Below are 69974 nucleotides of genomic sequence, written 5' to 3' on the forward strand. Positions count from 1 at the left end.
TCTTGCTTTAAAAATGGGTTAAATAAATTGCCCAAAGAAATTGTTTAATTAACCTAGAGCTAAATCCCTAATTAATAAATGCATTTAATAATCAAATTCGGCGTGGTGGAATTTCTTCTTGGGTTCCACATGTCACAATATATTAACAGGATTTTTAGTGGAATTTTCAGAGCCTTGGAAATAATTTTAACCAATTAAAAATCACCAAAGTGCAATTTTTAATCCCAGGAAAATCCTTTTTCTCTTTTTCTTTTCTTTTCCCTCCTTTTCCTTTGTTGGGCCGTCGGCCCATCTCTCTCCCGCGGCCCCTCCTCCTTGTGGGCCGGCCCAAGCCACCCCTCCCTCTCTCCCCAGGACGCCGACAGGTGGGCCCCACCTATCGGGGTCGTCCCCTTCCTTCGGCCGCCCGCCCCCACGTCGCCACCACCGCCGAAACCTCTGCACCCCGCCCCCTCCGGGCCACGTCGGTCCCGCCGCGCGCGCGCCCCGCCTTCCCCGCGTCCACCTCCCTCTCTCTCGCTCGCGCCCGCGTCACGAGATGGCCGGGATTCAAATTTGAATCCCGCCACTCTCTCTCTCTCCCCACCTCCAACCTCCCACTCGCCGGCGAAATCGGGAGCACCCTGGCCACGTCCGCGTCCCCCTCCGCCTATAAAACGTTCCCCGTGTCCCCCTCTCTCGTTTTTCGCTTTCACCGAGCTTCCCCGTGCCCTCCTTTGCTCCCGCGCCGCTTCACCCATCGCCACCGCCCTCCGGCCGCGCTCCGGCTGCCGCTAGCCGTCGCTAGCCGTCACGCCGAGCCTCACCGTCGACGCCGCCGCGTTCACCATCCCGTGGGCCGTCGCATCCGCCATCCGCCCAGCCAAATCCACCGTCGGGGCCCGCTTCTCCCCGCACGCCGGTGAGTACCACCATTGCCGCTGCCTTCGGCCATGGTTTCCGGCCGCCGTAGACCACCCCTCTCTCTCTAATCCCTCCTATTTTGTTCCCTAGGAGGTCCCGGAGATTGTCCGCCCATCGCCGTCGTCCTCCCGTCGTTCGCCGTCGTCTCCTCTCGCGCTGGCCAACCTCGGTGAGAAACTCCCCTCCTCCCTCTTTCCCTCCCTCCTGTGTGCGCGCACCGTCGTCTTCGGCCGCAGCCGCCGCTTTCGGCCGTCGCCGCCGCCTCCCGCGCCGCCGCTTGCCGTTGCCGACGCTCACGCGCCGCCGCCGGTCACCGCCGGTGACCGCACGTGTCGCCACCGGCCGCCATGGCCGCTGGTCGGCTTTGAAGCCGAGCCGAGCCGTGCCTAGCCGCCTCCCCCGCGCCGTCCGATCGCCTTTGAGGCCGATCCGGACTGTCGGTCCCGTGGACCGGCGGTGGACCACCCGCGTGGTCCCGGTCCACGGTAGACTGGCCACCTTGTGCCGCTGCCAGTGGGGCCCACTTGCCCGAGCCCCCTCTCCCTCCCCTTGTGCGCTGACAAGCGGGGCCCACCTGTCCAGAAATTCCATAAACACCTTGTTCATCAAATTCATGAAGAAGGCAGGTGCACTAGTTAGTCCGAAAGACATAACTGTGCATTCGAACAACCCATACCGAGTGATGAATGCTGTCTTTGGAATATCCTCTTCACGGATCCTCAACTGGTGATAGCCTGATCGTAGATCTATGTTAGAGAACACAGTAGCTCCTTTCAACTGATCAAACAGATCATCAATTCTTGGCAACGGATACTTGTTCTTAATAGTGACCTCATTGAGTGCGCGGTAGTCGACACACATCCTTTTGGTTTTATCTTTCTTTTCCACAAAGATAACTGGAGCACCCCAAAGCGACGTGCTCGGGCGGATGTATCCCTTCTGTAGCTGTTCATCAACTTGCTTCTTGACTTTCGCCAGCTCATTGGCTCCCATTCTGTAAGGCCTCTTGTGGATCGGTGCAGTTCCAGGTGCCAAGTCAATCCGGAACTCGATATCCCTTTTTGGTGGCATTGTTGTCAGATCGTCCGGAAAAACCTCTGGATACTCTCTGACTATGGGAATATCCTCCAACTTCTTAGTGGTTTTCTCCACTGCTACCTCTTGTTCCTCACCAGCAGCCTGGTTTAAACTGATCCCTGGCTTCTGCAGTACTGGAGACTGGAAGGTTACCACTTCTCCTTTCGCATTGGTCAACTTGATGGTGCGGCTAGTGCAATCAATCACTCCTCTGTGCCTTGTCAACCAATCCATTCCAAGAATAACATCTAGATCCTTGGATTCGAGAAGAATGAGGTTGGCTGGAAAAATCAACCCTTGAATTTCAATTGTTACTGATGGGCAATAGTGAGTTGTGGTCATGCCACCTCCAGGAGTATGAACTCGCATAGGTATCTTAAGCTTCACTAAAGATAACCCGTGCGCACCAGCAAAACGCTTGGAAATGAAGGAATGAGTTGCACCAGAATCAAACAATATTACTGCCGGTGTCGAGTTGACAGGAAATGTGCCCAATATAACCTCTGGTGCTGACTGTGCCTCCTCTGCAGACGCATGATTGACATGGGCCTGAACAAACTTGGGTCCAGCACGTCTTGGCTTCGGGCACTTTCCAACCGTGTGTCCGGGTTTGTTACAATTGAAGCAGAGTCCGGGTTTTTCTCCCAACCTCTTGGGCTGTTTTGGCTGGGCTGGCAGAGCTGGCAGAGCTGCATTCATTAGTGAACTCGGAGTAGGGTTGACGCTATGCTCCTCACTGTTGTTGTGACTGCCACTATGGTGGTTCTTGTTGAAGCTACCCGGGTGGTAGGGACGGTGCTGCCGGATAACCATGGTGGAAGGTCCACCCTGACGTCCCATCATGAAGCGAGGCTTTTGACTGTTAAAGTTCTGAACTGAGATGCCTTCCTTTTTCGGTTCATTTTGTTACCCTGCTCCTCCTGACGGATAGCTTTGTCCACCAACTTCTGAAAGTCCTCATAATCTCGGGAGATCAACTGGTTGGTCAATTCATCATCAAGACCCGACAAAAACTTCTCCTGCCTCTCGGCATCAGTGCGCACGTCCTCAGGAGCGTAGCGCGCGAGGCGGTTGAACTCGTGCAAATACTCTATAACTGTTCTGGTTCCTTGTTGCAGAGAACGGAACTCTCTCTTCTTCTGTGCCATGATTCCCTCGGGAACCTGTGCCTTATTAAAACTCTGGCAAAACTCTGACCAAGTGACTTCTGTCCCAGCTGGACGGGTCACCATGTAGTTGTCCCACCAAACAGAAGCGGGACCTTGCAGCTGGTGTGTAGCAAAAGTAACCTTCTCTTGTTCGTTGTATTGCAAAAGGTTCAGCTTCTTCTCAATGGCATGAAGCCAGTCGTTGGGCTCGATTGGGTTGGTGGTGCTTGAGAAAGTGGGTGGCTTGATACAGAGAAATTCTAACAGTTTGGACTGGGGTGGTTGAAGACCAAACTGCAGGTTCTGCTGCTGCTGCTGTGCTTGCTGCTGCACCTGCTGCAACACCTGATGGTACTGTTGTTGTATTTGTTGCATCATCATCGTCATCATCTGAGTTTGATTGTCCAACACCTAAGTAATCGTTAGGTTCTCGGGCGGTGGGGATGAACTGCTGTTAGGTGCATCGCTGGCACATGCTCCACTGATCTGCTCTTTGCTGCCACTAGCGTTGTTGGAGTCACGGGAACCATTCCTTGTCTTCACCATCTGGAGGGGGATAGGTAGAAATATGAGAAAAGGAAGAAAAACATGGGGCTCAGAAACTAATCTTTCCTATAAGTTTAAGTGCAATTATCTTAATCTTGATTAAAACACTGAAAAAGAGGCACACAACTCCTAATTAAGGCAGCCATACCACTGACACATGATATCGACCGCCGACTAACCCACAAGCAACAAACCTAAGCACGAAAACTAGCAAGCAAACAAAACTAAGAAGACGATAAAGCTAAGGGCGGCGACTCTGAAGCTCGGAGCGGCGCTTGCAAACGAGGGATAGGACTGACATCTAAAGTAGACAAGGGATAAGAACCAATTCATGCTAAATTCCAAATTAAACAAAGCAACAAATGACTCAAATAAATAGCTGAACATTATGATTTTTATGCATAGAACATTTTTCATGAACCTAGATAAAGACACTAATGCAACTAAACAATAAATTAATGCATAGACTGGATGCATGGAAAATGATGCGCATAACATTGCCCCATCGAACATAGACACGACCTAATGCATAACCCCCAATAGATTCCCGACTGACTGTCGGATAAACTCCAACTAATTTTTTTCTAAAGCCCTAGACTGAGCTAATTTTTTAAAAAATTTCCGATCCGAATGAACGACCAAGATTTTTCCCACCAACCAAAGAGGCAAAACCCCATATTTTCCCGAAACAAATCCAAGTGAAAAAGGCATATGCATATGAAAAGGGGTTCAGAGGGCTCTTAGGTTTTCCAGTTGGCTTGTCCTACTGTCAACGTCGGCGATCTGGGCCGTCGGTCCCGTGGACCGGCGGTGGACCACCCGCGTGGTCCCGGTCCACGGTGGACCGGCAGCCTTGGGCCGCTGACCCGGGCCCCACTTGCCGGCGCCCCTCTCTCCCCTTGAGCCGCTGACATGCGGGCCCCGCTCGTCGGCGCCGCCGCCCCCTTGATGACGTCAGCCCTAGGAATTAATTGCGCAATAAATTATTTAAGGGCTTTTAGTTATAGTAATAAACACAGTGAATCTTCTAAAATTCATAAATAATTCATCCGTGCTCCGTTTAAGCCCATTCAAGTCTCAGTAAATCAAGAAAAATGTGTAGAATCCATTAAAAATGGTTTTGTTCTCTGTTTCAGTAGTCTTATAGCCTGTTTGCATTGTTTGCTTTGTATGTCGCTTAGATTCCGATTCTTCCGACGCTCCGGTGTACTTCGAGATAGTCGCCGAGGTTCCTCCAGCTGCAGAGCAAGGCAAGTCATGCCTGTCACTTGAACATGTTGATCCTATATTGCAAATGCTCTATTTTTTTTCTTCAAATACTGCATTGTTTTATAATGTTACTATGGGATGTTTACCTATTGTTACAGCCATGCTATTTTGGATACCATGCTCCTTTGTTAGCTTGGGTTATAACATGAATAGACTTTGGACTAGGAATTGCTTAGCCATGCTTAGTTCAACTAGCACACATTGGGGAAAAATCCTATTAATGTTTAGACTGTAGGTTCTAATGATAATGTTGGATTAGTGACACCGCTTCGGTGTTGGTTAATTAAAATAAATCACATGGTGGGCTGTGGGTGCATGGTTTTGTTGGTCGCACCCATGGCAGTTAAGGACCGGTTCGCGGGATGCCCTGGAAGAACTTATCGTACTTACCACAAGCCAGCGTGGGCAACGGCTGGGCTTGTAGTGTAGCTTTTCTCTAGCCGACGCATCCAGGCAAGGGTGGGCGTGATGGAGTTTGGATGGGCCCTGCGACCGCCTATGCGGCTTCCGGATTCACCTAGGCACGAGAGGGGACTGCCCGCTGCCTTGCGAGGAGTGGGGGTGAAACTTGAGGTGTGGTGTGCTTGGTTAGAGGGGGTTATGCGAAGGGTCCTGTCACGGCCTCTTTCCGGTATATCGTGGTGGCATGTCGGCGCACGGAAACGTGTCGTGGGGCTGTGTCTTGTGGGTACAGTTGTACACCTCTGATCAGAGTAAAACTATTCGAATAGCCGTGCCCGCGGTTATGGGCGGTCAACCAGATTCACCGTGATTAGTCTCACCCTAGTTTAGTCTAATGAAATTGGATAGTTTAGGTGGATGGTTGGGCCTGTTGCAACGTGGGATAGCATTGGACAGCGGATGATTAATATTGATTAATTATTACAACTGTTTACTTCTTTCAACTTCTGTTTATAAATGCCCGCTTTATGCAAATGAACCACTCTAGCTCTCCTTGATAATTCCCTGCATCATACCCCTATTCCGGTATGACTTGCTGAGTACAGTGGGTAGTACTCAGTCTTGCTCTATTTTCCCCAACCCCAGAGTACGAGTATGTGTCAGATGGTGGTTTCTCCGAGGAGTAGGCTTCGTCCGTGCCGTCGAGGATGCCTGTGGAGTGGTGTTCCCGCTGCAGTTCAAGTCAAGGCTTAGCTCCTGTTATCTTTCGTTTTTTTTCCGTTGCATTTATGTAAGACTTTTATGATGTTTGTAAGACGTGGATCTGAATGTCAACATTGTCGTTTGTGTACCCCGGCCGGTCCTGGACGGGGATTTTAATGCACATTCTGCTTGGAATTCTATTCGGGAATTTCTGGGCGTGACAGACCCACCTGTCGGCGTCCCGAGGAGAGAGGGAGGGGCGGCTTGGGCCGGCCCACGAGGAGGAGGGCGCGCGCGGCGGCGGGGTGGACTGGGCCGACGGCCCAAGAAGAGGAAAAGGAGGGAAAAGAATAAGAAAAGGAGGAAAAGATTTTCCCTGGGATTTAAAAATTGCATGTGCTCAATTTTAATTGGTTAAAATTATTTCCAAGGCTCTGAAAATTCCACTAAAAATCTTGTTAGCGACTTTCGACATGTAGAACTCAAGAAAATTCCACATGCCAAATTTGATTATTAAATGCATTTATTAATTGAGGATTCAACTCTAGGTTAATTCAACAATTTCTTTAGGCAATTTATTTAACAAATTTTAAAGCTAAAAAAAGGGGAACTTCAGGGCGTGACACCTTAGCCCACGTATTACAACCCGTGGCTCATCGTCCCAGGGCCGCGCCCCCGACTCGTGCTCCGCTCGCTCAGCCACCACACCAGCAGGCGCTGCTGGCCCAACAGGGGGCCTTCCTGGCTTCGCAGCAGCTCCCGCCAGCGCCGTTTCAGCAGCAGTACTTACAGCAGGCCACTCCTGCTGCCTACTATGGTCAGCAGGGCGCTCCTCTGCCTTCCCTCGGCGCCACGACTCCTCCTGGCTTCTACAACTCTCCGACTGGTCTTCCAGCAGCCTGGGATCAGCAATCCCTTGCCTCAACCTTCAGCACCATGACCCTCCAGCAGCCGCCGAACAACGAATGGTACTTCGACTCAGGTGCCACCTCCCACATGACATCTGATTCTCACACTCTTTCACACCCCACCTCTTCGCGGTATCCTACTCCTTCTTCTATTGTTGTCGGCAATGGCTCCTTACTTCCTATCACTGCCACTGGCACTACCACTCTCACTGACTCACTTAATAATGTTCTTGTTTCACCACGACTTATTAAGAATCTCATCTCTGTGCGCCAGTTCACTACTGACAACAATTGTGCTGTTGAATTTGACCCTGCTGGTTGTTCTGTGAAGGATCTGGAGTCCCAGAAGGTGATCATCAGGTGCAATAGCTCCGGGCCCCTCTACCCATTGCACCTCCCCAGCGCCGCCGCTCTTGCCGCTGGTTCTTCGCCTTCACTCTGGCATCGTCGGCTCGGCCACCCTGGTCGCGACGCCCTGTCAAAAGTCGTCTCTGTTCTCCCTGGTTGTACTAAAGAACTTGATTCTATCTGTCATGCGTGTAAGTTAGGGCACCACACTCGCCTTCCGTTTCAGTCATCATCCTCTCGGGCCCCTAGTTTATTTGAGCTCATTCACTGTGATTTGTGGACCTCTCCAGTCGTCAGTGTTTCCGGCTTTAAATACTACTTAATTATACTTGATGATTACTCACACTATGTTTGGACGTTCCCCCTTCACCTCAAATCTGACACGTTTGCCACTCTAACTCATTTTTTTGCCTATGTTCGCAGTCAGTTTGGCACTGCTGTAAAAGCTATCCAGTGCGACAATGGTCGGGAGTTTGATAACTCTACCTCCCGCTCCTTCTTCCTCACCAACGGCATACATCCCCACATGTCTTGCCCATATACCTCATCTCAGAATGGGCGGGCTGAGCGCATGATCCGCACCATTAACAATGTGGTTCGCTCTCTGCTCTTCCAGGCTTGCATGCCCCCTTCGTATTGGGTTGAAGCTTTACACGTTGCTACACATGTTCTCAACATCCTACCCACCAAAACCCTTCAATCCTCCACACCACACTCTGTCCTATTTGGTAACCAGCCCACTTATGACCATCTTCGTGTCTTTGGCTGAGCCTGTTATCCAAACCTCTCCGCACAGCCACCCACAAGCTTGCACCCCGCTCCTCCTTGTGCATCTTCCTTGGCTACTCCTCCAACCATAAAGGATACCGCTGCCTTGACCTTCAGTCCAATCGTGTTCACATCTCTCGACACGTCGTATTTGATGAGCACTCATTCCCTTTCTCCCAGCAGCCCTCTCCTCCCAATCCGGCGGCTCTTGATTTTCTAACTAATGATGCTAATCCAGTGCCCAGTTCTATCGGTGCACCTCTATCTTTATTTCCTACAGGTGCTTCTGCTGGTGTTCCTGCACGGCCACGTGTGGCCCCTACTGTCGGCATGCCATCAGCGCCCAGCGCGGACTGTCCTCGTGTGGCATCCAGCGCAGGCACAGCCGTCGAGACAGCAGCTGCCACTCCGGTGCCTAGCACGATTTCTCCAGTCAGACCAGGTGCCCAGGCCGTTTCCTCTGCGCCTGTTGCTGTTGAAGCTCCAAGCACCCTGCCTGCCACTTCTGCTGCTGCAGCCCCACACGCTGCTGCAGCCCCCGGCACCTCGGCTTCTCCTGCTGCTACTACAGCCCCGGGCAGGCCCCGACCGCTGCTGGTCTACTCGCGGCGTGAGGCAGCAGCCCCTCCTCAGCGACCAGCTGCCCTAGCACGTTGGCTCTGCCCAAGGGTGCCGTATCAGTACAACCCATCACCAACAACCACGACATGACGACGCGCGCCAAAGCTGGTCACCGGTTTCCCAGTGTCTACAACAGCACAACACTGTCACCGGTGCCCTGTACCTTTCGTGGCGCCCTTGCCGATCCCAATTGGCGGGCCGCCTTGGAAGAGGAGTTCTCTGCCCTCCTTCAGAACAACACATGGGAGCTTGTCCCTCGACCGACTCAAGTCAATATTGTCACCGGCAAATGGATTTTCAAGCACAAGTTCAGGGCTGACGGGTCTCTCGAGCGCTACAAGGCTCGATGGGTCCTCGGTGGTTTCACTCAGCGTCCTGGGATTGACTTTGACGGGACATTCAGTCCTGTTGTCAAGCCTGCCACAGTTCGGACAGTGCTCTCACTCGCCCTCTCCCGCGGCTGGCCAGTTCACCAGCTCGACGTAAAGAATGCCTTTCTTCACGGGACCCTGTCTGAGACCGTCTTTGCTGCACAGCCTACTGGTTTTGAGGATCCCACCCATCCTGGATATGTTTGTCGCCTCAACAAGTCACTCTATGGCCTCAAGCAGACTCCTCGGGCATGGTACAGTCGTTTCGCCACTTTTATTCTCTCACTTGGCTTTGTGAATGCGAAGGCAGACACCTCCCTATTTGTCTACCATCATGGCACCGACACAGCATACTTGCTGCTCTATGTGGACGACATTGTACTCACTGCCTCCTTCATGGCTGTTCTCCGTCGCATCATCTCTGCACTACAGCATGAGTTCAACATGAAGGACCTCGGCAAGTTGCACCATTTTCTTGGGATGCAAGTTCAGCACCGTAATGGCTGTCTGTTCTTGTCTCAGCAACAATACATGATGGAGATCCTTGATCGGGCTGGTATGGCTGAATGCAAACCCTGCTCTACTCCAGTCGACACCAATCCGAAGCTCTCTGCTGTCACTGGCGACCCAGTTCAGGATCCCTCTGATTTTCGCAGCCTGGCTATTGCCCTTCAGTACCTCACTTTCACTCGTCCGGATATTGCTTATGCTGTTCAACAAGTGTGTCTCCACATGCATGACCCACGGGAACCTCACTTGGCTGCCCTCAAGTGGATCCTTTGGTATGTTCGAGGTACTCTCCATTTGGGTTTGGTGCTCCGTCCCACAGCACAGCATGAGCTGATCGCCTACTCTGATGCCGACTGGGCCGGTTGCCCGGACACTCGCAAGTCCACTTCTGGCTATGCGGTCTTCCTTGGTGACAACCTCATCTCCTGGTCTTCCAAGCGCCAGAACACCGTGTCCCGATCCAGTGCCGAAGCTGAATATCACGCCGTTGCCAACGCCGTTGCAGAAGCTTCCTGGCTGCACCAACTCCTCAGTGAGTTACAGTCCCCCCTGCAGCGCGCTACACTGGTCTACTGTGACAATATCAGTGCCGTCTACATGTCCGCCAACCCAGTCCAGCATCAGCGCACCAAACACATTGAGATTGACCTCCATTTTGTCCGGGAACATGTTGCCCTTGGTGCTGTTCGAGTTCTCCATGTTCCAACCACCTCTCAGGATGCCGACATCTTCACCAAAGGAGTGCCATCCTCCCTCTTCACTGAGTTTAAAACCAGTCTGAACGTCCGCTGCACCGATGCTCAGACTGCGCCGGGGGGGGGGGGGAGGCGGGGTTAGCAAGTTATACTTGTCTCCTAGACTATTGTACCTGCGCCTTGGGCTCTGGCTGCAGCCATGCGCCAGCCTAGGCACTTGTGCTGTTTAGTGTGTGTGTTAATTAGGCCTGGGACTTCCTAGCTTGTGTTCACACCTTGAACCCTTGAAGTCCCCTGCCTATATAATGTAATCTCCTCTAAACTGTGATTCAATCTAATACAATACAGAGTCTTCCTCACTTACACTTTGAAATATATAGAAGCGAAATTCTGATACACCAGTTTCTAAAGTGATATACATAGCATTCATCATGTATGTTTTAATATGACAAAATCATCCCTGTCATGTTTTCCAAAACTTTTGTTGAGTACATCATAAGAGATGAGAATATCAGGAGATAGTTTTTAGCATTTCTCACATAGTTTAAATTGCATTTATTGTAGAAACCTTGCCTGATCCAAATGTATTGTATATTTGACACCTTGTATAGTTTTGTTGGAACCAGAGACAAGGCCACCTTACTTGATATTTATGGCAGAAAGCCCTGGCTGATTCTCTACTTAATTTAGCCTTGGCTGGTTCTGGCCTGACCGTTGACCGGTCATGCTCAATTCTCTTCACTCAATTTGACAGGCAGGAATCCAGGATGCAGGAGAATCTTCCCCAGGATACCAAACCAGAGCAGAGTCTGTGTCTTCACTGGACTAGGAGGGTTTACAGAGTGCAGTTCATGTCATTGCTTTTCTCTCCTTAATTAGTTCCACTCTTTCATTCACAATGGGTTATAATGCGCCTAAAGATATATTTAGCTTCAAGTTTTATGTGAGTACCTTGTAATATTTGGGTTGCACCCTAATATCTGAAATCACCACCAATGTTGAAACATTGCTTTGGAGTTAGTGGTCTTATGGAGACTGAATTTCTCGAGAAAATCCTGGTAATGTCTTGTTCTGATCTCTGTTATTGTCTTGCTGTTCAGGTGTCAGCTGCACTACAAGAAACTGACAAAGTCTACTACAACATTCTTTAAATATTGCTGTTCTTTTTTATCTCCTTTTACTTTGTAGAAAAGGGAAATGATTCTAGCATATGTCAGCAGATTCCTTGCAGCCTTTGGTGTTTAATACTAAAAATTAAATATGCCATGACTTTATCCACACCTAGCTGAGCTGTTTTTTCATGTGAGTTTCCTTTTCAAGAAAAGATAAGCTGCCAGCCTCTGGAGTCTGGTTCATGTGTGAAATAGTAACACACATTGTGCTTCACAGAAATGCAAGTACAGTACTCACAAGTACAAGAAGTATGGTGTTTTGGTGTGCCCTTCCCTATATATGTGCCTAGGGAAGATTCTCACAAGTACAGATTCGTCGGCACTGAGGCTGCTTCCCTTCAGAAGTATCAAGCATTAGCTTGCAGGACTTCCAGAGGTAAGAGATCTCTTGTCTAGTGTCTTAGTGATCTTTAGATCATGCAATGAGGACTACCTTGCATGTGTTAGAATTTCAATGGTTACTCTCATTGAGAAGAGGATGGCACTCGAGATGGGGCAATTTTCTGGTTTTCTTCATTCACTAAACACAAAAGCCATACATACCCGAGGGAGGTTGGATACATATATATAGCCATAGCTGGCTGCTAGCCTATTGCTGCACCCTCCTAGTCTAAAATTCAAAATTTGAATGGGATGCTGTCCTAGAGGGCATCCAAACTGAATAAAGCATAAAGGAGGCATAAAGGAGATGCTAACTGCTGCTGTCCTACTAACCGCAGCTGTCCTAGCAACTGAAAAATATGCTAAAGGGTAGATGCTGTCCTGAAAAAGGTGAAACTACCCAAAAGCAAAAAGAAGAATCACGACCAAGGACCACAAAGACTTATCCAACATTCTCCCCCTAAGTCTTGTGCGTCGTCTTGTGGGGAAGTTGGGCCATCCCGATCCTGGAGCAGAGCTCGAGGAACTTGATCCTCCCAAGAGGCTTGGTGAGCAAGTCCGCAAGCTGGTCCTTGGTGTTGATGTAGCTCGCCTTGATGCTCCCTTCCTCCAAGTAGCTTCGGATGAAGTGGTACCTCACCCGGATGTGCTTGCTCCGTTCGTGAAAAACGGGGTTCTTTGCCAGGGCCAGAGCGGACTTGCTATCCACCCTGAGCTCCACCGTTCCAGTGTCTCTGCCGAGGAGATCACTAAGCAGTCGAGCAAGCCAGAGCGCCTAGGTCGAAGCGGCGGAGGCCGCCATGTACTCGGCCTCGCAGCTGGACAGGGCCACCACCTGCTGCTTGACCGACTGCCAGCTAACGAGGCACTTGCCGAGGAAGAAGAGAATCCCGCTCGTGCTCTTGCTGGTGTCGATGTCGCCGGCGTGGTCGCTGTCGCTGTACCCGACGAAGTGTGCCTTGCCAGGACACCTCGGGTAGTAGAGACCGTGGTCGAGAGTCCCCGCAACGTAGCGGATGATCCTCTTCACAGCCTGCTGGTGCTCCGTCGTCGGTCGCTGCATGAACCGATTGACGTAGCCGACGGAGAAGGCCAAGTCCGGCCGTGTGTGGGTGAGGTAGCGAAGGCTCCCCACAAGACGTCGGTACTGTGTAGCATCCACCTCCTCCGCCGTGCTGTCGCGGCTCAGCTTCAGTCTCTCCTCCATCGGAGTGAGAGCTGGGTTGCAATCGGTGAGCCCAGCCAGCTCAACGACGCGCTTGGCGTAGGCGGTCTGTCGAAGTGTGATCCCGGAGTTGTCCTGGTGCACTTCAATCCCCAGGTAGAAGGAGAGAGGCCCCAGATCACTCATCTGGAAGGTGGCCTTCATCTCCTCCTTGAACGCCACGACCTCCGCATCCTTGGTGCCGGTGATCACCAAGTCGTCGACGTAGACACCCACCAGTAAGGCATTTCCTAAATTGCCCCGCCGGTAGATGGCCGCCTCGTGCGGGCTTTGCTCGAAGCCCATCCCCTTGAGCGTGGAATCCAACTTGGCATTCCACGCCCTCGGTGCCTGCCGCAAGCCGTAGAGGGCCTTGTGCAGGCGTAGCACCTTGCCCTCCTTGCCGGGGATCACAAATCCCGGCGGCTGGTGCACGTAGACCTCCTCCTTCAAGTCGCCGTTTAGAAACGCTGACTTGACGTCCATGTGATGGACGCCCCAGCCTTCCTGAGCAGCCAGCGCAAGAAGGAATCGCACAGACTCCATCCGTGCCACGGGAGCGAAGGCATCGTCGTAGTCGATCCCCTCCCGCTGCACGAAACCGCGTGCCACCAAGCGAGCCTTGTGCTTGACGATGGCTCCGGCTTCATCCCTCTTCAGCTTGAACACCCACTTAAGGGTGATCGCGCGGTGACCACGAGGGAGGTCAGCAAGCTCCCAGGTGCGGTTCTCCTGAACCGCGTCCATCTCCGACTGCATCGCGGCACGCCATGCCGCGTGTTTCTCGGCCTCTACAAAAGACCGAGGCTCACCGTCGTCGCACGCAAGGTGCAACTGCGCCTCTAGGTCGCGAGGCACCAGTCCCGGCACCGGCTGGTCGCCGAGAAGATCCTCTATCGTACGGTACCGTAGCTGCTCGCCATCGTGGTACGCGTCGATGCGCTCCCCGTCGTGGGAGAGCGGAGTAGCGAACTCCACCGGGCTGCGCTCAACACGAGCTGGCGTCGGAGTAGACGTGCTTGGAGGAGTGGCTGTTGGTGCTGGAGCATGTGGAGTCACTGGCTGGGGTTGTGTCGACGAAGAGCTCGTCGTAGTCGAAGTCGTGGCCCGAGGGTGTGTTGGTGTCGGAGTCGGTGGAGATTCGGGGGCTGGGGTAGACACGCTAGGTGAAGAAGAGCTGCCTACTCCCCCAGCTCCCTCGAAGTGGACGTACTCGACGGTGAAGTCGTCGTACGTCGGAGTCGAACCATCGTCCACCACCTTGTCCCATACCCACCCTCGTCCTTCGTCGAACACAACGTCGCGCGCAGTGCGCACACGCTGTGTCTCCGGGTCGAGGATGCGGTAGGCCTTCGAGCCCTCCGTGTAGCCGATGAACACCCCTGGGGTGCTCCTGTCGTCGAGCTTGCCGATGTGGCCAAGCTCCTTGGCGAACGCGAGGCAGCCGAAGACCCGTAGGTGGGAGACCGCCGGCTTGCGCCCATGCCAAGCCTCGTACGGTGTCCTGCCATCGAGGGCCTTGGTAGGCGAGCGGTTGAGGATGTAGGCGGCCGTCACCACCGCCTCCCCCCAGAAGATGACCGGCATCCCCCTCTGCTTGAGGAGGGCCCGAGCCATCCCCACAACCGTCTGGTTGCGCCGCTCGACGATGCCGTTCTGCTACGGGCTGTACGGCGTGGTGTAGTGGCGCTGAATGCCCTCATCAGCGCAGTACGACGCGAATTCAGCCGCTGTGAATTCGCCGCCGTTGTCGGTGCGCAGCACGCGCAGCTTGCGGCCGCACTCCGCCTCTGCAGCAGCCTGCGCATGCCTGATGGCGTCCGCAGCCTCTCCCTTGCTGCCGAGGACCATCACCCACATGTAGCGGGAGAGGTCATCGACGAGCAGCAGGAAGTAACGTCGTCCTCCTGGTGTGGCCGGTGTCACTGGGCCACACAAGTCCCCGTGCACGAGCTCGAGCCGCTCCTTGGCTCGGAAGCTCGTCTGCTGGGGAAAGGGGAGCCGCCGCTGCTTCGTCACCACGCAGACGTCGCAGAGCTGCTCCACGTGGTCAAGACACGGCATGCCTCGCACCATCTCCTTGGCACTGAGCTGCTTCAGGGCCTCGAAGTGGAGGTGCCCGAAGCGCTCGTGCCACTGCCACGCCTCGTCGTCCCGACGAGCGGCGAGGCAAACTGGTTGTGCGACCTGCGCGCTGAGGATGTAGAGTCGATTAGTGCCTCTGGTTACCTTGGCAAGAAGGCGACGACGACGATCCCAAATCCTCATGAGTCCGTCCTCAACCAACACGCGTGAGCCGTTCTCATCCAGCCGTCCCACGCTGATGATAGAATTCCTCAACGCAGGGATGTAGTAGACTCCGGTGAGCAGCCTGTGCTCACCGGACTTGGCGGTGAAGGTGACGGAGCCAACACCCTTGATCTCCACGCCGGAGGCGTCCCCGAACTTGACGGAGCCTCGGACGCTAGAGTCGAACTCGGTGAAGAACTCCCGTCGGCCGGTCATGTGATGGGTGGCGCCGGTGTCGAGGTACCACCCATCAGCCTTGTCGTTGCTGGAGCTGTTGCAGAGGGAGACGAGTACCTTCGGCTCATCAAGGTGGAGGAAAGCCGCTGCGGCCGGTGCCGCTGGAGGTAGCTCGATGCTTGCGTGAGCCAGGAGCAGAGCCGGCTCTTCCTCCACCCGTGCGACGTGGGCCTGGCCATGTCGTGGTTGTCGACAGTCTTTGGCCCAATGGCCAAGCTTGCCACAATTGCGGCAGGCGTCGTCTCGTGCCGGCTTGTGGTTGCCGGTGGCAACGCCCTGGGCGCCTCTGCAGGCGCCACCCTCGGCACGTCTTTGCGCCCACCGTAGCTGGACACCTCCCCGCGCCTTGCGCGGCTTACGGCCGCCTGTCGGGGAAGATGACTCCCCCTTCCTCCCGTCACCCTGAGAGGCCTCCCACTGCTCCCGAGTGAGATGGAGCTTCCCGCCGATGGTGATGGGCCCCGAGAGAGGCTGTGGCTCATCACCATCGACGACCTTGAGGCGACCTAACGCCTCCTCGATCGACATCGTGGAGAGGTTCAGCAGAGATTCAATCGAGCGAGCGATCTGCCTGTACTTCTCAGGGACGCAGCGGAAGAGCTTCTCGACAGCTCTCTCCTCGTCGTAGGTGTCGTCGCCGTACTGCACCATTTTCTGCAAGAGAGTGTTGAGACGGAGAGCAAAGTCATCAACATCCTCACCTGGCTTGAAGGCCAGGTTCTCCCACTCCTTGCGGAGTGCCTGCAGTGTGGACTTGCGGGCGCGGTCGCTGCCGATGCGTGCCGCAGCGATGGCGTCCCAGGCCTCCTTGGCAGTCCGCTTCTGGGAAAGCGAGAACTGCATCTCGGGCGGGACTGCAGCGATGAGGGCATCTAGTGCCCGCCGATCCTCGTCGTAGTCGACGTCACCGTACCAGACTGCCTCCCACATGTGCCGCACCTGGAGCCTCACCCTCATCACCGCGGCCCACTCGATGTAGTTGGTTTTGGTGAGGGTAGGCCACCCACCGCCGGGACCAAAGTCCCTGACCACCGTCTGGACGCCGTGGTGACCATGGCGCCGGTCAGGGGAGAGAGAGCCGTGCTGCCTGCGAGGGCCGCGTGCGGGCTCCGGCTGCCGCCGGCACGCCTGCGCCCGTCTGGGTTCCCGTCGGCGGGCGCGCGGTCCCTTGGGCCGCCGCCGCCGCCGTGGAGGTAGGCTACTGCCCACCGCTCTGCTTGCTCCCGTGCCCTTCCTCTTGCCAGCTCCTCAAGCTCCCTGTCGGCGGTGATGTCGCCGGCGATGGAGCCGTTGATGCTGCTGCGCAAGGTCTCAACCTCTACCTCCGCCGCACGTGCCGCATCTTCCGCCGCCTCCGCCTCCGCCTCCGCCCTGGCTGCTGCCAACTCCGCTGCCGCCAGTCTGGCCGCCCTCGCTGCTGCTGCAGCGGTCTGAGCCGTTGCTCGCCTGCGCTCTTCTGCTGCGGCGAGCTCGGCGTCCTGCTGACGCCGAGTGCTCGAGGCGACCGAACGCCGAGACCGAGCGTCGGACATGGCGCACCTCTGGGGGGCTGCTGCGTGGAGAGGGGGAAGGGAAAGGGGAAGGAGGAGCAACCGGTGCTGTTGCTGCTGCTGGCTGAGAGCTCAACCGAGCTTGGGAGGGGGTGGAACAAGAGATGTTTAGCCTACAGGAAAGTGTGGCTCTGATACCAGATGTTAGAATTTCAATGGTTACTCTCATTGAGAAGAGGATGGCACTCGAGATGGGGCAATTTTCTGGTTTTCTTCATTCACTAAACACAAAAGCCATACATACCCGAGGGAGGTTGGATACATATATATAGCCATAGCTGGCTGCTAGCCTATTGCTGCACCCTCCTAGTCTAAAATTCGAAATTTGAATGGGATGCTGTCCTAGAGGCCATCCAAACTGAATAAAGCATAAAGGAGGCATAAAGGAGATGCTAACTGCTGCTGTCCTACTAACCGCAGCTGTCCTAGCAACTGAAAAATATGCTAAAGGGTAGATGCTGTCCTGAAAAAGGTGAAACTACCCAAAAGCAAAAAGAAGAATCACGACCAAGGACCACAAAGACTTATCCAACAGCATGCATGCTTGCATCCTAGTGGACAACTTGCTGTTTTCTCAACACATGATTCATGCAAACTCGGAAATATGCATTCTCTTCTGAGATAGCTTATGATTTGAATGATAGTACATTAGTACTTCTAACTTTATTTGAAATGCATATAACTTTCAGACCCTTTCGATTTGTTTAATCTTAATCCACAAAAACACAAGTTGAGGCTATCGTAGGTTGGAAGATCAGATACCGTTAGGTTTTCTTTCTTTCTAGTTGAGTTTGACATTAACTTGGAAACTTTTGTAGATCGACTTGTGCCATATAGCTACATAGTTTTTGCCTACTTACCATTGCAAATGACAGGGGATATGAAGTTCATGCTCAGGCAACCACTTTAGTTCTTGAAACTAGTGCAAAAATACTAAAAAAGGTTAATAACTTGGAATGCAATCCTAGATACGAATTTAGGGATCCGATCATTGTAAAGAACTTCTGCAAATTCGTTTCCACTATATACGGAAGTACAAACTTTGTTATACACCATCTTGACATCTTGGATTAGATTATCATCTTTGTTATTTCTGCCTGTTACTTGCTAAGCTTGCACATAAGGGTTATCGTTTGATGTTTCTGTAACAACTTCATCTTATGAAACATTGCAGGAACAATCACATGATGAGAAAATCTTTCACAACATGCAAGGAATGTATTTTTTACCATTAGTGGAACCACATGGGTGATCAAAAAAGGAGTTTCATCAATGTTATGATTGGTGATTTTGTGGTATGACCTAGTAACTGTTTTTCCCTTGATACTTGGATGATCATACCTTTCTGTCCTAATGGCCTTCATGAGCCATGAGGTGCACTCTAAATTGGATGTTGGTCTTATTTGTCTATTCCTGCAGGCAGTACCAACAAAATTTGCAAACTTTATCAGAGGGCAGATATCTGAAGTAGTCAAGCTAGAGGTGCCAAATGGTAAAACATATGATGTTCAGGTTGCCAAGGAACATAACGAGCTGGTCCTTCGATCTGGATGGGGGGCATTTGCTAGAGATTATGAGCTCAAACAGTGTGATATATTAGTGTTCGCATACAGTGGGAGCTCTCGCTTCAAAGTTCGAATCTTCAATCCAAGTGGTTGTGAGAAAGAGTTATCCTGTGTCATGATGAACAACACTCCTTGTGGCCATGAAGGGAGCATGTCTTATCATGACAACCATTTGCAATCACCAAGTGAAAGGTTGGTGAAAAGCATTTTGTTTTCCAGGAAGCAACATTCTGTGGAACTCTATTATGTCATATACTTAACTATCTACAATTATAAATTAGCAAAAATACTACTCCCTCCATTCTTTTTTGTTTGACGTTGGTTAGCTCAAAATTGAACCAACCATTGTCAAACATTTGGAGAAGGAGGTACTTCCCCCGTTTCAGGTTATAAGACTTTCTATATGTTAATGAATTTATTAACATATATATGAATGTGAGCAACACTAGAAAGTCTTATAACCTGAAATGGAGGTAGTAGTATTTTTGAGTGCAACTTGCCACATAGTTGCATGCCTCCACTTATTTCATTATTTCATGATAACCATTGGTTATGTGTACACAGCTGTGGATGGATTTGATTAAGAGTCTCTCTTAAAAAAATCATCTCAATTAACAAAGTCTTTTCACAGCAGGAGCATGTCTCATACAGTATGCATGGAGTGTACTGCAAGTTGTTATTGGCACAACATGAATAAAAGGCGTTTCTTCGTTGTTATGATGGATGTGGGTGATTTCCAAAAAGAACTGGTTAGGCCTTGTCATTTACGCTGTTAATGAGCACCAAGATATATCTTATATACTTGTTATGATATTCATTTTGGGGAATTTGAGAAACTGGGTTAGCAATTTGGTAATCTGATAGTTCTAAAACTTTTTTTTTTTTGCTAGGAAGAAGTTGCATTAATCAGAAATAGAACCCATACATTAATTCTTGATGGATTAGGATACGCCTGTGCTTACATGACCAAACCAAAAGGCTATCTAAAGCCCCCACATGACCCACATTAGCAAGTTCATGACTTACTCTATTTTGATCATCAAGTAATCCTCTGAATTTTAATTGTCGTTCCTCCAGATAGCAATCCTCATGTTCCAGTATTCAGGAACAATAGATACGACTGTTCCCTGTCCTTGCTCTTGCAGCTCTTCATTCTTCAATATATCGCTGCCACCTCACAGTCCGTTTCAAGAATTATCTGGAGTAGACTCCACTAGCTTGCTAGTTTCAGATCCTCCCAACATGCAACAGTTCTGCCTCCGGTGCTCCTGGACAAACCCGAAGCGCCTTGCAAAGCCATCATTAGCCATAGCTTCACTGAGCCATCAACATTTAGCATTTGACAAGTAGTCTGAGAAACAAAAATCATGTAAACTCTTAGCTACTGAATTCAGCAGCACAGACTGGTTGAACCAAAAAAGGGAAAAAAAATGATAAAACAGGACACGGTGTATGTTTATTCTAAAGATAGAGAATGACACTTTGAAGGTAGAATCCTTCTTCCCCGCAAAAAAAAAAAAGGAAAAAAAAGAAGGTAGAATCCTTCTTCTTTTTTCCCCTGTTTCATGAGGCTTTGATTTGTTCCTAAGAACAAAGTGGACTTCAGTCCTGCTCACAAATTATGTCTGTACAGCATTCTTCATTTCTTCTGTAGGTTGTGTTCTTATGTAAACGGAATGTTTCATTTTTTTTGTTCCTACAGACCATACTGAAAATGTTTGCAAAGAATGTCCAAGGTCTGATTTCTGGAGTAGCCAAACTAGAAGTTCCAGATGGCAAAACATATGATGTTGAGATATCTAAGGAACATAATGAGTTAGTATTTCGATCTGGATGGGAGGTGTTTGCCATTGCTTATGAACTCGAACAGGGTGATATCTTGGCTTTTGGTTACAGTGGGAACTCCCACTTCAAAGTTCAGATATTTAATCCAAGTAATTGTGAGAAAGAGTTATCCTGTGTTGTGATGAACAGGAGCATCTCTGATGATAACCATCGACAATCACCCAGAAGGGAAAGGTTGGTATAAATGTTGAAGGGGTAGATTTAGTTACCTATTGTGCATTCTTAGAAGCATATTTTTGTCTGCTCATCATTTTCTTATTTCTATATGTACCATTATAAATTCCCAACATTGCTGAAGTTTATTTTGAAGTGTTATTTATCTTTGCCTCAGTACTTGTTTATGTACTGCTATAATCACAATTTGGTTATTCATATTGAACTTCTCAGTGTTGTTCTCTCTGTAAAAAAAGCTTTCAATGTGTTAACTATGTGAGGGTGACGCGTGCATGCATATGCTTATGGACTTTTTTCCGATGTTCACGAAGAATTTCATCATAATAAGCATTGTAAATGTGGATACAGGATGAACAAGCCTAGCACAACATGCATGGACTGCATTACAAATCATTATTGGCTCCATATGGATGACAGGGAAAGATATTTCTTTAAGGTTATGATGAGTGTGAGTGATATCAAGGATGAACTGGTAAGATCACATCTATTATTCTGTTCTTGTACACAAAATTTATATTTTAGATTGCTTATTTTGGAAAAGTTGGTGACCTTGATTCCTTGAGGTTGGGAGTACGACAGTCAGTTTTGATTACTGATAACCATGCTTGATTAAAATTCATCAATGCACAAAGCATGTCAGAATAACCATATCTATTTCGATATTTGACAATAGAAAGCATGCAGGCACTTGGTTTTCTAGTGAAACTAGTAGCACAGGCCTGTTTTTTTCCTATATATATAAAAGAAGGAACTTTAGGCATGATGGCGAACCCTTCTTTTTTGATAACAAGGACAGTGGGCCCATTAGAATTGATTGTGTTTACAGGGACTTGTATAAAAGCTCTCTTTTGTTTATTACCATAGGCTATACCGAAAAAGTTTGCGGCCAATGTCAGAGGGAAGATACCTGAACAAGTCAGACTAGAAGTGTCAGATGGTAATGTATAACGTTCAAGTTACTGAGGAACAGGATGAGCTGGTCCTTCGATCTGGATGGGCAAATTTTTCCAGTACTTACCAACTTAAACATGGTGATCTCTTGGTGTTCATACATAGTGGGCACTCCCACTTCAAAGTTCTAATATTTGATCCAAGTTGTACCGAGAAAGAGTTCTCCTGTGTTGTGACGGACAACACTAGTCATGTGCATGAGAGGAGCATTTCTCATGATAATCATTTGCAATCACCAAGGAGTGAAATCTTGGGAAAGAATTATAGTCTTTGCTCTAGTAGGAAACGGTCAAGGATGAATCCAGCAGACTATCCTTGACAGAGACCAGGTAAACATTTGAAGTGTACAATCTACATTTGCAACATTGCTTACATTGCCTATGTGTACCAAAATTTACATAGTTGGTGTACTGCAGACGTCCCATCTTCTGAAGACATTAAGGATCCCATGAGTTCAGGTGGCCTCCAGAAGTCAAAAAAGTCTTGCTATGTCTTACCAATGTTGTACAATATGACTAGTGCACAAGAGTCAGAAGTTCTCGCTCTTGAGAAGAAAATTCAACCTCAAATTCCACTGTACATCACAGCTATGGACAAGACAAGTGTGGCAAGTGGATCACTGGTATGTTTTTTATTTTTTTTGTATTCGGTATGGTGCAACTTTTTGCTAGTTTGAACTTTGCTAAATTTTGGTGTTCTGCTCTAGTCAAGAAAAAAAAGAGAGAAAAACTCAGGTTACGTTTAGGACTTGATTAGTGTTAGTTGAGTCTTGAGTCCTTCAAATATACTAATGAAAGCTTGTAAAATAATATATTCCTGATCATTTGTATAGGTCTTCTGTAAGGATTATGCTGTCAGATATCTTCTTGACCAAAATAGGACCATCAAACTATGTCAATCTGGTGGTAGCAAGACATGGGACATCAGTTTGGACATGGACACTGATGATCTATATGCCCTCTCTACTGGCTGGTTGGACTTCTTTCGCTGCAATCTGTTGCAAGAAGGTGACATCTGTGTATTTGAAGCTTCAAAGAGCAAGAGAGGAGTGGCATTAACATTTCATCCTTTCAAAGAAAGTCATTGCCCAAAGTCATCAGGTTATCTATATAGCATTTGGAATAGCCTAGATTTTATTTTCTATGAGCGCATCTCTTTCTCTTTTTTTTTTCTGTTGACAACACATTTCTGACTGACGTCCATGTTTTTGATTGGGTCTTCTCTGCAGAATATACCCTTTCCACCAAGAGTCCTACACGTAGAGTTCCTAAGCGGGACTATTTTGCAACAAATCTTACTAATCTAACTGATCAACAAGAGAGGAAGGTTAAAAACAAAATAAAATCTATACAGTCTGATATCCCCATTTTCTTGTCTGTCATGCGCAGTTCCAACTGTACCCGTCAAAGTTCTCTGGTGAGTTATCATTGAATTTGTTTGAAATTTTATTCCTGTTGATTTGCAAGTTGGAACATTTAAAATCATGCATGAAATGGGCAGCAAAATTCGCAACCTTTTCCTTTACTCATATTATCAGGGAAACTTACATTTTCCATATATTCAGTGCTTCAGCGTGAAATACGCTTCAAAGTATCTCCCACATAAAGACCAAAATATGAGGCTGCGGCTGCCGGAGACGAAATATAAGTGCAAAGCTGCGTTACATATCGACACAAGCACCAATCTTCACAAGCTTCTCAAAGGCTGGGGGAAATTTGTCAACGATAACAAATTAGAAATACATGATATCTGCCTCTTCCAGCTTATGAAAAACAAGAAAAAGCTTACAATGACCGTCCATATCATTCGAAAAGGCGAGTGCAGTTGATCCATATGTTGCTGCTGCTCTGGGTGTTTTGTAATAAAGGTGGTGCTTTTGTACTAGAAACGCCATGCTTGTGGATAGGGTACTGGTGTTCCCTCTCTTTCGAATTACCTGCAACAAACTATTAATGTGCCGAACCTTCTAGTTTTAAGAACTTACAGTAAATGGTTATGATGTTGCTTCCTGGCCAGTTTGGATGTGTGAATTTTATTCGCTTTAATTTATTCTGAATTCTGACTATTTCAAGAAACACTAAAGTGGACACTTAGGAATCGTATATGAAGTTCAGAATAAACTTATTATTTATTACTCTTAGGTAATGATACCTGATCAATGGGCTTGCAACTTCACTATTGCAGCTGAGGTTGCTAGACTGAAAAGGTGGTTTTGTGCAATTTAAAACTGGTATTTTATTCTATTAGGTTCAACCTGTTTATGTCTTTTAGAACTAGAACTGCCCAGTTGGGTTTAAAATTTTAGCAAGTATCTGTATTTATCTTGTGTCAACAATAGTCGTCTATAGTCTCAGTTTCAGTGTGGTGTTGTGCAACTTAACCTTTCTTGTCATCTGCTCCCTTTTTATGTTCAAGTTTTTCTGCCAGGATGATGATCTGGAAATTGAGTGCCTCAATAACTTTGATCTGAAGAAGCATCATCAAACTGTTTCTATTTCTGTGAGCACATTTATTCGTCTTTGTTTAATGTACTCCTGAAATCTGTGTCTGCCCTAGCATTGGTCTATAACACTAGTTTCTTCAGTAATGATGTTGTGTATCAATGATACAGAAAGTATGCAACAGCATGCAATTATGCTTGTGGAAACTTGATGAATCAGATGAAGATAACTAACTAGAAATTTGAGCTGAATAATGCAACCTTTTGGTTACCCAGGGGTTTGTACTGATCCAAAACTCCAAATGTATTTCTTATTCAAATATTCCAATCTAGAACTGTTTTTACTTCTGTTGGACAAGAATCATACTTGATGCCTGTGGCAGAAAGGTCCTGGGCTCCTGGCTGATTCTCATCAACCAGAGATGCAGAAAGATCTTGTCGAGGATACCAATGCAGTGCAGTATCAGTGTCTTCACTGGACTAGTGTTGAAGCCTGTTGCTTTCCTTTCCCTTGTTGATCAGTTCTACTCGTTTTCTTCACAATGGATTTTAAATTGACAAAAATAAACCTTGACATGTAATATCCAGTTGTTAGCTGTGCCACAAGATACTAACAAAAATCTACTACAACATTCTTCAAACATTGCTGGCTGCCCTTTCTTATCTCAGACTTGCTGAAAAAAAGAAGAAATGATACTACCAGTTATGTCAGTAGATTCTTTGCAGTTGCTACTCAAAAGACAAAAGTTCCCAGTAGTAATAATGTTATGCTTCTCTTGGCATCTACTACTATCAGAATGGATTTCTAGGTCAGGCTTTTTTCAACAATGGATATATGCTGTCAGCCATTGGTCAGAGAGTGTCACATGGCAAAGCACATCATGATTGGTTGATGCCCTGTCAGGTCTATATCTATTGCCGGTGCTTGGACATGGTTGCATTGTGGCTGGCTTCTTCAGCTCTGCTGAAACATGGAAAATTAGCTCTTAGAGCAGATCGGCAAAGGTATGTCTCCTATCATTTTTCTTTCTGTTTTGATCTTTGGATCATGCAAATGAGGACTATCCAAAGATGCATGAGCCCCTAAATGCTTAACCTCCTACTGTCTTGGTGAATTATTTAGGGGGGCTTCTTTTAATTTAAAAGTACAGCCAAGTTATGTGTTGATACAACCAAGCTAGGTATTGATACGTGAACATTTATCCAAGATATGTATTGATAAATTGTTTTGGATAATTATGTATTCATGAATGAGATTTTTCTTTGATAAATGAACAGCCAAACTATGCATTGGCGCGCTTTTAATCAATGGAGTCGGCTTGTGCCAACTCTGTTGAACGAGACACTTTTTGTGATTCAAATAGCATTTGGGGAGTTCTTTAGTATGCCATATTTGCTCTATACTTTGTTACCTACTAACTGTCATAAATTGGTGAATTACAAAACTTTTAGGGTTGTTTCCCACACACTTTCATGTATACCGTTATACACGAAATATTGCCTGTTGGTATGATGGTATCTGTGGCGAGCAACTGCATAGATTTTTAAACTCTCTAACAAGTTCATCTCAATTTACATGGTTGGAGTGGCCACAGGATGGAAAAATCTCACAGAGTCTGCAAGAATTGTGTTGCAAATCATTATTGGCTCCACATGGACAATCACGGAAAGAGTTTCATCAAGGTTATGATTACTGATTTCAAAAATGGAGTGGTAAGACTGCCAGTTATGCTATTCGTGTAGTCAAATATGTATCTTCTATAGTTTGATAATGTGCTGATCTTAATTCTTAAAATTGGAGACAGAAATTCAAAACTCAAATTTGCTTTTGAGTAGTTGTTATCGGTACCTGTGTGTTTCATCACCATTTTAAGAAAGGAAATTACTGCAATTTTCATTCTCGACGTTACTGCAAATTATCTGTGGTTCATATATCCACAAAAAATAATTCTTTTATTCCTGCAGACTATACCAGCGAAGTTTGCACGCAATTTCGGAGGGCAGATGTCTGGAACAGTCAAACTCGAAACTCGCAATGGTAAAACATATGAAGTTCAAGTTGCCAAGGAACTAAACAATCTTGTCCTCCGATCTGGATGGGAAAGATTTGCCAGTGCTTATGAGCTTGAAAAGGGTGACATTTTGGTGTTCATATACAGTGGAAACTCCCACTTCAAAGTCTGGATTTATGATCCAAGTGCTTGTGAGAAAGGATTACCCTGTATCATAACGGAACAGCTTCCTCGTGTACAACAAAGGAGCATCTCTCATAATAATCATACTCAATTGAAAAGGAATGCAAAGTCAGCTAAGCTGTATGTTGATAGCTCTGGTCACAGTAAGGAAACTTCAGAGATAAATCCAGCAAACTCTCCTTCATGGAAACCAAGTAAATATTTTATTTACATTTCTAAATAACTGCACTGCCTTGTACTAAAATTCACATTGTTGGAATTACAAATATAGCTGAAAGGGTCCCATCTTCTGAAGAACTTGATGAACCCGTGGATTTGGCCAACGTCCAGAAGGCAACCAAGTCTTTCTATTCGTTACCAAGGATGTGCAATATGACCAGTGCACAAAAGGCTGAAGTAGATGCTCTTGAGAAGAGAATTAAACCTCAAATTCCATTTTACATCACAGTCATGGACAAAGCAAGTGCGACTGACGGATTACTGGTATGTTTTAAATTTATGTTGTGTACTCAGCAGGTGAAATTTTTGTTGATTTGAATTTTCTAAAACATTTGTGTTCGTTAGGACCTGTTTGATAAGTGCAACTTGTGTCTTGAATTATTCATCTGTACTAATGATTAATGAAAGCTTGTAAAAAATGATATAGTCCTGAATCATTTGGAATAGGCCATCTCGAAGGATTATGCTGTCAGTTACCTTCTTGACAAAAATGAGACCATCAAACTATGTCATTCTGGTCGTAGCATGACATGGGATATCAGTTTGGACATTGACACTGATGATCAGTATGCCCTTTCAACTGGTTGGTTGGACTTCATTCGCAACAATCATTTGCAAGAAGGTGATATCTGCGTATTCGAAGCATCAAAAAACAAGAGGGGAGTTGCATTGATATTTCATCCTTTGAAGCAGAGCCATCACCCAAAACCGCCAGGTTATATATTTCGTGTTTGGAATACCCTTGAGATATTTAATTAATCTTTGGAGCACATTCTGAGTTTCTGACTAATGACCAATTTGTGAATGTTTTTTTTTCCAGGATGTGTTCCTTCCACCAAGTTTCCTAGGCATGGAGTTAGTAAGCCTAACTACATTGTGTCAAGATTTACCACTCTATCTGGTCAGCTTAAAATAAAAGTGGAAGCCAAAGTACAAGCTATTCAATCCGAAATCCCCATTTTTGTAGCTGTCATGCGGGAAAGCTTCATTAGAGGCAGGTCAAGATATATGGTGAGTTAGAATCGCTATTTTACAAAGTAAAAAATAAATATAAAGTTAAAAGCCAAGTTTATTCTCTGCTGATTCAGAAAATCATAGAGGAGAAAGTTCTCACTGGTTTCCTGTCATACTTGCTACTGTTTTGCTTATACTATTACTTACATTTTCCATATGCAATCTCTGTTACTATTTTGCTTGTATTTCTACTTACATTTTCCATATGCAATCAGTGCTTCAGTGCAAAATATGCTGCCAAATATCTCCCACGGGAGAAGAACAAAATTATGAGGCTTCGACTGCCCAATAAGAGCTACAAGTATAAGGCTGTATTCAAGATCAATAACAAAGTTCATAAACTTGGTGGAGGATGGGGGAAATTTGTCGATGACAACAAAATAAAACTAGGTGATATCTGCCTCTTCCAGCTCATGAAAAACAAGAAGAAGCTCATGATGATGGTCCATATCATCCGAAAATCTGAGTTCTGCTGATCCATCTTTTGATGTTGGTGATGTTGCCCTTTTGTAAATAGTTAATGGCAGTGCTTTTGAGTTAGAAATGGTAATGCTTGTAGCTAGTTTATCCAGTCTGAATGCTATGAAGGATGAACTTTCATGAACCTATATAAGTATATATCATTACCGAGATATGGATTGGGATCAGGTGCAGTCCCAACTACAATTTCTAGCCCAGTGCCTAAATAAGACGATAGTCAAACGTTAGACATAGAAACCCGCAACTGCATTTAAGATGAGACGGAGGGAGTATTCCTTTAAAGAAAATCTCCTAGCACCCAAGGAAGATTTTTAGGCCCTGTCGAAACACTGTAGGATGGGATTTTTAGTGGCGTGTGAAATAAGAAATTATTATCGCATGATCAATTGAGTATTAACTATTACAAACATAAAAATGAATTTATTTGATGATTTTAAGAAACGTCTATATATAAAATATTTAGAAAAAAAATATGTCCATGAAAAACGAGATAGTAGCTCCTTTTATAAGGTAAAAAGAACAACGTCTTACCTAGGAGGTACAAGACTAAAGTACCCATTATTAGTAGAAAAGCTAATAGTATTAGATGATGGATAGGTAAAAAGTATTGGAAGAATAAAATTTCTTGATTTATGGATCGAGTGCAGGAAATGACATAGAAAATAATTTATTTAGAAATAAAGTAATTTATTTTGAGATAGAGGGAGCAAAAAATTTATCCAATAGTACACATACGGTGAAACTTGGTCCGAGTGACCGAGCCTGGTGATTTGAAGCTTAAGGTAACGACTATTCTAGATTATTAAGCTAATATTTAATATTTAGTTAATCTCAAGTTATTCTGTTGAGAGTATATTTGCTTGGGTGATATTAATTTTACTTGATGTTTCTTTGACACATCTTGACAACAATTTGGTACTGCAAGGAGAAAAAAAAGTTTTTTTTCCCTCTCGAAATAAATCTTACTAGTTATTCTTTTCAGCGTAAGTAATCAACTCTCATTCACTGTTTACTCCACTTACTGGTTGACTGCCAACTTTACCTCACTCCAAGACTTGGAAATCTCGATCCTAATGAACATACCAAGTTGGCCCCACTTGTCAGTGAGCAATGACCATGAGCACTAGCTCAGTGGATATAAGCAACCTGCTCATGTCAAATCACACATTAACCAGCACCAACCCCTCTCACCTCATAAAAACACTCCCCCTCGTTAACATCAAGGAGAAGAGATTATCAGCTTCACATTCACCGGAGAATGCAAGAAGAGAAAGGCCAGAACTGTCTTCTCTCTTCCTTGAGGTGTTCATGCCTTGCATCATCTGAGATGTAATGCGATGCAGGTATAGGTGATGGGTGAGAAGGGGTGTGAGTTGCAGAAAGTGGCAGGAGCACTACTACAGGGAGCACATGGATGTGAGCAGGATTCGTTTCTTCAGGCTCATGACAGGGGATTTTGCTCATGGCATTGTAAGTATCTTTTCTTCAGGTTTTTGTCATTTCAAGCTGTTAAAACTTGTGATTACTGAAAGGAAGATATGCAAATAAGCCATGGTGTTGGTAGGATATAGTGTGTGGGCTTCATATATTACTATGTTAAGAGTAGAGTTTGTATGTCAAAGTGGCATTGCAGAAAAGTATAATCATCCTGAAAGAATCAGTGTTTTTCTGCAATTCCGTTTTCAGACTTTCAGTACCTGCTAATTAGACACGGCATTCATCCGGCCAACTAAAAAAAATCATATTGCAGTATCATCCAACAAAGTTTAAAATTGTGTTTTCATTTCAGAGCATACCTGAGAAGGTTGCAGAGATTTTCAGTGGCCAGATCACCAAAGGGTTCAACCTGAAATCACCCAGCGGCGAAACATGGCGTGTCGGCGTCGCAAAAGTTGCTGATGAGCTGATCCTCAAATCAGGATGGGAGGATTTTGCCAAGGCTCATGAATTGCAGGAGAATGACCTCCTGTTCTTCACTTGCAATGGCCATGGCAATGGCAGCTGTTCCTTTGATGTACTAATCTTTGATGCAAGTGGCTGTGAGAAAGTGTCTTGCTTCTTCACTGGTAAAAAGAACAGCTACATGTGCAAGAATTTCAACAGTATAGGCGGTCAGGTTGCTGGGCAATATCTTTCAAGTGATTCTGAAGATACTAGCACACCATCAGTTCTAATTGGATCGCCTCACAAGGCCTCTACTTCAAAGAAATTGAGTGGCAAGACCAAGACTAATCCAAGTAAGCAGTGTTTTAGAATGTTCTTTTGAGGATTTGATGTTGTGAAATAAGCCTGAAGCCAAAAATATGTTCTACTTATTCATTTTGTTAACAGATAAAGATTATGGAAATTTGTGAATTTTCAACAGGGAAGGAACCTGAAGATCCAAACTGTAGCCACTGGCATGTGATTGAGGAAAAGAATACTGATGATGATGAACATGCTGACTACCACTACACGAGGTTTGCCAATTACCTGACTGGCGAGGAACGAGATGAGATATTCAGTTTGGTATCCCTGCAACCAGGCAATCCTGTGTTTGTAGTTGTTCTGCAGACGGCGCATGTTCGTCGCAGGAACATCCTGGTCAGTCCAATTATTCAGCTGTTATGATCAAAACAAAAATCTCGTATACAACTTTTTGCGCGCTAACTTAGATCGTCATATAAAAGCGAAGAAATTTTCATGTAAAAAATCTTTATGTTTGACAAATAGTACTCTTTGAGCTGACTCCAGTTAATGTTGTCCATGCAGATCGTCCCCACTAGATTTGCAGCTGATCATCTTGAGAGAAAATCACATGACATCCTGCTGATAAGACCAAACAGAAAACAGAAGTGGTCTGTCAAATACTACTACCTTTCAAACACAACCAGGGGATTCAACTGCCATCGATGGATCAAGTTCATCCGCGAAAACAGGCTGCGAGAGGGAAATGTCTGCATCTTTGAGCTGATGAAAGGCGCAAGGCGACCGACCATGACTGTTCATGTCATTGGCAAGGCCGATAACCGGTTTGTTCTACTGGGCTAAGTTCCAGGCATCCTCCTCTGTTAAATTATATGTAGACTGTGGTAGTATTATATATGTAATGTGCAAATGTGGCGTCTGCAAGCATGTGTGTTTTATGTAGCAGTAAGAACTGAGCTGGAAGTAGCTGGTGGCACATTTGTATGATGCAGGTGATCTATGTGCCATGAGGCTAAACTCTCTTGTTATGTAAATATGGATCTACTACTACTAGAACCAGGTTTAAGATGTCAAATTTCCGTTTCCTACTAACTTCAAGATATGCCTGTAAACCAGGTTTATAGGTGGAAATCCACTTACATGTGGGTCCTATATTTTTTTTTCTTACTAGGATGCCATGTCAGCTAAAACAGGCACCCACGCTGTTTTAGAATGTGATTTGGATGGTTTTGCGAAGATGAGGGATGAAGATTTCTGTTATTGCAATTTAAAGATGCTAATTAAACTCGACGTAAAGATGAGGTATGATAAGTAAACTTATCTCCCAATAAAATATATAGAGGCCCAATCTAGTTCCAGCCTACCTTTAACTCTGGCCCATCTATAAATACGTACAGTCCCATTTAGTCCATACCACATATAGTACGGAGTACATAGTAGTTATTAGTAGTTATAGGTTAACTTGAATTACAAATAAGATTTCTTTGCAATGAAAAAATTCAGATAAAATTTGCAGCGTCGTAACAAGATATTTTAAGATTTTAGGGGCATAGGAAACATATCATGTCTTACTATAAAGTTATAACCCACTAATTCTAACTAAAACTCAAAATGCAAACATGCCACCTCATCATCCACTAGCAATAACTACATGCAAAACTTATGTAAGCATGCAACATCATCTATAATTTATTGAATTCTACCCATCAACATCCAATCATCTTTCTTCACATTATTTTTCACACTATTTTCAACATGTATATATATCCATCATTTTTATAATCCTTAGCATATATTCATCCATATAATCAAAGTGCGGGATATCATATTTCATTTACAATCTCATACTGAGTGTACTAAATGCATTTCTCTACAAACATAATCTGACAAATCAGTTTTATTTGTTGTTAATAGCTAATACAATTTTTACTTTTAGCTCAATTATTAAAAAAATATTAAAAATTACTTAGGAATTTCCGCAGCAAAACACAGGGAATCAACTACTAGTTTTAGAAACTTTGCTCTAGTGAAACTTGCTGTACGTATCAACTGCCGTCAAATTAATACAAAGCTTTGCAATAGATCCAAGGCCCGATGACCCCGGCCGGGCACTCATCGGTGGATCACACCATTACCATACTCTGAAATCGGACTTGGATCTTAAGTATCGGTTGAGAGAATCGGTACTATGAGATGTGAAATTCAAACTTAATATTTCTCACCTTCGGATCTTTAAGTACCGGTTGAGAGAATCAGTACTAAAGATGTATAGCAAGCAGGGGTGGAAAAAAAGCTCGGGCTCGTGAGCTCAGCTCGGGCTTGGCTTGAGCTTGGTTGGCTTGGCTCGGCTCATAAACCAAACGAGCCAAGCCCAAGCCTCCTTTTCAGCTCGTTGCTGAAATGAGCCGAGCCGAGCCGGCTCACGAGTCGCTTGTTTTGGCTCGCGAGCCTATGCCATTATGTGTTTATATCGATTACTTTATTTTTATATGGAGTTATTATTTGTCAACTTAAAATTTATGATTAATATTTTAAAGAATTGAATATATAAACTTATTTAAGTTTTTTTAAAAGAGATGTGAAATTCAAACTCAATATTTCTCACCTTCGGATCTTTAGTAGCGGTTGAGAGAATCAGTAATAAAGATGTATAGCAAGTGAAAAAAATATATATGAGATATGAAATTCGAACTCGATATCTCTCACCTCCACCATCATGCGTGACTTGAATAGATATATACTTTTCTTTTGAACTAACCTAAAGGTATTTTTAGGTTGGTATCCTCCATCTTTAGTCTCGGTTGGTATTATCAACCGGTACTAAAGATATATTTTTAGTACCAGTTAATAACATCAACCGGAACTTAAGATGTTTATAGGGATTTGGACTTTTAGAACTGGTACTAAAACATCTTTAGTACCGGTTAATCTAACTGAGATATTTATAATTTTGGGTACAACATCGAAAGATCAGTCCTCTGCTAGTGCGTGTGTATAATTATTCATAGATATTGTTGGAAATTTGGTCATAATTCGGCATATTTTAATCCAAAATATTAAGACAATAAACATGACATTTGTAATTTGAGTAGATCTAGTGACAGTGCTAGATGTGTACAACATGAGCATGCTTAATATAGAATAAGCATCAACATAGATAAGAGAACGCAATAATATTGCGACAGACAGATGTAGGAAACGAAGAACGAACAGTAATAGTGAAACGTTATACCCCGAGAATGGCCCTCCGCTGGAGTTTGAGGCAGTATTGCCTCCGTTGGTGTTGACGAGAGGCTCCTTCTCCTTGTCTCTAGTGTTGTTGTTGTCACCAGTTGTCGACATGTTGGTGAAGATGATGCAGAGCAGTCGCGCTTGAAGCGCTACCCAAAAACTTGATCGTCCGCCTACACGTGCAGGTTCTCAAGCGGACGGAGTTTCGGAGGCACCTGCTCGTTCCAATCACCCGTGCATGCGGGATGAACAGAACCGGGGAAACAAAGAGACAGCGCAGGAACAGAAGGAGAGTATCGCCAAGGAACAATAGTAGGAGGAAGACACACTCTTTGAGAGCCTCTGCCTTGCATTATATGTAGAGAGAGAGAGATCTCCATTACCACACAAATAAATCTCATTTGTTGTGAAGGTTACCACAAAATAAATCTCATTTGTTGTGAAGGTTACCAAATAATGAATCTTTCATTTGTTGTGAAGGTTACAACAAATAAATCTCATTTGTTGTGGATGTTACAACACAATGAATCTCTCATTTGTTGTGGAGGTTACAACACAATGAATTTCATTTGTTAATGGTGACTTTATTCTCGTCTGTTACAAAACGAAGAGCAGCAGGCAGGCTCGGCTCGGTCGGCCACCTCACCTCGCTACGCCCATGGCCGACTCGGCATGCGCGCATGCGTGTGGCAGTCCAACCATCACCTCAACCGGTCAACAGGGAATCTCTAATATCACCATATTTAAGTTGAGGTTCTTCCACCTAAATTTTCAAGGCAATATTATTCTCTCTAACATTACTTGTGGGCTCTTGAGATTTTAATTGAATTAAATTGGGCCTAGCCCATTTATTCCAATAGATATTGTACTCAGGATCTAAAAAAATTCTAGATCGGTCACTAATTAAGAGTGCAATGTGATGTACGTTTGTAACAAATTAAACTATATCTCTACTACTTAAAAAATCCGTAGTGGTGGTCTTGATTCCTGACATAGCAGACGCATCTGATAGACACGCGTAATCTCAACCATCCAATTTGCATATCCAAGTATCCAACGACCGATCTCCTCCCCACGCTCGCTCCTCTCTCGGATCCGCGTCCTTCGCCCTCCTCCCTACGTCGCCTCCTCACCTCGCCCAATCGCCCCAGCCGGCGACGCTGCCGCTGCCCACCCGCAACCGCCGCCAACGCCGCCGCCGTCGACTCCGCTCCAGATCACGCCGACGGGTCTACTCCTACTCCTTCTCCTCCCCGCCGCCGACGCCGACTCCTCTGCACACCTGCCACGCGCGCTGCCCACCCACCTCCGTCGGCGACTACTACTCCTCGAGATCGCCATCGTCGCCCGCGGCTCGCAACGCCGTCGACGCCGCCTTCGATCTCCGCCACTAGATCGACTCGCGACGCCGGCGGCGACCTGTCATCGCGCTGCCTCGTATCGCCATTGAGGTCGTCATCGTGCCGCCGCCGATTTCCGCCTCCAGATCGCCGACGCCAGCTTCTGGGCGACCTCCCAAATCACGCAGCCATCGGTCTCCTCCCACATCGCCTTCCCCTACGCCGGTCGATCGGGATCTTCGTTGTAATTTTTGATAAGAAGCTAGAGGCAAAACATTCAGCCTCCACAGCCGAACGCCGGGAAGGCCTCGCCGCCCTTTCCCCTGATCGACTACTCGATCTGCCTACACACATGGCCTACGACAAGTCTGCCTGGACTCGGTGAGCAGTTTTCTTTTTTGCTTATATATACTTGCAGCTTAATTTTCCTCTCTCCCACTAATAGCATACATCAGTGAGATAATTGAAATCAGATTATGTGCATGTGTGACGCAAAATTTATTATATAAATGGACTTGTCATTCGATTGCCGTCTCCAGCATAATGTAAATAATCCTGATATTAAATTATCAATGGCTGTTATGCATTTGTTCAGCCATCACTCCCCCATTGTGTCGCCTCCTCATCCTGCCGCCTCGCCTCTCGACGCCGCCACCGTAGGATTCGTGAGCTCCCCCTGGATATGGCTGCATCGACGAGATACAATTTCCACTTTTAGCGGTTTCTTCATCTACCAAGAGTTCACGTGTATTGTGTTGGCTTGGGGATTCAATCTTGTTCTAATTTGTCTTTGTTCTTTTCTTTTTGGCAGACTGTATTCTCTGCTCCAAAAATCCCATTGAAGGTGATATAGTGCTCTGTTGCATCCTTTCTTCTAATTTGTCTTTGTTCTTCTCTTTTTGGCAGACTGTATTATCCTAAAATCCCATTGAAGGTGATATAGTGCTCTGTTGCATCCTTTCTTCTAATTTGTCTTTGTTCTTCTCTTTTTGGCAGACTGTATTCTCTGCTCCAAAAATCCCATTGAGGGTGATATAGTGCTCTGTTGCATCCTTCAGAAATCACAGGCAATACAACTGGTCACAAAGTTATATTCTGATCAAAGATAGATGGGGGGAGTATATATATACTATAAGTGTGAACTTTGAAATGCCAAATTGCAATCCCATTTTCTGATGCTTATTATAGATTGCAGGTTGCGAGCTTCTCTCTCAGGACTGTCAAGTTGCCAGGTAATAGCTGTGAAAGTGCATGAAATTTGAGGAGAATGGTTGACTTTAAGTACAATAACTATATCATAATGTATGCAACTAATCAAATTTCTCATCATTGCAAAAGGTTTGGACTGCAACACCTGAACAACTGACTCTTGGAGATAGATTACTGAACAACTGAACTCTGCTTGTGAATACTTGTGTAGTTTCTGATTTGTTTAGGTCTGAAAGCTTTTGCTCAACCTAATTGTGTAGAAAAGTGCATATGCGGTGCAATTTAGGTGACCAAAGTTCAGACGAAGCCATATAAAGCAAGGTGACACAAAGTGCTCTTGCAGTTTTACTTTTAAAAAAAAATTCTCAACTTTGCCCTTTGCATCGCATCTGACACTAACTTAGCCTGTTGCTCTAGGTAAACTGATCGCATTCCTCCTTGTTCTGTGTTTTGTTTTGTGATCACATTCCTCCTTTCTTAATAATGGTATATAATTTAGTTTTAGTTTCAGATGCCTGGGGTTTCTTACTTTGTCAAGTTTATAAATTTTACTGTCTGGAGAACTCCAAAATCAGCTAAATCATGTGCAAAAATGGCACATAATACAGGACTGATATAGCTGTTTTATTTGAAGCAGCTGACAGGGATAACATAGGGGGATTTGCCTATAGACAGAGATCCATATGTTCTATGCCTTTGGTATACTGTTGGGATGCAAACAAGGTAAATCAGGAGGCCATCCTCTGATGATCCTGATTGGCCTTTTGTGCCATATGCCACTTCAATGCCAACTACCTTTCAGTGAAATTAGATGATTAGGGAGTTTGCATTACTAAGACAGGCATTCATTTTCTGTGATTGAAAACTAAGAAGCCTTTCTATGTAAATTAGTTTTAGTATCAGTTTTTTCACGGTTCATTTTGTCATTTGGTCTGATTGGTACTGTTCTATTGGTACTTTGGAAATATACAATACATGTTTGGAAACACTATAGCAGATAGAATTGATTTGCAAAGCATGTGGGTGTAGTCCCCACAAATTCTGGGTATTCAATCAACTTTTCTAAAGTTTCTATCCCCAACTACAAATGATCAATTAATATAGCTCAATTAGAGAGGACATTTTCATGGATGCCAAATTTGTGGAGTAAAAATCAAGTTGTAATCAACTAGACATCTATAAGCATTGCTGGAGTGTAAAGAACAACTTCAGGACTGATCAGTTTAGGACCATAGTGACATATTGAACTTAATAGCTAGGTTAGAAACAACTTTTAAAGTAAAAAAAGAAGCATCTTCATGGTTTATTGAACTCCGGTGCTTTGCATGTGAATAAACCTCAGGATACAAAAGGGTGATAATTTTGTTACACCTAGAAATTTTAATTTTAATTTACAACATGTATACTTATTGCCTTGAGATTGTATGTCTGCCGGAGACCAGCTCAACTAGAGGCAGATTCTGCAAAATAATAGAATTTGAGCGTTTGTTAGTTGTTAATCGCAAAATTTCTTAAAAAGTTTTTCCTCAAAGTTTAATAGGAAGATCTTTGTTCCCGATATAAACCATCTGGCTGGACAGATACTATCAAAATATAACAACACAATGATAGCTCAAAATTTGAGTCACTTTCTTCCTGCCTTGTCAATATTGATATGCCGTGCTAAAAAATGTAAGTTCGAAGATTGCATCCCATCACTAGATTTCTTTGAAAAATGATTGGGCAATGAAGATTTAATCGAAGAGCAAAAAAAATTTAAAAAATACGTGAAAATCGCCGCCCACCCGCCGGCCCGCACACAACTGGCCGCCGCAACTCGTAGTTTCTTTTGGATTGCCAAATTTTTTTTCCCGTGATCAAAATTTCCTGTAGCAACGCACGGGCACCCTACTAGTACTACACAAAAAGCTTTGGTGATTTTTATCTCGCGCGTTTGTTCTTGACTGCACTACACTGACCATTAATTTAATTCAACCACTAATAATAGTAATAATAATAATAATAATTAAGTGAAAAGCCATAAGATTTATAACCAATCAATCAATTCAATTTCACAAGCACTTGAGGAGGGTTAGCTCCTTGGAAGAGTACTCCACGCTGCTTCGCTGCTCCATGCTGATCTCCCACCCCTGCCTCCCCAGGCTCATCTCCAGGCTCGGTCGACGATCCTTCACTACGCCGCTCGCCGCCGCCGCCGCCGCCGACATGGCCGCCGCAGCTTGACCACGGTGAGCCGCCGTGTAGTAGCCGCCGTCGTCGTCGTCGTAGTGGCGGTCACCGTACTTGTGCTGCTCCTGCCGCCGCGACGCCAGCAGCCAGTCGAGGGAGCTGGCCATCGTGTCGCCGCCGCCGCCGCTGCTGCTCGACGCCGGCGGCGGCGGTGGCCGGCCGGCGACGATGTGGTCGAGACGGCGGACGTGCTGATCGTGATGGAGAGCAGCGGCGGTGGCTGCTTCTTGATCATGGTGATCGTGTGCTGCTGCTGCTGCTGCACCCTTCCATATCTCCTGAAAAAGATACATTTTATTTACATAAGATTGATCAATTTCAGATCTATCTGATGATCAGTTCACGTATAGTAATAAAATTAGCTAATCACAAGCATTTAATTTGCATCTGATCAGCTAATTAAGCTTGGGACGTGTGAGCTAGAGAGAAGACGATGGACAGGAAGGTCTCCTTGAAGCCTTGTATCAACTTTCTTTAATTACCGAAATTTCAGAGTTATTTACCTTTTGTTTTGTAGGATGATTAAATCTTATTCAGAGCTCGTGAATGCTAGTATCTTTCTTTTGTGTGTAATGATGATTCAGGGGAAAATTCAGTAGGAACTTCTCTATGTATATTTTGGCCCTGAATCATTATATTGAAACGAACAACACCAAATATCGTGTTGTCTGATGCTGTTCGTTTCAAATAACCGATGCGTAGAGAAGTCCCTACTGAATTTTCCCCAGAGTGAAATTAACTAATGACTTAGCTTCTTTCTGATTATCATTAGCTATCTTTTGTGCTTGCATTATTGTAGTTAAGCATTACAATTACTACCCAGTATATATCAATATATGGTTTACTGATCACATTGAGCTATAGCTGGTTGTACTTAATTAACAAGCTATAAGGGAAGCTGCCACAGTGGCAGTGATAGCATGCATTAGCAACATTTAAGATATCCTCTTTGCACCAAGCATGCAAGAGGGATCAGATCATCAGATATTCAGAGGTATAGAGAGGATATACTGCTCCTGTAACTACAGCATTCAACTACTACGACTAGTAACAAGTTTAACTCTGATGGTCAGTAGTCCTATACTGCTGGATGTACTACTGCAATACTAGAGATTAAATGTGCGGTCGTGATCCATATTAATGCATCGAGATCTGTGGCAGGGAAATATTAATAACTCCCAGCTCTGATCTGCGACTGAATTGATGAACAAAATGGGGCGTTACTTATTGCTCAAATGGGCAGTATATATATATGCAGTACCTGCATTAACCTTTGCTCCATCAGGAGGTGATCAGATTCAGATGATGCGAGGTAATGAGGAGGCCAACCGCTCTGAAGATCCTGCAGCTGCTGCTCTCCTGGTGACTGGGACTTCCTGCAGTACAAATCAATGCGCATGTGATGCATTCTTCATCTTGTCAGTTAAACAAGTTATACTAGTTAATTACCCATAGCAATCAATTAGTAGAAAATTTTACATGAAATTAATGGTTGGTCTAGTGAATGGAGTTTTTGCTAATAAGATCAGATTCCATTAAAATAGTTAACAAAGTTACCACTAGCAATATTAGCTAGCACATTTGACATGAAATGGTGGTTCAGTTAAGTATTTGCTAATTAAGATAAGATGCCATTAAGATAGTTAACTAGTTACCATTGGCAATATTAGCATCACATTTGACATGGAAATGGTACTCCAGTTAAGTATTTGCTATTAAGATAAGATGCCATTAAGATAGTTAACAAGTTACATGAGTAGCAATATTGCAGCACATTGTCATGAAATGGTAGTCTAGCTAAGGGAGCATTTACTAAGATAATATGCCAGTAAGATAGTTATTAACATGATTAATTTAATTTAACCATGAAGTGATTGGAATCTAGCTAAGTTTATTTAGTTAGGTAGCAGCTAGAAATGACACTATCAATGGGGAGGGACTGGCTAGCTTGTATATGGACAGAGCTGTTGGAAACCAAGGCCACATCAGTCTAACTGTGCTAGTTGCTGCCAAGTGGCTTGTCCATGCTTGCCACTATTTAAGCTAAGGGGCAGCCTTTTTCTCCTCTGGTCAAGGCCAATGAAGTTGCCCTTGTCTTGTTCTAGTTGTTGTATGCAAGATTCCACCAACAATTGTGCAACCCCCCTGATAGGGCCATCAGAGGGACAATTGATATGGATCTGATCAAAAACCCACAACAGGAGGACTGGCTTTGCTGGCCATGGGAGGGACCTCTCTCTCTCTCTCTCTCCTTTCTTTGTCCCAAAATAAATCAAATTCTTAAATCTTGAGACTATTTAGTGATGAGGAAAAAAAGACTACAATGCCCCTAGTTAATCGGAAACTAGCTAGTATCGGTGGGTGGATAGGTAAAGAGTACAGGAAGGATAAAATCTCAATTCGTGGACCAAAGGCAGGTAATTTATTTTGGAACAAAGTTTGAATTATAGGAATCGATTTATTTGGGGGGAGGGAGTAAGGAAAAAAAATGCATGCATGCATGCATAGTGACCAGCAGATTCAGTACTGCAGCTGCAAGTTTGGAGGAGGAGAAAAAAGTCCCCCTGTTCATCATGACCCCCCTTGATCAGTACTACCAGTATTATGTAGCACAGTGTTTAATTTTATTTGTGTCCCCTACCTGGATCATCCTATACTGCATATATGCATGCATGCAATGCACAAGTTTTGTTCTTACAAGAGATTGGAGCTGCCTGCCTGCTTAATTAGCTAGTCTGTCAGTGTCTTTGCCTTTCGCTAGTGTCTACTGTGCATGAGTGTTTTTTTCTGCATGCATATATTTGCATGGGAGTTTGAAATCTGAAGAAGCACAGTACAAATGGTAGTACAGGACACAGACATGCAGAACTGTCACCCTAGGCATGCATGGATGGATGCATGCTTGCTCTCTGATGAGAGAGATGTGTAGTAGATGCAGAAATAAAGATAGATAGTTGCTGATGAGTTGATGACTAGCAGTTAAAAGTATGATGAACAATTTCATTTCAGATGGAAAAGAACTGATGGAAGGGCAGGAAAAGGCTGCATTGCTATAGCTAATAGGGATCCCAATCAAGAAGTATGCAGACATCAAAATCTGTCATATTGCTTTTGAAATGTTGCAATTTACATCAAATTAACTGCCATGCATTGCTCTGAATATATGTTGCAATTTAGCGCAGGCATGTATGTAAGACCTTTTCAGATGGCTGAGAACTTCTGTAACATCCTACTGTTAAATTCGCGAGACAAACTATTCCATAACTTTATGTCAAGAAGAGATATTCCGAGGTACTTTACTCATATGCAACAAGACAATATATAGTATTAATTCTATTAACAAGATTGCAGCTGTTATTATCTTGCCTATATATTTAAATAAATTAAAAAAGAACAGTCAAAATTCCAAAAACTTATAGAATTGGGAATTTTATAAATTGAAACTCTCCAACTTGAAACAAAAACAAGCAACAAATTGAATAACCACAAAGTCCAAACTGATGCTACACACTGAGTATTATTCACGGTACACTTCTAAGATTTTTCAAAGCACACATGATGCTTATACATTCCCTTTGCTTGGAGGTAGAATTAACTACTACTCATTTATACTCTATTAAAATCCAGAACCTTAGACTAAATTAAGGACAGCAGTACAGCTGGAGTCTAGGGATCACATATATATAGTCCAAACTGACCACACCTACTAAAATAATGTGGTCAAATTCCTCTAGATCCTGCCATCACAATTTAATTTCCTCCCATATCCCTATATCACACAACAAGGTATGCTTCCACATGTAGGAGTGTAGAATAAGGCAATTAATGATGTACAATACATGCATATATATACAACTCATCCATAAGTATAAACCCTCCAAATGCAGCAAAGTTTGCAGACTTGCAGACAGAAAGATCCGGACATGCATATATATGAAAGCATAATTCATCAATGCTAATATGTATAAGTACTAGATCCAGTCTGATCACAAATTAATTAATGTATGTACATACCTAGAAGTAGTATTGTTGGAAGTAGTGTTGACCATGTTGTTGTTGTTGAATCCATCAAAGCTATCCACTTCAGCAACAAGACCTCTTCTCATCAGGAAGCCCATCTTTCTGCTGGCCTGGCCATGGCCTGCAACAAACACACACACACCATACATATGCATATGTCTCATCACATTTGCAAAATACAAACATATGTGTTAGTAATATGGATGCACTTCACACTAAGGTACAAGCTATCCCCATGGCTGTGCTTTATGGGGCACACACAGTCTAGGAGCAATGTCACATACACACCCCATGCCAATAATTCTTCACTGTGTGTGACATGACCATGAATCAGTTCAGGCCATGCATGGTATTCCAAAAGGATCAAAATATTAAGACATCTAGGCAATATATATATTTACCTGCAACACATGATCTGTCTGTGCCCTTCACAGTTCTATACATCTGCAAGAAAGAAAGTGGAAAAGGATAAGAAAGGGGAAAGATTTCAGATTGACATGTCTCCTCAGTGTTCTTTTCCATTTGGCCCTAGCTAGTCTTAGAAAATATATATAACTAGATTAACTAATATATCATATAGGTGTACATATGTAAGGACAAGTGGTACTTGGTATCAACTATCAGCTCACAAATAATTAACAATTATTAAATTAATCTTCTATTGAACATGCTGCTAAGCTTAGTTACATCCTTTTGTTTTTGAGCGATAAAAAAATCAATAAGCAGAGTGAAATTAGTTAATGTTTGTGTGGAGCTAGGCGTCTAGGACTAGAGATAGCATATACATATATCCAGGTGAAAGATTAGGAGAAGCCTCTCTAGTAACTTGCCTGCAGATGGCTCTTAACATGAGCCAGAGTAAGATCCTTCACGTTCATCAGTTCCAAGACTGACTTTGGTGTTGCTCCTAGAAGATATAACAAAAAACAAATCAAGAGAGTTTCAGAACCAAGAACATCCACATGCATGGATGGAAATCAAATATATATATATATATAGTAGAAAGATCACAAGCTTGCTGCTACTTAATTAAAGGCCATTTACTGATAAATTAGTTGGTGTAAACAGACAATGAAACCTTCTTTAATTAAGAAAAGCATACAGCTAATAAGCAGCAAAGTAGTAAAGAGCTAATTAATAAGCCACTCAATCGTATAATTCCTCCCAAATACCAATATATAGTTGCAGCTTTAACTAACAAGGGAAAAAACATATGCTACTTAGATTTGTTGTTTATTTAATTAATCAAACTTTAACAGTTAGTAAAAGTGGGGTGTTGTCTACATTGTACAGTTTCCTCATCTTGAAAATGTGTCCTCTGAAAGAAACCAAACAGAAGGTGTGGGAAAACACAAAAAAAGAAACACACTAACGCCAAATGCATGGCAAGAATCTGATCATGCGATAATACATATACAATTAGTCCAATTGCTCATGGAACATTTTATTCCTTCAGAATAAGGAACACTTCATGAAACAACAAAAGAGAACTCCAAGAACTCCAGAAAATACAAGACAAAGACTACTGCAAAGATCACCATGATCAACCCCCCTCCCCCCCAAAAAAAAGAATTCACATGTAAAACCAATGATCAAAACTCAATACATCCCCATATATACATGTGTATGAATATCCATGTATGCATGTAGACACATATATATACATGTAATAATTAGTAAGTTTTTTCTTCTTTTTTTTGTTGTTGTTGTTGTGGGGTGCTAGCATGAACATACTCTCATGGCCGCCAAGAAGCTCCACCGCATGCACAAAGTGCGCGTGCAGCGCCGTCGTCCACCGCATCCTCGGAGCCCTCGCGCTCCTCTTCCCACCGCCGCCGGAGCCGGAGCTCTTCTTGAACCCATGCGCCGTCTGGATCGGCTGGTGCGGCTGTCGCCGCCGCTCATCGTCCGTCGTCGTCTTCGCCGCCGCCACCGCCGTGTCGTCGGCGAGCCCCAGCTCCAGCCTCGGCTCGGTGGCGGGCGCCGGCGACGGTGGGCTGATGTGGAGGGAGAGATCGGGCGCCATGGCAGCTTCGTCAGAGGAGGAAGAAGAAGGCTGAGGAGTAGTAGTAGCAGTAGTTGTGCTCATTGCTTCAACAAATTAAAAGCTTAGCTAGCTAGCCAACAATGGTGGTGTGTGAGCTAGCTAAGTGTGGGAGAGTAAGTTTGTTGTTGTTGTTTGGTTCCAAGAAAAGGAGGAGGAGAAGAAGGAGAGGAGAAGAGAGGTAGTGGGAATTGGGTGATTAGGTCATGAGTAGCATATCATTTTTGTATGGGGGTTTGTGTGTGTGTGTGTTCTAGAGAACTAGAGAGATGAGAAAGGAAAGGCCTCTAGAGAGAGAGAGAAAGCTTGATGCTACTACTATAAGGTTAGAGAGAGAGAGAGAGCATTACAGTGTCCAGGTAGGGGGGAATAAGGTTAGAGAGAGAAGAGGCAGTAAAAGAAATCAGAGGAATAATGCCTAGAGAGAGAAAGGGGAATATTATGTGTGTTTGAGAGAGAGAGAGAGAGAGAGATTGAGAGATGAAACTATGAAAGGGTTGAGCTGCCTTTCATGAAATGGGAAAGGCATATAAGAAGGGAGGAGACAGAGAGCGGTTGGAGTGTGACATGCTAGCTTAACGGATCTGACTGTGGATGGACGCCCCCCTCCGGCCTGTGCACTGCATCCATCTCACTGTCCTCTAGTAGTATTTCATTGATCACCATTGATTTATTCCATTGAATTGACCGGTTCAGGGACCTCTCATGACGCGAGCTTTTCTTTTATACCTGCAATTAAGGTAGTAAATAGTATTCGTAACATCCACAATAGTGACCGCTATAGTGGTAGTGGAGCTGTACCGCTACCGCTACAAGGTAGCATGTTGTAACTTAGCGCCCGCTATAGCGCTTCACTACCGCTATAGCAGGTATAACAACTCGCTATTGACTTTGTTCGACCGTTATAACGTTTAAATATTGTTCTTAGTATATATGTGGATTGTAGAACTTTACATTGTTTATCTTATTTATCTTATATATCTATATGTCATTTCATATTTTTTATGTTATGAAATATAGGAGTAATTAAAAATGTATTATAAATTCTATTTTTATGTGAAATTGATGTTAATATTGATATATTTATGGTTATTTTCTTATATTTGCTATTAGAACTTAGCGTTCACTATCCGCAATCCGCTACACAGATACTGATCCGCTAACAACCCGCTATACGCTATTTATTACCTTGCATGCAATTAACAAGTTATCGACTTGTGAAGTGAACGCAATCCAGTTGGTTGCTTACTTAGGTTTAAATTCTAGATTTGATACATATATACGCCTCTTATTTACGGCTAATTGTTCTCTTATTTATGACTAACTGTACATTATTTTAGCAATGCATCTCTGTCGGCTATGGATCCGCTTCAACTGAATGAATTGAGAGGGCCATGCTTGTAAGTTTTCTCTTAATATTTTATGTAAGATACGTAAATAAACAATATGAACAAAATACGAATAAATTATACTATCTTCGTCTAAAAATGTAATGTGTATTAGTTTCCATATGGTCTTCAGTATTATACTTTGATCATTATTTTTTTCATGATACATTACCAATGACTACAAAATTTATACTTTCTATCTATCTCTCTCTCTCTCTCTCTCTATATATATATATATATATATATATATAGTTAGAAACCACTAGTAATTATTAATTATCTCCTAAATCTCATACAAATATGACACATCATCACCTACTAGCAATTACTCCATCCGCCCCATATTGTAGTTTATTATTTCTATAGCTAGCTTACATGTAATCATGTCAAATCATTATCCAACATCATTTTCACAATATTGTACTCCCTCTATCTCATTTTAAGTGTAACTATGGTTTTCCGCCCACAACTTTGATCATATTTGAAAAAATTTTAAAACATAAGTCACGAGTAAAAAACTGTTCATGTTTTATCATCTCATAACAATAAAAATACTAATTATAAAAAAATTTTAAATAAGACAGACGATCAAAGTTAGACACGGAAACTTATAGTTGCACTTAAAATAGGACAGAGGAATTAACATATATCAATCCACCATTTATATGATATTTAATTAGTACATCATGTAAGTATTCCGCAGTAAAGCATGGGACATCAACTAGTACCAAATTTGTCTTGTTAAATTGATTATTTTATTTTTATCATAATCAAAGGACATGGATAGAAAGATAGAGACAAAGAAAAAGAGCTAGAAAGAATGAATTCGAATGAACCTCGTTGTGACTGAAAGGCGCATATGCATGCAGCATATGCAGAGAAATCTGAAAAATGAGAAAGGAAAGAATGAATGAACGATTGGAATGCTCCCTGCACCCTATTTACCCAGCATGCAATTCAGGTATAGTACAAGCTTGTGACGTGCCCTATATATCAAACAGTAGCCGCAGCAGCAGCTATACATGAATACAGCATTTCTACCACTACCACCCATACATGCCTGCCTGCCTGCCTGCAGGCTGCAGCAGTTGTAGCACATCGATCAGGGAGAGATAGAGGAGAAAAATGAATGGAATTGCTAGGATTACAAGTGCATGTTGTGCTGTGCCTGTGCTAGATGCTGCTGTGAGTGTGAGTGATAGATGAAGACTGAATGAAATGCATACTAGCTAGCTGCATATGCTGTTGCTGTGATGGAATAGCTGTATATGCATGCTGTGAGTGCGGCATGAGTAAGTTCCTGCTTCTGTTTGCTGCCTACTTTCTCTGTTCCAAAATATATTTTTTTAATTTAAAATATAACCGTATCGTGATGTAAGCATTTCTTCATCTACTTTCTCGTATTAAACAATCATAACCATCTCTTATTTATTTTTTTCCATTTTTTTAGCTCAGCTAATCACAATGAATTTTCATCTCAACTTTAATTTCCGCTAAAACTAATACTCTCCCAAAATATATTTTTGAGCGGACGAATAGCTAGCTAGCTAGCTAGCTGGAGATAGAGATGAAAGCTTCGACGTGAAAGGTGGTTAATTATTATTTGAGCCGGTAAAAAGGAAGGCGCCATTGCAAGAACCAAGAAAGCTACTCCCTCCGTTTCACAATGTAAGTCATTCTAGCATTTCCTATATTCATATTTATGTTAATAAATCTACATAGATATATATATCTAGATTCATTAACATCAATATGAATGTGAGAAATGATAGAATGACTTATATTGTGAAACGGAGGAAGTAGTGAGCATGCAAGAGATCACATTTCACGACAAGAAGATGAAACAAGGGAAAGGCATGCAGATATATGCTCGAGCCTAACTAACTGACAGTGCATGCATGCATTGGAATTGTTAACTTGAGATGATCCATGGTGGTCGATATGATTGATCGCTGCAACCAAGATGGCCATTTCAATCCAGCTTGATATCTTAATTCGCTATTTATATTAATTAACTGTACAAAGTATATCTCCTCTCTCTCACTCTGTAAATTAACCCTGTAATTTTATTTCTCCAAGACCTTGTGGAAGGTAGTTTTTTTTTATGCTCCTGCATGAAAGGTTAAATTAAAACCTCTAATGAGGCCTCATCCCTTTATTAGTAAGAATATATATATATGTGATTAAAAATATAATATCAAAATATAAAGGACAAAATCCTTATTTACCCCTGAAAGTTGTTCCAGTCCTTTATTTGCCCCTAGTTCTCTTAGTGGATATTATTAGCCCCTGAAATATTATTTTTATGCTTTTGTAAAAAAGTAAACTTATGGGTAGGAGGTTTGTTAAAAAAACAGCAGTTCGAATTAACAATTCAAGAGCCCATGCATTTTATATTGTAGCTATTAGCTTAATAGCTAGAGCCCATGAATTAACAATCCAAACGGAATATTCTTGTGTAAGCCATTTGGATTGTAACTTAAGGTTCATATATAATTGGAGAAATAAGAGTAAATTTCACATTGGGCCACATATTTTGACCAAGATTTCATAATGGACTAGGGTTAAATCAATGTTTTCACTTAACACCATACATCTTTACATAAGTTTTCAGTTTGGACTAGGGGTGAGCAAATCAAGGGAATGTGAGAAAAATTCATATGATTTACACAGGGATAATTATAAAAGGCAAAACATTTATGTTTTCTTCCTTCTTTTCAGTGTGAGTGGTAATTAACTATTTTCTATTTTATTTTTATTCATTTGCCCCTATGTATAGATCATTTTGTGCCACTTTTAAACATGTTCACATCATTATTTTAGTGTGATTTGCTGAAAAAAGTTGTTTTGTGATTTGCTATTTCTTTCTAAATATATTTATTTTAATACTATGGAACTAAAAATGATGATTTGAACTAGCTTTTCTTTGACAACTTTCATTAATGTGCTCAACCCTAGTCCAAAGTGCCAACTAATGCAAAGATATGTGGTGTTAAGTGAAAAGGTTGGTTTGGCCGTTGCCCATTGTAAAACTTTGGTCAAAATATATGGTGTAATGTGAAATTTACTCGAGAAATAATTATAGTAAAAGTTCTAAGTAAAAGTTTCATGCATTTTCCATGTGGGACATACAAATCAAATACCTGTTTTGAACCATTTTATATAGTTTAATTTCCTATATGGTTCGACAAATCATAGCATTTCTATATTGCATTTTTTTCTATCTCCATGTTTTTAAATTTCTGCATTAATAACAAAGGAATCCGAACTTCTAAGCTGTAAGATCAATCGTCAATGACTGTTCCAAAATTAAAGGGAGCCTAGCTATAGCTAGATGTTTGAGAGAAATATTCCCAAAACAGATCAGATTAAGTCTACAAAACTAATAATAAGATAATTAAACAGCTGATATTATATATACATCAATCGAACTACTTCATGTGCTAGCTTGAGTATGGAGCAAATGAGCTTGATAATTCAGCACTAATTTCTTGGGATACCTAGTACCATATTCAAGCAAGCCATGATGACCAAGTAGTTTGCTTCTCTCCAACTCATTGAAATTTCTCTGGTCCTGCCACAGCTTTCTTCCTCTCACTCATTTCTTTAGGTAGCAGCTAGAAATGCTAGCTAGATCCTTCTCCCAATATTCAACCGATCGATTTGGGTATCTTTGATAGTTTGATAATTAGAACCTTGAGTGAAAAGCACTACTCTATGCACATTTTCCATTTCAGGTGTACGATCGAGACTATCATATATGTACCAACTACTACTCATGTACATGTGGCTCGATCTCAAAGGTCTATTGATGATGTGTGTTTCTTTTTGTATTCTTTCATATGATTCTTCCTTTTATCTCTTTCTTCTCACTTACCTTGAACAATTCTTTCTTTCATGCGATCAAGGTAATGTCACATTCCAATGCAAGGTGGAAAAGGAGTACTCGTAGAAGTCTTTATTGGTATGTATCCATGGAAACCGGCTTACAAAATCAGTTATAGTGAATCCAACTATTAAAGGGCTACGATAATGGGTGTGGTTCAAAATCACTTGTAGCGGTATATGCTACTCTCTCCGTCCCATAATATAAGGGATTTTGAGTAGATGTGATGGAGAGAATACTATATTTTCTAGTAATTAATTAGGGATAAGTCCATATTACCCCCTCAATTTCAAATACTGGGTTTGAGGCCCTCAAACCCAATATTTGAATTTTCCATAACTATTAAAACCGTTCAATTTATCCCTCGGTCCAAATAGGGTTATGTACTGTCTGAAGGCTGAATTACGCCAGCTTATCCTCTGGTCGATCTTTTTTCTTTTAAAAAATATATCTCAAAGGATTTTCCATACATGTATAGCTTGCTAGATTGCTTGTATTTTGTATATAAGATAAACCCAAGCTGAGTATATTGTTTATGTCTCCTCAAACTCTACCCAAATATTGCAGCACATTTGGACACATGCTGGAAGCATATGGCATCTTTAGCACAGTGTGAGCCCTATATATATATATATATATATATATATATATATATATATATATATATATATATATATATATATATATATATATATATATATATATATATATATATATATATATATATATATATATATATATATATATATATATATATATATATATATATATATATATATATATATTACATACATATATATATATGTATATATACATATATATATATGTATGTATGTATAAGTAAATTAACTGGTGCTACATGGAGTATGGGCTCCAAGATTCAAATTGAGTATATACCCAATTTGAATGAGTATGAAATTTTTTTAAATGTTTAGATATGAACATTAACTTCTTTACTAACAAGTTCAAACAAGTTTGAACTGAGTTTGAACTTTTTTTTTGTTAGATTTTGGTTCTAGGTATATAGCATTCAAACATATAATTCGTTAGGTATGTAATAATGAATTGTGAAATAAAGTTGAGTTTGAGTTGTTTTGTTGTTAGGTATTTGTATGAATCAAATTCATATACCTAGGTATATACTCACAATTTGAAAATTTTTAAAAATTTGAGAGAATTTGTGTGTTTTATACCTTGGAGCCCGGGCACCATGGAGTCCCCTATGGATATCATATATATATATATATATACATATATATATATATATATATATATATATATATATATATATATATATATATATATATATATATATATATATATATATATAGAGAGAGAGAGAGAGAGAGAGGCACACGTCCTTTTCTATCACATCATATCCATCTTGTCTCCATATGCCACTCTAGCTTCTAACCACTGTCTGTTGCTATAACACTATATAACCATGCATATCATTTGGTTGCAAATTATAATTAGATGGCCTAATTTTCTTGCTTATTGATTAATACCTCCATAAGGATGTCAAAACTCTCAATCAGTCAAGGCATGCTTTCAAGCTTAATTAATTATCTAGAGCTTAGAATTGAAGAAGACGAACAGACAAACCACAATTCTGTTAAAACTTAAAAATCATCAAGGATCATTTTCCCAACAGCCAGTCGTCAGCTAAAAGCGACCAGTACTGTACCCATGTTCACAGGAATACAAATGTGTCAAAGTTAAATGTCAGGAAAAATAACTAAAATAATTCTTGATATGATCTAAGTGGTGGTACGGTGGTCTATTTGCATTAATTAATTTGCATCTACACCAAAACAATAAGTATTATCTTGGGAATTTTTGTAAAGAAATTCAAAACTGTGTGTGTGTTTTGTTCACTACTTAAAAAAAAGTCGTTTTTCCAGACGGCCAAAAATAGTTTTTCTAGGCGGGGGAAATGACCGCCTTTATACAAAGACATGCGAAAATACATAATTTTCGCAGGCGGCCCAGTGGCCTGCCTACAAAAATCATTTTCGCAAACGAAATCTCCATCTTTGCAGACAATAGATTCACCCGCCTGCGATAATCATTTCAGCAAATAAAAAAAATCCGCATCACCCCTCCCAGCCGACATCACTGCGGGCCTCCCCCTCTGGCCGATGGCTCTCCTCCTCCGTCCTCTGCCGCTGCTCGAGGGGAGCACCGCCTCCGCCGCTGCCGCCGGAAATCTAAATTTAGTCCACCGTTCCTTTTTCTTTTCTTCAAGCCCAAATTGACAGCGTTAACTACTCTCCTATTCAAACTTGAACAATAATATATATTGCTTTGCTTTTATATGTAAAAATTCACACATTATAAATGAACCGGCAATGTAATACTCGGAGTCCGAGTATCACTCCCGGTTCAAAAACCAGCATTAAAACTGTTTGATGACTTTTCTTTTGTGATTGTGAGTTTATTCAACACTTTTAATTATTTAGAAACAGAGATATTAGTGTATAAGGATAGAAAATCCACCCAAATCACTCTTCGCTGCTAACCATCTCTGTCGCCAACAACTTCTACTACTATGTGGCATCCTTGCTGTCACTCTTCGGATTAACCATCTTTTAGGTATCATTCCCTGCTAGTCCAATGAAACCTTGTAAGTTCTACACATTATGACATATCTGCTATCATCTAAATTCTCCTGTCGCTTGCTCGACCTCTGGTCACCCCTCATCATCATCGCCATGTCATTATCCGATAAAAATCTAGGGTTAGACAAAAGAAAAAAACCTTGAAATCGAACAAATCAAAAAATGGCCAACACATGTCCTTCCATAGCTTTCTTCTCTCTTAGAAAGCAACAATGCTGTATGCTAAGCCATGATGACAATGCAAGAATAATATGATGCATGGTGCCACACTCTCTTGCTTCAGTCTCTCAGGTTGCCATCACGGCCACACTTGGGCTGCCACATGCACAGAGAGAAGGTAAAAAGATGCAATTATCATCCTCTTGAATATTGGGAAAGAGGTGATAAGTAGGTTTGGCTCGGCTGCAAACACGGATCAGATCATACATGCATGCATCCAAAAGCAATTGAGGGACCCTGCATCAGCAGCAGCAGCAGCATGCAAATGAAGGTACAATCAGATATGCATCCAAAAACATTAATTTGCTATAATATACTCCTTCCATTTTTTAATAGATCATATATGATATCGTATGAATTGAATATTAAATTAACTATATATGATTCGGAGCCAGTAGTTGGCTATATTATTAAACTTGCTATAAGTGATAAAACAACCCACAACAAAATAAATTATAATTACGTAAATTTTTTGAATAAAATAAATGGTCAAGCGTGCGATAGAAAAATTAACGACACCACCTATTAAAAAGTAAAACCATAGTATATAACTCTGCCTATATACGTGTTTTCCCCACTTATTTTCTAACTTAGCTTCCTGTTGCAGTAGTGTCGTTTGCACGACGAATCGATCGACCACCAGTGCGTGTGTGCGTGTGTTAGTGCGGGCTACAGAAACACACACTAGCTAGATAGCTAGCTGCAAGAAAAATGCAGCTATGGATCGAAGTAGTCCCTCCGTTTCACAATGTAAGTCATTCTATTATTTTTCATATTTATATTGATATTAATGAATCTAGACATATATATCTATCTAGATACATTAACAATAATATGAGTGTGGGAAATACTAGAATGACTTATATTATGAAACGGAGGAAGTAGCAGTTACATATACGAATTTAAATTTCTTGCTTAATTATCATTTTGTAGATGCTGAAAATACATATATTGCAAGGGGTGGTAACGGGCCCAAATTTCTAGCTAGCTAGTCTATACAGAACTTGATGAGGGCTGAGTTTAAAATAAATAGGAATGAGCTGAATTTTATACGTTTTTATCTAAGAAAAAGGAAAAAGTACGAATTACCCTCCCCCGAACTATCGCGGTCGTCCGAATTACCCCCCTGAACCACAAAACCGGACATTCTTCACCCCCAACTATACAAACCGGACGAATTACCCCCCTCGACCCAATCCGCGGTGGTTTTGGTCTCACTCTCTCACTCTCTGTCTCTCTCACTCATCCTCTCTCTGTCAATCGGCGGCGGCGCAGCTGAGGCGAAGGCGGAGCAGGCGCTACCTGCGGCGGCGGGTGGCTGAGGCGGAGGCGGGCGCTAGCGGCGGCGACGAGTGGCTGAGGCGGAGGTGGAGCGGGCGCTGGTGATGGGGCGGGCGGCTGAGGCGGAGGCGGAGAGGGCGCCGGCTTCGATGAAGGCATCCCAGTCGCCGCCGCCGCCGCATCCTCGCTGCCCTTCTCTTCCTCCGCCCCCGCCGCCACCGGCTCCTTCGTTCGCCCCTGCCACGGCTGACCACCCGCCGCAACAACCACCTGGCACCACCCGCGCTCTCTCTGCTTCCGCCTCAGCCGCCCGCCCCGCCGCCAGCGCCCGCTTCGCCTCCGCCACCCGCTACCGCCGCTAGCGCCCGCTCCGCTGCTTCCGCCGCAACCGCCTGGCGCCGCCCGCTCCGCCATCCACTGCGCCAAGGCCGAGGCGTCTACTCATCCTGTTGCTTGGCTTCCTGCTCGCGGCCACCATGGCGCCGACTTGCCGCGCTCGGGAGGCGCAGCTGCTGCTGGCACTAGAGAAAGAGGAGGTGGTGGCGGCGGCGGCAGGAGGGCGGAGTGGTGCGGGCATGGGCGCTGCTGCCGGCAGAGGAAACAGGTGTGCGCCGGTGCGGCACGAGCTGTCGCTCGACTTCTACGCCTCGCCTCCTCCGCCCCCACGCTCGCCTCGCCGCCGCGCTCGCCTCTCCGCCCCCTCGTCTCCTCCGCCGCTGCCTCGCCTCGCCGGCGCCGGCGCCTCGCCGCTCCCTCCTCCGCCGCGCTCGCTACCTCTGCCATTGCCGTCTGAAGGATAAGAGAGAGAGAGAGAGTGTGAGAGATAGAAGAGAGAGAGAAACTGACAGGTGGGGCCCACCTATTTTTTAATAAATAAATTGCTGACTAAACTGCCACGTATACCAAAACCACCGCGGATTGGGTCGAGGGGGGTAATTCGTCCGGTTTGTATAGTTGGGGGTGAAGAATGTCCGATTTTGTGGTTCAGGAGGGTAATTTGGACAACCACGATAGTTCGGGGGGGGGGGGGTAATTCGTACTTTTTCCCTAAGAAAAATATAAGGGCCGAGTAGGGTTGAGAAAAAACCCATGGACCTTACGCAATATTATCATCCTACTATTGCGTATATATAACTTGCTTAGCTGCTTGATATATTGCTTATTTAATTTGTAAGTACTCAGAGATTGCTTGGGTGTGAGACATTTCAGCTGTATATATATAAGTCTAAAGTGTTCTTTTGCAGATACTGAAATTAATATGGTCTTATGTGCATACATAGCTTGCTTGCTTATTTTGAGGTACTAAAAATATAACATTTCCTTAAAAAAATAATATTCCTTACTAGCGTACATATGTATATTTAATTCTTGATCTGTGAAGATATGTTGTTAGGTGCTCTATTAACCCGTATGCAGTATTGATTATTAAAGGATGTATGGATTTTTGAGAAGGGATGAGTCATGGTGCATGTCCCCAGTGTTGGTAGTGTTGGTTTGAAATTTATGAAATTTCGGACCCCTCAGCACAAAACTAGCGAAATTTTTAATTTTTACTCAATTTTTCCTAAACTTAGAAAAAAAAAATCAAATTCTTTGTTCCAAATTTTTGGTAACCCTCGATATGACAGATTTGTACCTACTGAAATAGTAAATCCTAGCCCCCCCCCCCCCCCCCCACACACACACACCCGACTGCTTAGATCCCACGAGTGTAGTAATATTAATCGTATTGGAAGCACACATGATTATTTATGAAAATTTTCTTCGGTGAGAAATGTGAAGCCAGAACAAAAGATACAACTAATTACAGTAGCAGCAGAAGTGAGGAAATGACCTATGTACTGTACATGGCATAAAATAGGAGTACACATATAGTGGTATGCACAATGATGGCATTTTTGAACACCTTTTTCTCACTTGGATGGTCCCAAAACAATATTAACCATGGAGTCATGGACCATAAAGCAAGCTTGTTCAGGACAGTTATCTGTCTACCCTTTGCAATAATGTTATATATAATTAAACATTAAATTTTAACTTATATATGAATGAGGTTTATCTGTATTTATTTGCACAGGTGGTGCCTGTATTTTACAATTTTCATGGTTAATTATTGGGCAATTGTGTTTTTACCCCTACTTTCATATGCAATTGTGATTTTACCCTTATTTTTTAGGATTTGTGATTTTACTTCTCCTTTTTTGAAACGAAGCTTCCGTTTACCATTACTTTGGATGGACGTTTGGTGGCCATAGAATGAGAGAGTAAAAAAATAGATTAAATTACTAAAAAAATGTGGATGGACCATTATACCCTTGAACCAAATAACAACAGCGAGGCCTCTGTTTTTTTCTTTTCTTTTTTTTCCCGGTCTCATAGTACTGTAGTACTATTTGCCAGGAATTTGCACGATGGTTTTTGTTTCCCGGTGCATGACTGTATGTGATTAATAATTTTGGTGAATTTTTTCCATCCAGTGAATCCTATTAATTTCTGTTCTTGATGTAAAAAAGAGTAAAATTGCAAAGTTCTCAGTAGAGCATGGGGCAAATTTGCAAGGGCATACATGTCATTTTTGACAAATTTAACACCATTTGGATGACTTAACAGAACAGGGGTAAACCATAGCTTCGTTTCAAATAAACAGGGGTAAAATCACAAACCTAAATAACAGGGATAAAATCACAATTGCATATGAAAGTAGGGGTAATAACACAATTGCCTTAATTATTTGTTTGACCAACAGGCTTGCATGTTTAGGATTTAATGCAGTGGCATAAAAAGCACTTAAATCAGTATATAGCTGTCTGATGTCAGTACAACACATCCTAGAATATTAGGGGGTATACGGTAATAATAGTATTACTCTTTTAGTGCTTGACAAGGTTATTTTTCTTGCTTTTTCTCTTACCAAAACTACACTATACACAACAAGTTAGAAAAGGTGTTTTTGGTATGTAGGCCTCAGTTAAACATCAGCTTTGCTAGCTTCTCTTTCAACTTTTCTGCGAAAAGAAGAAATGAACACAGCTCAAAACACTCAGTAAGACAGCAACTTTGCCCCCACACACAACCATGAGTTATTAGCAGGACCATCTAATCTATCCGTTCATGCATGGTGATGTACGATGTCGAGATCATCCTCGATGAGAGAGAACATGCATTCACGTGTTGCTTAAATTAGTTTCCAAAACGCATCGATTGTTAGATACTTCCTCCGGCTTCATAATTTTTCGTTTTGAATAATGATATGCCCGGCTTTCAAAATATATGTTTGACTATAATTTTATACTATAATATATGAAAAACCATGTGTGATCATAAGGTGGTTTATTTTGTCCTTAAGGGGATGCCCTCTAGTTTTAAAAACTTTGAAAAAAATTTGACAGCATAAATCAATATGTATGTATCACTTCATAATCATACAAGTTCAAATTTTTAAATGTGACTCATATAAGTTAAAAAAACAAATTATAATATAAACTCTAACTGGTATATGTACTGTTTATAGTCATATCTGTTATCTATTATATATTTGTTATCTATTGTATATATGGTTCGATTTGAAATTGTATGTTCATGGGTGATATTTTTCACATATTTTCTATCCTTGTTAGTTTTTTCTAAAAAAATTAATTATTTGGAAAGCATGTAAGAAACGAGGGGATATCTCTTTTATGGGGCAAAATGACTTTTCCCGATCGTATATGCAAATGACTATCAACTGAATTAAAAATGCTGATATCTTTCAACTCTTTAAAAAAAATTGTCCCTTTTCATCTGTTCAAAACAATCATTGTCCCTTTCTCCGACTTTTGCAATGTCGTTATACTAAATTATACTTCTTCTGTTTCATACCCTCTCTGTCCCAGAATATAGCAATCTACCATCCTAGTTTGCTATATTCTGGGACGGAGGTAGTATTATAAGTCGTTTTGATTTTGGTCAAAGTCAAACTATTTTAAGTTTGATTAAATTTATAGATAAATATAGTAATATTTACAAAACCAAATTAGTTTCATCAAATCAATAATTGAATATGTTTTCTTAATAAATTTGTCTTGGTTAATGTTACTTCTTTTTTTTTTGCAAACTTGAAGCAGTTTGATTTTAACCAAAGTCAAAACGACTTATAACCTGAAACGGAGGGAGTATAGTCAATAGTAGCACATATGTGGCGTTATTGTATTCCTACTTGACAATAGATTTCCTCTAAAAAAACATTATATTTTTTTCTTTTATGAAAGAAACAATAAGGACACAAGAACTGGGATTACATTAGCTTCCAGTCCAAGTCTCCAATTGTCCTTGGCAAAAAAGGACAGATAGCAACCTGACAAATTAAGGATGAATTTAGGCCGGCCAGGACTTGTTGAAATTGAAGTGTCTTATTAAAAAGAACCAAGATCTTTTAATGTACATATGTATTTTCATGGATTACTTGTTCCTTTTAAAGTGTACAGCGATTCCGTTGAGGTACATAACTTAGAGCTAGCTAGGCTTATATTAACTTTATAGGACAAGAGCATGTGGTGATGTACAGAGAGCCATCATAGAGATGGAGGGATTTTTGTTTCTGAAACTTATGCATGAATTGATCTAGTCAACATCTCGCCAGTATTCCTAATTAAACAACCTAGCTAGGCATTGGATATGCACATCTACAAGATTATAAATATAATATGGCACCACACTAAACTGATTCAGGACGACCATGCAAACGCCTCGAGCCATGATATGCATCTACATTCAGTACACGTACGCCACATTGTTATCTAAATATCTTCACTCAAAAGGGTTAATTAATTTAATCCATTGAGATATGTGAATTAATTTTGTCTTATTTAATTTAGTCCATTTTGTTCTCTCTTGTTTTACTTTCTTTTGTTTTGTTGTTCCTCGGTTACAAGATCTGAAGTCTAAGTATCTATGTAATTTTAGCTGTGTATATCCACTTGTGAGTATATGCGGATTTCTATCTAACATGTAAAAAAAATGAGTTTAGTGTTCAGGGATTTGAACCAAACTGACCATGATATATACATCATATGACCTTGCTTGGGCAGTAGTTACAATTCTTTAAGCACATGCCAAAACTCTAGCCTCTCTTCCATTGATTAACTTGCCAATGTGTGTGCATGTATGATGAGAAGAACAAACAGACAAATCTAAAAATTGAGTGAGAAGGGGGACAGGGGACAAGTCCTTGAGATAGCACTATATACATGCATGCGTATAATGTGGTTTATGATTGGAAACGCCACTCCAATTAGCTAGCAAATCGAATAAAAGAAGGAAAAAGATGTGGTGCCAAACTCTCCCCATGTGGGAACAAAGCAGAATTTGTGTAGAGATCTAGAGGGAAAGAGGGAGGGGGTTCATCAATCTCAGATGGTAGCAAATGGAGAGGGGGAGATCAGTGATTGCAGACAAATAGTGTAGATAGCTAGGAACAAAATGGAATTAGGATCAATCCCTCTCACCTGCAGACAGGATGCTCCATCTTGCTTGGAAGCTTGCTTTTGGAAGCCTGCCTGCACATATGCTGATGTTGAACTGTCCTTTTGTTGGTTTTGTGGATGGACCTTGGATGGGTGTTTTCCTGTTGCACAATTTGGAGGAATGCATGCTGGGTCTATCTAAAATGACTAGACAATGGCTTTTCCCCGGGATAATATATATTTACGAAGGCGTGTTATTAATGACGCATGCAACGTTTTTTACTCCACCGCTATCTCATTTGTCTATGTTCGAGCCATTATTGGAGAGTAATTTTATCTGCGTGCTACGAACTCTATTAAAAGAAATTAATCAACATCGTCAAACATTCCAAAACGAAGAGAGTGAACAAGAAACAACATAACTAGTCAAAAGTCACTACCCTACTTGAGCAAAAAGATAACCAATTTTTATTTCTCAAAAATTGGACACTTGAAAGTACAAACTAACCACTACTCCACTAGCCACTTGATGCCATTATATCTTTTTGGGAGTGTTTAGATTTCAGGTGCGTGAAATTTTCAATAATTCAGTCATTCTTTTTGTCCCTCGGATGATAATGCAATGGTTCTTATCACTCTGCTATTACCTATTATTGCTTGTTACTTATTACTTCCCTTTAGTTATACAATAAATTATTCTAACACATAAAAATATTAAAAAGATACATAGTAAATTTAAACTTAGGTAAAAATGAAGTAAAACCATATTAAAAAAATATAGTTAAAATGCACTGCAATTTAGGTTTAGCAATGTACAGAAATATAGCAAAAACCCTTTTTTCCTAGGAACATATCTATGTGAAAAGATATTTTTTTTTTGTTTTTGATGGAGTGAAAAGAACAAATTAATAACCATTAAGCCCATCGAAGTCCATTAGCCCTCTACTGGTTTCGAGTAGTTGCTAACCACTTGAAACGGCCTAAGCACTAATGGGCCGGATAAGCTTGCCACGTAAGCCCGGCCCACGGCCCACTACCCCCTCTCCCTCTAAAACCCTAAGCCCGCGACCCCCTCCTCCGCCGCCGCCACCTCCACCTCCAACCTCCCAAACCCTAGCCATGGCGTGGCGCGGCGCCGCCTCCCGCACCGTCCTCGCGGCCGTCCGCCGCCCGGGGCCCTCGCCCTCCGCCGCCGCGCGCGCCCTCCGCGCCCCTCCTCCCGTCGCTGCCCCTCGCCCCCGCCGCGTCCCATCCCCCTTCGCCTCCTCCTCCCCGACGGCCGCACGGTGAGCACGCGCACGCACGCACGATGTGGGGATTCTGGTTTCGATGGGTGATGTGTGGTGTTTCTGATGGGAATGATGTGTGTGGTGGGTGGGTGTGCAGGCCGCTGGCGGCGATGATGGGGTCGCCGCTGACGACGGCGGCGTTGCTGGCGCGGCTGACGGCGCACCCGGCGGCCAGCGCGCGGGCCTGCTGCGAGCTCTCCCAGGGTATCTCCTTCCGCCGCACTTGTCAGGATCGCTAATGTTAGTGGTCGTGCTGCATCATACTTGTATATATATATCTCATCACAACCATCTCTAGTCCAAGATTTCATCATTGATCTTGCCACACATTTTGTTAGATTAGATGGTGGTGCGCTCTTCATTTCTTGATCGTTTGTTGGACGTCTACCAGCGAATGCACCTGTAGGGAGTTCATTTTGGTCTGGATCTTAGATACAAAAGTGATGTGGCTTGAATCTGCGCGTTGTTAGTGTGAACCTAGCTATCTGGTCCATTTGCTATTTGTACCGGGTCCAATAATGCATTTGCTTTAATTTTTTATGTTTTTGCAATAAAATTTAGTTAGAACTGATACAAGGAGATTAAAATTGAGATTTGATAGGGGAAAGTGGGGAAGATGGTTGATGTTGGAGGCTGGACAGCATGACGAGGGCCTTATGTCCTAGAATTATGTAGGTCTCCTTTTTTCCCCAGTTTGTACTTCTTTTATGATAAATATACTTAAAGAGGCTGAAAATGGAAAGTCACCTTAAAACAAAATAAAGAAATGGGTAGACATTGGGTGCTGTCTGGTTGTTACCATGCTATTAGGTTGCTGTCTTGGATATAGTTTCGCTTCTTTTATGTGTTCTTGAATAGGCTTTGTGTTATTCATATTCTACTGCTAAAGCCTTTTTTTCTGTCTCATGCTTGTTTTCATTTGAATTGGCTGTCCCCTCCCCTTATTTGTTCGTGTAAGCTAGCTAGATAGTTGTTTATACCATATTTAAAAATTGGATAATTCCGTTGATTGAGGACATGTACGGTTGGGATTTGCTAGGGAATGGAAAAGATGGGTGATGCAAGAGGCCAGTAGACAAAGGTGCTGATTTTGAAGCATGAAATTTCCTTTGGTAATTTTGATTTTCTCAATCATCCTAATTCCTAACCTGGAATCTAGACAATCTGAAATCATGGGTAGCAATAATCATCATAGTGGGTGTAACAGTCAAAATTGAAGTTAGTATACCTTTTGATGATTACTAAGATTTTTGTGCATTAGAACCATCTGTAGCATCGCCAATTTGAGTGTTGGTGTATCTGTTCCTCTGTTAGGAGTGTACCCTGTCCAGTTGCAACCTTCCTTGGTAGAAAGATCGATCTGGCCTTGTCAGTGTCAAACGTTCCAAACTGTGAGTGCCAACTTTCAAGAGTGAAATTATGTATGAAAAAAGATATTTCCTGGTAGTAGTATAAGTTATCTTCAACCAGTGCTTATGGCGGTGCTTTGTCACTGATCTATCATATTTTTTGCATCGTTACATTATCTTGTCGTGAGTTTTTAAGTTCTAAATTTTCTCAATGTTACTGAAAATATTTTGCCATTATCTTGCAGGTACTTGAAGTTACCATGTAGATTCACTGTCCTTTGAAAAGGATACAACTCTTCTTGGATGCGTCTTTTGGAAGGCTGTTCTGGTGTTTCGATTAACTTCAAAGTTAGAAGAAACTCTCCAGTGATAGCTCGTCTCAAAGTTTCTAGCTTAGACAGAGAAATAATTTCCTGTTATTACAACATGGCTTGCGCCTATGAATTCAGCTTCTTTCATTGTTTTCCACTTACTACCACCTGTTGAGATATCTCGCATTTCAATTGACCTGAGTATTGTGATATCACCGTCTTTGTTTGAAATCGCAATCTCTGCATTATTGGTTTTCCGTTTGAGTGGATTTGTTGCCTGAGCAAAATCTAAGTCATCAGCTTGTGTGTGCTACTCTAACGTCATCGAGAAATGCTTGTGATGTCAACCATGTCTGATCGGTGGTTTACAACCAGCTGCTGCCAAGTGAAATGTTACATCTTCATTTAAAAAGAAAATGTTGTTCATTCTGAAGCGTGTCAACTATGGATAATAGAACGAGCCATGAAAAGTATACAGAATTTTGACAGCGTAAACCTAGTTCTAGTTGTACTATAGATCTATATTACATAAAGATGCTTCTGAAATTGTGACATCAACCATGCCTAATGTTCTTCAACAAGTTTCAACCCACTGAATTTTTGCATGTTTTTCTTAAGCGTGTCAGAACTATAGATAATATAACATACGAATGATTCATAAGGTAAGTAGATAAAAGAGACTTTCACAGCTTAAAACCTGGTTCTAGTAGGCACTAGATCTATATATTACATAACAAGGAAGTTTAGCATCAGGGGCACATAGATCACCTGCATCACAAAATGCACCACTAGCTACTTCCAGGTCAGTTCTTACTGATGCAGAAGCCACACTTGCACATTGCATACTGCTACATTTTTACATATATAATCAAACATAGGAGGATCAAGGATGCCTGCCTGCCTGGAACCTTTAGCCCAGTAGAACAAACCGGTCATCAACCTTCCCAATGACATGAACTGTCATGGTCACTCGCCTTGCGCCTTTCATCAGCTCGAAGATGCAGATGTACCCTTCTCGCAGCCTGTTCTCGCGGATGAACTTGATCCAGCGTTGGCAATTGAAGCCCCTGGTAGTGCTTGCATGGTAGTATTTGACATACCATTTCTCCTTTTTGTTTGGTCTCATCAGCAGGATTTCTTGTGATCTGCTGTCAAGATGATCAGCTGCAAATCCACTGGGGACGATCTGCGTCGAAAAGATTAAACTGGGTCAGCTCAAAGAGAACTTTTCTGCTCCCTATTAAACCAGAGAATTTTTACATGAAAGTTTATTCACTTTATATGACAATTTATAAGTTAACATGCGGAGATGCTGGAATTTTGTTTGATCATAGGAGAGATGAATAATTGGACTGACCAGGAGGCCCTTGCGATGAATTTGTGGCGCCTGCAGAACAGTCACAAATACAGGATTGCCTGGTTGCAGTGACACCAAACTGAATATCTCTTCACGTTCCTCGCCAGTTAGGTAATTGGCAAACCTCGAGTAGTAGTAGTCAGCATGTTCATAATCAGCATGCTCATCATCATCATCACTCTTCTCTTCCTCAATCATCTCATGTTTGACATGAGAGCGGCTGCTGTTTGGATCTTCAGGCTCCTTCCCTGTTGAAAATGGATCATCTTTATCTGTTAGCAAAATAAACAAGTAGAACATTCTTGGCTTCAATATCGTTTAAGAGTAATTCACAACATCACAATCTCAGAAGAACATTCTAAGGACACACTGCAAACTTGTGCTTACTTGGATTAGTCTTGGTCTTGCCATTCAATTTCTTTGAAGTAGAGGCCTTGTGAGGAGATCCAACTAGAAATGTTGATGGTGTGCTAGTATCTTCAGAATCACTTAAATGGTATTGCTCAGCATTCTGAGTCTGACCACCTATACTGTTCTTTTTACCAATAAAGAAGCAAGACACTTTCTCACAGCCACTTGCATCAAAGATTAGTACATCAAAGGAGAAGCTGCCATTGCAACGGCCATTGCAAGTGAAGAACAGGAGGTCATTCTCCTGCAATTCATGAGCCTTGGCAAAATCCTCCCATCCTGACATGAGGATCAGCTCATCAGCAACCTTTTCGACGCTGACACGCCATGTTTCGCCACTGGGTGCTTTCAGGTTGAACCCTTTGGTGATCTGACCACTGAATCTGTCCGCAACTTTCTCCGGTATGCTCTGAGATGAAAACAATAATCTGGTTAACTTCGTTAGATGATACTCCAACTATAGTTGGCATGTTGAATGTTGTGTCCAGATAACAGTGACTGAAAGTCTGAAATTCTACACAGAAAAACGCTGATTTTTGCAGGATGATTTTTGGAATGGAAATTTTTGCAGGATGATTAAACTTCTCTGCAATGCCACTTTGACATAAAAACTCTACTAGTCTACTCTATCCATGATCTAAGTTTAAATCCTTAATATGAAGTCCACACAGTACATCCTACTAATACCATTGCTTATCATCCTTTCAGTTATCACAAAACCTGAAGAAAAGATACTCGCAATGCCTTGAGCAAAAATCTCCTTTCATTGCTTATTTTGTTAACTTTGTTGGATGATAAATGCACTGATTTTCTTGTTTTGGTTAGCAGGATGAATGCCATGTCTAGTTATCAATGACTATAACAAAGTAGTCTACATCCCACGAATCTGCACTTAGATCCTTAATCTCTTCCTTCCAGTAACAGTACTCATAACAAGGTACAACACTCACCAAGACCACAAAATTTTAGCAGCTCCAAAATGACAAAAACCTGAAGAAAAGATACTTACAATGCCATGAGCAAAATCTCCAGTCATGAGCCTGAAGAAGCGAATCCTGCTCACATCCATGTGCTCCCTGTAGCAGTGCTCCTGCCACTCTCTGCAACTCTCACACCCCTTCTCACCCATCACCTACCTGCATTGCAAAGATTGCAACCAAAGCAGAAGCAGCATTGCTTCAAAAATCATTGATGCAGAGCATGCACACCTGAATAAGGGAATGGACAAGTTCTTGCCTTTCTCTTGCATTCTCCGATGAGGCCAAGAAGGTGGTGAGCTGATGACCTCTTCTCCTTGATGTTAACGAGGGAGAGTGTTTTTATGACGAGTGTAGCCGTTTAAGAGGGGTTGGTGAAGGTTAATGTGTGATTTGACAGGAGCAGGTTGCTTATAGAGAGAGCTACTAGACCAGTGCTCATGGACTTTGGTCAATGGTCACTGCCAGGTGGGCCCAACCTTGGTGTGCTCTTTGAGATGGAGTTTTTCGTGGATCATATTCTCTACCATAATAATACTACCATTAGATGTATTGGGGTGTGAGACAATAAGAAAATAGGACTCACATATCAGTTATTGTAATGGTAAGGAGTGAGATAAAGTTGGCAGTAAAACCGGTTAGCGGAGCAAATAGTGAACAAACTTATTTTCATGGGGGGCTGTATATCCATATTTAAAGAGAGGTTTTCATAAGAATTTATATGTTTTTCATACCATAGGTAAAATATACTTTTTGATACTCTCTCTATTCTACAATATAAGAAATGGTCAAACTATACACGGCCTCCAAAACTAATTTTTATTTTATAATTCCTCATATATTGTAACGAGCTCTCCAAACGAGAAAGACAGAAAATATATCCTGATGTGCAAACGAACGCTCAATATCAGTTTTCAAAACATAATTTAGCTAATTAAGAGGAACGAAAAGGACAGAAAAATATATCCTGATTTGCGAACCTGAAGGCACTGAACGTCTCTGACCTGAACTCCCAATCAGAGATTCGAATTGGTATCGATTTCGAAATCCATATACATATATACTTACATCAGTAATAATGTACGTATCCGAATTCGACCCATGTTCGTAGTTTGTGTCCGCATATATATACAGCACACGCGTGACAGCCATCTATATACACATATACTGCAGTTCGTTCAGATAGATCACTCGGCGGCGGCGGCGGCGATGGCGATCGCCGGAGACGACAGCAACCACGGCGTCGACGACGCGCGCATTGCGCGCATCGCCGCCGCCATCACCGTCTTCCCCGGCTTCCCCAAGCCAGGTCGGTGCTAAGCTAGCTATAGCTAATTAGGTCCTTCTTCCTCCACATCATCTACTGCACAAGATTGTACTGCAGCCGCACGCAAAAAACTGTAACTTTATTTTTGTTCTTAATTGTTCTTGCTTCGTTGCGTAGGGATCTCGTTTCAGGATGTCACGGGTATATTTCACAAACCGGAGGTATTCCGTGATGCCATCGGGCTGTTCGTCGAGAGGTACAAGGGCAAAGGGGTCACTCTTGTAGCTGGTAATTAATCTGAACAATATGAATTTTAGTGTGTTTATATATGTTGGCTTATATTAATTATATATATACGAGAAATTATACAGATCTTGAAAAAATACCTTGAGATACCTAAATTTTACACTAATTTTTTTTTACTTGGAGGTAACAAATTTTAGGTTAGAGAATATAATATCCCCTTATACTTTTATAAGGATGGTAAAATTAACTATTATATACACGATATTTTCATAACTTTTTTGTCACCGAAAAATGTAGGCATTGAAGCTAGAGGGTTCTTTTTCGCTCCAACCATTGCATTAGAGGTAGGAGCAAAGTTTGTTCCACTAAGGAAGCCGAGAAAATTGCCAGGTATGTTTTTTTTAACATAAAACTCTTGTGATTAACCATGGAGTACAATCATGTTTTTTGGTTAAGGGTTAAATTAAGTTGTATTGAGTACCTAATTTTCATGTTTGTACCAGGTGAGGTGATCTCAGAAGAATATTCTCTGGAATATGGAACAGATAAAATAGAAATGCAAATAGGAGCTGTAGAGCCAAATGATCGAGCTATCATCGTTGATGATCTCATTGCTACCGGTGGAACCCTCTGTGCAGCCGTCAAACTTCTTGGTGACCTCTTATTTTCATTTTTTTTGTCTTATTTTGTTAACATATAAATTAATAATAGATAATATCCTAAAAATGGGTGTATAATTTTAAAAGACATTTAACTTTTTATTTGTTTAGATGCGTTGTTAAAGTGATAATTTTCAGTATGAAAGAATTAATTTTCTAACAATCTGAATATATTTTGATCGTTTGTTTTTTTTTGTGATATCATGGTTTACTTACCTTAATTGTGCTTTTACTATGCAGAACGTGCTGGAGCAGAGGTGGTTGAGTGTGCTTGTGTTGTTGAACTTCAAGAGTTGAAGGTATACTTTTGCTTCTAATGCAACAATCTCCCCATTTGGACAAACTAAAGGATATTTGTTCTTATTAAGAAATTTACATGTTTTGTAGGGGAGAGAAAAGCTAGGAAAGATACCAGTTTTTGTTCTGGTGGAGACAAATTAACCGGCATACTAACCAGACAGCAATGGACATGTTTTTCTTAGCCAATGTAATATTTATTTTTTGAAGGTTTTACTATGAATGTTGCAACAATTTCACCAACTCTGGGTACATGCTCAGTTTAGTAGTTTACTTTGTGCCAGTACATAATTATATGCTCAGTCTGAACATGTTTGTCCAAATCAAAGATTAATTGGTTGATCACAGATCACTATTGGCTGCATGTTTAAACTCGCCTTGTTGCCTGAAATTGTGGAAGAGAATGTGAAAAGAGACACTCATCATGGTCGAAAAATGTGGTTTTTGCAAATGTCCCGTTAAAGTATCTTTGGGCCTGTTCACTTTGATTGAAAAAAAAAACCTTACCAAATTTTGGCAATGCCAAAATTTTGGTAACTATGTCAAAATTTTGGTAGGATTTTTTATATAGTTACTAAAATTTGGTAGCAAACTAAATGTAGCTACTTTTTTTTATCAACTTTATTAAAATTTGGTAAGGTTGAAAATGACATCAAAGTGAACACTTTGTGTCGTGCTTGGGCTGCTTGCCCAAACACAGGACGGACCGCATTAACGGGCCGTCTCAACGGGCCGTTCCGTCTCGTGTCTAGGCTAGGCCGTTCCGTCAGGCCCATATGGCCCAATTGAGTCAAATACGTGGGCTTCATTTCCTATATGTGGCCCATATACGTGGGCTTCACTCGCACTGGAAAAGAAAAAAAAAGAAAGAAAAGAAAAATCCTCTAAAAATAGCTCCCCTTCATTAAAAAAAGAAAAAAAAACCGGTGACGCCCTCCTGCTCCGGCGACCCAGCGCCTCCCGCCGGCGTCGGAAGCGAAGAGCTCCAGGTTTGGGGGTATTGCACCTCCTCCTCGCTCCCCCCCGTCCGTCTCGAATCGCCATGGAGGTGAAGCAGGTGAAGGTGACGGCGGCGGCGGCGGAGGCGGCGACATCGTCGTGGTCGGAGCTCCCGGCGGACCTCATCGGCCAAGTGCTCCTGCGCCTGCCGTCCCTCGCCGACCGCGTCCGCCTCCGCGCGGCGTGCCGCCCGTGGCGCACCGACGCCAAGCGGCAGGCAGCGCTGCCCCCGCCGCTGCCGTGGTTCGCCCTCCGCGACGGCGGCCTGGTCGACCACCACGGCGCTCCCGTTCGCCGCTGCGCGCCCATCCTCCGCGAAGGCGTCACCGACTACCTCGCCGTCGACAACCTCGCCTTCCTCGCGCACAACCGCGCCGCCTGCTGCTCTCTGGTAAACCCTCTCTCCGCGTCGGAGGAGACCCCGCTCCCCCAGCTTGCCAATGCTGTGCTCCGAGCGATGAACGATTCCAAGTTCTACACTGTGGGGAACACCAAAATGCCGTATGTTAAGGTGATTCTGTCATCGCCGCCGCTCGATTCATCGCCGGATCCCCTTGTTGCAGCACTAATATTTGAGGGATACTATGTTGCCATCTCTGCTTGCAATCTTCCTCGGTTCAGAATGCACCAAGGTTGTTCGCGCTAGCAAATGTGTCGGCGGAGTTCAAGAAGATTGCATCTACTTCATGCACAGGACTTTTGACAATCCGTCCCGAGAGTACTTTGGTCCGTGTGTCGATCCTCTTGGCGACTCTGGTGTGTACAACATGACAAATCGGAGGATCACTCCATTTCTTCCGGAGGCTGTGATGGAAAAGCTGTGTCTCAAACGCCAGTTTCTGACTTGGTTCTTCCCTGCTGATGTGTAACTGCTTTGTTGGCTTAAATGATTGTTTCTGTTATGGAAAAAGCAGTATGGTAGATTCTAGCTATTATGCAAACTTTAGAATCCTTTTGATGGTTGAACATTCTCTGTGCAAGGTATGCAAAATTTAGATCCTCTTGATGGTAAATGTTTCCATGCTATGCAAAATTTGTTGTCTTGATGTCTGGTTGAAGAAATGGCTTGGTGCTGACATGTGTGTTTTGATTTTATTTGATTGTGCACTGTCCAAGTTAATGTATGTTTCAGTATGAAAGAAAATTCAGTGAACACCATGCTGATGTTTGTGTACAGTGAAACATTGCTGAGTAAAATCGGTGCTACTGTTAGTTCTAGTTGTAAACTCGTAATCAGTATTCTTATTTTATTTTCGAGTAAAATCGGAGCCGTGGCTCTCTTTTTACTGTAATCGACGTTTTATCTGGTTTTCTAGCTACCAAAAGGGCGCAGAGGGTTGCTTCATGTTCTGTCCTGCTGATTCAGTATATAATATGTTGATGATTCCTCTTCTTCATTTGAGCAGAGAAACTGAAGTGGATCCTTGTTTCGACTTGCAGCTATCAAGGTTGAGGACTAACTTCTGTAGGTTTGATATAATGCTTGTTAACATTGATCCGGATGATATTGTCTGCCCTGGCAATTAGGTTAGGTCTTTTCCTATCAGATAGACAGATACTTGGGGTCCCTTTCACATTATAATGAACTTCGAAAAACCTGGTTTATCCTTCCTTTGACAGTCCATTATAATGTGGGTAAAGTAATCGGGAGGATAAACCAGGTTGGAGAGGCAGACTTGTTCGTAAACCTCTTTATTTCCCTTTCTTAAATAAGTGTGTTCTGCAAGTTCAT

The 69974-nt window shown here is 42.8% G+C and overlaps 6 protein-coding genes, 2 non-coding genes and 2 pseudogenes across 20 annotated transcripts; 7 read left to right on the forward strand and 3 right to left on the reverse strand.

The window, feature by feature from the left end:
* Positions 1-14684: 14684 nt before the first annotated feature.
* On the reverse strand, positions 14685-16508 carry LOC136354608 (uncharacterized). Its single transcript, XM_066306110.1, has 3 exons — positions 16407-16508; positions 15407-16205; positions 14685-14815 (listed from the first exon to the last, which is right to left on the reverse strand). The coding sequence occupies exons 1-3, from the start codon at positions 16506-16508 to the stop codon at positions 14685-14687; spliced, it is 1032 nt and encodes a 343-aa protein (XP_066162207.1).
* A 96-nt stretch (positions 16509-16604) lies between these two features.
* Positions 16605-20695, forward strand: LOC136354609 (B3 domain-containing protein Os12g0591400-like; annotated as a pseudogene).
* Positions 20696-21643: 948 nt separating this feature from the next.
* On the forward strand, positions 21644-23181 carry LOC9271218 (uncharacterized). Its single transcript, XR_010738669.1, has 4 exons — positions 21644-21965; positions 22053-22258; positions 22469-22736; positions 22865-23181. It is a non-coding gene; the product is annotated as an uncharacterized protein (transcript).
* A 3764-nt stretch (positions 23182-26945) lies between these two features.
* LOC112937484 (uncharacterized) lies at positions 26946-28127 on the forward strand. Its single transcript, XR_010738668.1, has 3 exons — positions 26946-27205; positions 27311-27501; positions 27720-28127. It is a non-coding gene; the product is annotated as an uncharacterized protein (transcript).
* Positions 28128-29212: 1085 nt separating this feature from the next.
* LOC107279695 (B3 domain-containing protein LOC_Os12g40090-like) lies at positions 29213-31246 on the forward strand (annotated as a pseudogene).
* Positions 31247-37956: 6710 nt separating this feature from the next.
* Positions 37957-44736, reverse strand: LOC4352677 (uncharacterized). The gene is made up of 6 exons (XM_015763504.3): positions 43935-44736; positions 43031-43107; positions 42602-42644; positions 42195-42321; positions 39442-39556; positions 37957-38458 (listed from the first exon to the last, which is right to left on the reverse strand). The coding sequence occupies exons 1-6, from the start codon at positions 44287-44289 to the stop codon at positions 38003-38005; spliced, it is 1173 nt and encodes a 390-aa protein (XP_015618990.1). The 5' UTR covers positions 44290-44736; the 3' UTR covers positions 37957-38002.
* Positions 44737-60146: 15410 nt separating this feature from the next.
* LOC4352680 (translation initiation factor IF-2) lies at positions 60147-62293 on the forward strand. Of its 11 annotated transcripts, none has more exons than XR_010738142.1 (5): positions 60147-60366; positions 60467-60609; positions 60971-61040; positions 61409-61450; positions 61964-62293. XR_010738142.1 is itself a non-coding variant. In XM_015763231.2 (4 exons), the coding sequence occupies exons 1-2, from the start codon at positions 60200-60202 to the stop codon at positions 60606-60608; spliced, it is 309 nt and encodes a 102-aa protein (XP_015618717.1). In that variant the 5' UTR covers positions 60147-60199; the 3' UTR covers position 60609; positions 61409-61450; positions 61964-62293. The 11 variants fall into 11 exon arrangements, 5 of the variants coding, with proteins under 5 accessions (XP_015618717.1, XP_015618719.1, XP_015618716.1 ...); XR_010738143.1 differs by having other exon boundaries at positions 60467-60573; positions 61409-61481; XR_010738144.1 differs by having other exon boundaries at positions 60467-60573.
* A 387-nt stretch (positions 62294-62680) lies between these two features.
* Positions 62681-65160, reverse strand: LOC4352681 (B3 domain-containing protein Os12g0592300). Of its 3 annotated transcripts, none has more exons than XM_015764114.2 (5): positions 65034-65160; positions 64807-64933; positions 63774-64206; positions 63387-63634; positions 62681-63215 (listed from the first exon to the last, which is right to left on the reverse strand). In XM_015764114.2, exons 2-5 carry the CDS (start codon positions 64924-64926, stop codon positions 62940-62942), a joined length of 1077 nt encoding a protein of 358 aa, XP_015619600.1. In that variant the 5' UTR covers positions 64927-64933; positions 65034-65160; the 3' UTR covers positions 62681-62939. The 3 variants fall into 3 exon arrangements, with proteins under 3 accessions (XP_015619600.1, NP_001410536.1, XP_066162093.1); NM_001423607.1 differs by having other exon boundaries at positions 63387-63658; XM_066305996.1 differs by having other exon boundaries at positions 64807-65056.
* Positions 65161-65983: 823 nt separating this feature from the next.
* Positions 65984-67387, forward strand: LOC107275550 (adenine phosphoribosyltransferase 1). Its single transcript, XM_015763823.3, has 6 exons — positions 65984-66083; positions 66219-66329; positions 66585-66677; positions 66791-66940; positions 67187-67245; positions 67334-67387. Exons 1-6 carry the CDS (start codon positions 65984-65986, stop codon positions 67385-67387), a joined length of 567 nt encoding a protein of 188 aa, XP_015619309.3.
* A 781-nt stretch (positions 67388-68168) lies between these two features.
* LOC4352682 (uncharacterized) lies at positions 68169-69275 on the forward strand. Its single transcript, XM_015763473.3, has one exon. It carries the CDS (start codon positions 68286-68288, stop codon positions 68886-68888), a length of 603 nt encoding a protein of 200 aa, XP_015618959.1. The 5' UTR covers positions 68169-68285; the 3' UTR covers positions 68889-69275.
* The last annotated feature ends 699 nt before the right edge of the window (positions 69276-69974 follow it).

The sequence above is a fragment of the Oryza sativa genome, chromosome 12 (assembly GCF_034140825.1).
Source record: "Oryza sativa Japonica Group chromosome 12, ASM3414082v1".
Lineage (NCBI taxonomy): Eukaryota > Viridiplantae > Streptophyta > Magnoliopsida > Poales > Poaceae > Oryza > Oryza sativa.

Bases quoted from the DNA above. Each gene is read 5' to 3' on its own strand.
- LOC4352680 (XM_015763231.2), top strand. From the start codon at position 60,200: ATGGCGTGGCGCGGCGCCGCCTCCCGCACCGTCCTCGCGGCCGTCCGC. The intron at 60,367-60,466 runs GTGAGCACGCGC...GTGGGTGTGCAG, and splicing joins TCCTCCCCGACGGCCGCACG to GCCGCTGGCGGCGATGATGG.
- LOC4352677 (XM_015763504.3), bottom strand. From the start codon at position 44,289: ATGAGCACAACTACTGCTACTACTACTCCTCAGCCTTCTTCTTCCTCC. The intron at 39,557-42,194 runs GTATGTACATAC...TTTGTACTGCAG, and splicing joins TCCAACAATACTACTTCTAG to GAAGTCCCAGTCACCAGGAG. The intron at 38,459-39,441 runs GTACTGCATATA...TATCTTTTTCAG, and splicing joins TGGAGCAAAGGTTAATGCAG to GAGATATGGAAGGGTGCAGC.
- LOC136354608 (XM_066306110.1), bottom strand. From the start codon at position 16,508: ATGAGGGTGAGGCTCCAGGTGCGGCACATGTGGGAGGCAGTCTGGTAC. The intron at 16,206-16,406 runs GTCCCGCCCGAG...ACTCTCTTGCAG, and splicing joins TAGATGCCCTCATCGCTGCA to AAAATGGTGCAGTACGGCGA. The intron at 14,816-15,406 runs GTGAGCACAGGC...AGGCTGCTGCAG, and splicing joins CACCTTCACCGCCAAGTCCG to AGGCGGAGTGCGGCCGCAAG.
- LOC107275550 (XM_015763823.3), top strand. From the start codon at position 65,984: ATGGCGATCGCCGGAGACGACAGCAACCACGGCGTCGACGACGCGCGC. The intron at 66,678-66,790 runs GTATGTTTTTTT...TGTTTGTACCAG, and splicing joins GAAGCCGAGAAAATTGCCAG to GTGAGGTGATCTCAGAAGAA. The intron at 66,941-67,186 runs GTGACCTCTTAT...TTTACTATGCAG, and splicing joins TGCAGCCGTCAAACTTCTTG to AACGTGCTGGAGCAGAGGTG.
- LOC4352681 (NM_001423607.1), bottom strand. From the start codon at position 64,926: ATGGGTGAGAAGGGGTGTGAGAGTTGCAGAGAGTGGCAGGAGCACTGC. The intron at 63,659-63,773 runs GTAAGCACAAGT...TTTTGCTAACAG, and splicing joins CAAGACCAAGACTAATCCAA to ATAAAGATGATCCATTTTCA. The intron at 63,216-63,386 runs GTCAGTCCAATT...TTTTCGACGCAG, and splicing joins TTCATCGCAAGGGCCTCCTG to ATCGTCCCCAGTGGATTTGC.
- LOC4352682 (XM_015763473.3), top strand. From the start codon at position 68,286: ATGGAGGTGAAGCAGGTGAAGGTGACGGCGGCGGCGGCGGAGGCGGCG.